The sequence below is a fragment of the Cryptomeria japonica genome, chromosome 4 (assembly GCF_030272615.1).
Source record: "Cryptomeria japonica chromosome 4, Sugi_1.0, whole genome shotgun sequence".
Classification (NCBI taxonomy): domain Eukaryota; kingdom Viridiplantae; phylum Streptophyta; class Pinopsida; order Cupressales; family Cupressaceae; genus Cryptomeria; species Cryptomeria japonica.
Genome location: NC_081408.1, coordinates 720,818,460 through 720,890,548, shown reverse-complemented (window position 1 = coordinate 720,890,548; position 72,089 = coordinate 720,818,460). Strand labels below are relative to the sequence as shown.

The following is a 72,089-nucleotide window of genomic DNA, read 5'->3' as shown; positions in this document are numbered from 1 at the left end:
CTTCTTCTATTAATTAAATAAATCTTTATTTATTTAATTAATTCATTAGCCTTTTCTACCCATGACACATGTCATTCATCTCTTAATTTATACACTACCTACCCCTTTCATTATTTTATTATTTCTTTTACCTACCCTCTAATCATAGTCGACCTTCTTTTACACCTCTCAATCTTATCCCTCCATTTCATATTGTGTCTTCTATTTAAGGAGATGCTTTCTTCATTATCAAACCCTAATCATTCTATGCATTCTAATCAATCATCCTAATCATTCTATGCACCCTAATCACTGATCTTAAGGACTCGACTATACTACGATCCTACTTGCAACCACATTCCGTTCTTTGTTGAGCTCTTGTGCACATAAAATCTGAGAGCAAATATATCAAGCAAGATCAATGGAGATAGGAAGAATGGAGATCAAAACCCTATTGGACATGTGATGGTATAATCTTTGTGATTTCATGTGATTTGCATTGTCTTAGGTAATCTTCATATGTTATGGTGGATCTTTGTTGATTGTTAGGCTAGGGTTTGGTGGTTGAATTCATTTAGCCTTTCAATATTGTTATTATTGTTATCCATTTTCACCATATACAATGATAATTTCAGCCCACATCTTGATATTTGTTCAACTTTGGTACTACATACCTTATGAATCCCGCTGTGGTAGGTAAGGATGTGATATACTAAGTCTTGCATGAGAATAACAAATAGATGATTTCTATGATGGGGGAGTCACCACTTTTATCGAGCTATGAGTAACCTTTCAAAGAGCTATGTTTCTACTCAAGGAAATATGTATGGTGAGTATCTTGGGAGCAAAACCTTCTACGCTCTTGCATTGAATTTATCACAAATATCCTCAATCAATAGAACGGGTGGGCTACTACTTAAAGTTGTTTAGTAATTTTTTATGTTTTTGGACATAAGTTCATTCTGGAGTGACTCACTTAAGAGCCTTGTAACTTGTGGTGAGGCCCATTTGTCCTTTCGACAAGTTACACTGTAGGAACAACTATACCCAAGGCTACAACTTTCGCTCTCACCTGATTTCTATAGCAGCTTGAAGGATTTACCATGCGAGGTCGTTCCCAAGAATGATGTGTCTCTTGACAAGCCTCTCTTAAAAAGATATAATTTTGAGTGTTACTAACACTTTTCTCTTGCACCTAGGACCACGAAAGCCAAGGGAGAGGATAGTGTGTGTTAGAAGTAGGACCACTCGACAAACTCTTTTGCACAAGTGTGCCAAACACAACATATACTTGTTCTTTTTTTAACTTGTCATTGCAATGATGTTCTATCTATTTGGAGATGTTGCTCCAACAACCATGATGTTCTTTTTAACTTCAAAGGCAATATGTTTGAGTAAACTAGGAATTTGAAATCCTGGTCAACTAAAATTGAAACACGTATGCATGAAGTAAATCGTTTTGCAAAATGAGACAAGTTGATTGTTCTTTTTACTTGGACAAAAATTGAAGTGTTGATTGTGAATTTCCTTAAGTTTGATGCAAGAAATGAGATTTGTCTTGTCTTGTTTTAAGCACCAAATATAAGTGAATCCTAACTTGCAATGAAAACAAATTTGTTTGTGAGTTTTAGAGCACAAAAAATGAAGTGTTTTTTATTTTTAAGCACCAAATGAAATTTTTTAAGTTGCCTATCTTGCATGAAAAACAAAAATTTGTTTTGTAAGTTTTAAAGCACCAAATGAAAATTTTGATCTTAAGTAACAAAAGGGGTTAGTTTAAAACCTGCACACGAAATAAAAAGTTAGTAAAATTTGAACATATGGTGGGCTTCCACAAGCCTAAGAAAAATAATTTTATCGATTACAAGGCCTTTTTTACAACGTTCTGTTACAATAGCGCTACTCTGTGTGAAAACAGAAGTGCTACTTAACACAAATGTGCTAAAGTATAGACAAAAGTGCTAAAGAAGGATATTAATGTGGAAGGACAAATGCGCTAATACAGAAACAAAAGCACTAATAAAAAGACAAAAGTACTAGATTATAGGTAGAAGCACTAAACTTTGGACAATAGCGCTATTGTAGAAACAAAAGCGCTAGAATGCTAAATGACAATAGCGCTAAAACACGAACAAAAGCGTCGAAGTGTGACCTGTGTGTCAAGCAAAATAGTCAAACAAGTTAGTTGTCAAAAAAAGAAGAAAAAAGGTTGTCATTGGATTCACGTCTGGTTCACCAAATGATGCTCTGCAAAATGAACAATGTTAGAGTAAAACCTATGGTCGTATAACACACAAAAACACAAGAAACAAAGATAGATGTTAGTGTCAATCAACCAAAAACTAGTCTAAGCAGGCATATCAAAAGAGACACTAAAAATATGATGAAATATTTAACTATGGAAGCAAATACAACAAGGCATCTCCAAATGCCTTCTAACATGCTCTTAGCTCCTTCTCCCTTATTCCTCTCCTCTCCAAGTTCCAAATTAGTGTAGCTCTCAATAGCTTTTTGCACTATGGATGCCTTATGAAGATTCAAGATTGAAATGATGATTAATCTAAAATTTTATGCAAATGTGAACAAGAGCTAAAAATGAGAGATTATCTAATTAGCTAGTGTTGATTTTAAGCCAAAAGAGTGAATATGATTGATTTATGCTAAATGCTCTCTAAAAATGACTATAATGTAAATGCATACAAGTTTTCAGGATCTGGGTTATGAAGAAATGAGCTCTATTTATAGGAAAAATGGAGCAATGGATGGTTGAGATTGAGTAATCTCAACAAGGGTCAGGATTGAATGATATTCAATCCATGTGAGGGTTTTCAACCCAATCCCAGGATGACAAGTGTCAATATGAGATGAGTTGAGAGGAGAGGGAATAAGCATTAAATGTTTGACATGACCTGAGAGTTAACTGGGGAGTTAAGGTCAAGGTTGGGTTGAGTGAATAAATTCATTATTCAAAGAATAATGCTTTTATCCAATGGATAAACTCTTGTACAAAGGTTAAAGGGATAACCATGGTCAAAGCAATAAATGCTTGAGGAGACACATGGGTCACATGAGAGTTGAGTTAGGGGTCAAAGTCCCCAACCATGGGTGCAACTGGATTTAACCATTAATGGTCATGTAAGAGCCATAAGTGGTTTGAAAGACTTTAGAGGTTAAATTGTTGAACACACAAAGCATTAAATATTTTTCAAAGACTTTGAAGTCTTTGAGAAGTGACTCCAAGTTGCTTAGGAATGTGACAATAATTAGGGGATGGATTAGGCTAATTAGGAAGGGGTTAGAAGAATATAGAAGGGGGTTAGGATTGCAAGTGGGTTTGGTGGGTGAGGGAAAATAGGATTTAAATTAAAATAAAATTAATTTATTTCAAGTTGTGGTTGCAACTTGTATTTGTAGGAAAATGCAAGTGGGGGGATTTTTAATGATTTAAATAAATGTTTTATTTAATTTATTTAAAAAGAGGAAAAAGGGTTAAATTGAATAAATAGGATTTATTCATTTAATTGATTGTGAATTTGGTTTAATGAATTAATTAAAATAAATTGAATAATTTATTTAATTAATAGAAGAATATTTGAATATTAATTAATTAAATATTAATTTAATTAACTGATGGCTAGTGGATTTTTAATCAAATAAATAGCAAATATTCATTTAATTAAAATGGACAAATTTATGTGACTACAATATATGTGTGTGTGTGTATGCGTAGGTATCATTTACTCTTATTTTTAAAGATTTATGTATAAAACCATTCTCCATCTAAGCTTTATCTAGTATTGTGGTTCTCTTATCCTGATTTACCGACATAGAAAGGATAAGTTTTAAGACTAGAAGGAAGCAATACCATATAAGAATAGGCATAGGTATATAAACATGCCTACATATTCTGCTACTCAGAAATATGTAGTCATAGATATATAGGTATTACTATTCATATAGATATTGCTTTCTACTAGGATTAAAATTAACCAAGCTATCCTCTCCACCATTTTCCTAGAGACCAGCTATATTTAGCAAGCCTCAGCAGTTGTATGAAATGTCCCGATCCGGACATCATACGTCAGCTTCTCCTCCTCGATCAATCCCTCATTGACGACTCCCTAGTAAAGTCAAGGTGACATTCCCTTAGTGATTTGAAAGATGAAGTACCCTCAGCTTGAAGGCTAAAGGCGGTGGTAATTATGGCCATGATCCTTAGTGATCGCATTCCTCATATCGTGACCCTTCAATCTTTGACTAGCTCAGCTATGCATTATGAAGCATTAAATTGCAAGTTCTATTTAGAATGCCAAGCTAGTCTTCCTAGTCATCTCTAATTTGAGCTGTGATGGATACCCCTCTTAGACTTCTAGGGCTGAAACGCTAGATGGCCTTTGTTGGTGAGATTAAGGAAGATAGAATGAAAGGCAATCTTGCCCAACATAACCCATTGATCACAGGAGCCGTGATGAAAACTTTAGGGAAAGACTTCATCATAAATGAGGATCGGACTAGAGCGAACCCTGACATTGCAACAATGTTTCTAGCCATTGCTATGCATTTAGAGAAAGAAAGAGATATAGCGGTGAAGCTATGCAAGAAGGTCTTCAAAAAAGACATCCTGGGTGAATTAGAAAGAGTAGTGATCAACGTAGATGAGGAACTCACGGTTCCTAAACCCTAGGCTTATGACATTCTTATCAGAAAGAACAACCCAGTTCCTCGATTCCCCATCTTGATGATAGAGGACCCTGTGGCCTTTGAAGCTTATCACCCTGTTAGAAGCAGAAACTTCCTCCTCCTCTCATGGATTCTAAAAGTCAAAAAACCCCCCCAGAAATGGCTGATTAACTGTCTTGAGGTGGAGAATATCATGGTTATCCCGGATAACGTGCCAATCCCTCCCTCCCCTGGAGACCTTCCAACAGCAAAACCAGAGAGCTCGGGCTCCAGGCTTCCTCACAAGCAAGGCAAGAAAGGTTGAGGCTCCTTCGGGATGGCAAGCCTCCAGGTTTCTGCATGTTGGGTTCTTAATGTTTAGGTTGTTCTTTTGTGGTGGCATGCTTTTTTGTCTTCCATGAACTCCTTTTTATCCCGACCTCCTTTTCAGAAGTTACAGGTTAAAAAGACTTTTGGACGTTTATTCTCAGCTACAAGATCTATGTTCTGGTGTTTTATATATATGTTTATGTTGTGTTGCACCTACTTCTCTGTGAATGTTTGGATTCAGCTATTTTCAGGCCTTATAGGCCTTTTATGGCTGTAATATAGATTTATATATACTGAATGTATATAGACATATATCTATATACTCATATTTATATATAGATATATGTATATATGTTCATACATATACATCAATCTCTGCATATTTCTTTCAGTTTTTAAAGATATACAGACGGACACACACACACACACAGATATATATATATATATATATATATATATATATATATATATATATATATATATATATATATATATATATATATATATATATATATATATATATATATATATATATATATATATATATATATATATATATATATATATATATATATATATATATATACTCATACTCATTCAAATTTAGCTTCTTTGTTACCATCCTTAGTATCAGCTCATCTATTATCTTTAATGCTCGCTAGCTTAATAGGATTTGGCTCTTTCTAAAAAATTTCATTCACTTAAGCATTTCCATTTTTAAACAATGATGGCGTGGTAAGCTTTGTGTTTGAATTTAAATCTATGATGGATGGCAACTCACCCCATTTCTATGCAGAATTAGTTATGGAAGACTGCTTCATGACTGTATTTTGAGCTTATCCATAACCCTCTTCGATGGTTTTTTTAGCACTGACCACTCATCGTGTTTCTGGAATTTCTTTATGGCTAACATCTTGAGATTTTGTGATATAACAGTGTAATTATCCTGGTAGGTATGATCAGCTGTGACATTTAGTTTAGCAGCTGGATCTTTGTTTCATTTTTTCTAACATAATGTTAAGAGATGTCACGAGTATTTTCTGCAGCTTAGGGGTTAGGACTTGCTCCACCCAATTTTTTCAGGTGTAGACAGAGGTGTCGCCCACAAAGAGAGGGGAGAACCCACAGAGAAGGGTAGTTTGCTACTCAAATTAGTGCAATGGAATTTCACACACCCACTTCAAGATAATCTGGGACATGGATCCAATGAGACCTACATCATCCTCATTATTGTAACTTAAATCTTGTATATTTTCTGATCAATTAATGGATCTGGGCTAGACCAGAGGTTTTCTTTTCTCCATTCTTTCTTACCGGTGCCCACACTGAATGGAGGTGTAACTATAATTATTTAATAAGTAATAAAAATTATTTGGCTTCGGCCTTTTATCGATAAAAAAAAAAAAAAAAAAAAAAAAAACTTTCTAGATAAAGGAAATTGTTTTTCTTTTTCTTTTAAAGGACACAATTTTTCATTGAGTATACATTAGTTAGTTATTTATTATACTATTCAGTTAATAGAAATTTCTTTAAAAATAGATTATTAACTAATTTTGTTGAACTTTAAATTATGCTTTCTAATTAAATTGGGACATGCATAGAGATATTATCTTTAATTTAGATATTTTAAAAAACATAATTTCAATTCAATTTTAAATTTTTTGTTTGATGACTATCTTTAGTTAGGGTTAGAGTTAAGACCAATGTTGGATTTTAATTAAGGTTACCTTATTAGTATTAGGGTTAATAATATAATGGTCATATTTAACCTATTAGAAATAGAATATGATTATAGTTAAAATTAGAATAAGGGTTAGTATTTAGGTTAGGATTAAAATTAGGGTTATGGCCCTAATCGTAATGTTATATCCTCAATCCTAATACTAATACTAAATTCTTGGATGTTTTGGGTTAGGATTAGAGTTTGTTTTAAATTAGGGCCAAGGTTCAAGTAGTGACAGGGTTTAATTAGGGGTTTTGATTAAGGTTAGGGTTAGTGTTGAGTTAGTTTTAGCATTCTAGGATAAATCTTGAGGTCAAGGTCAAGGTTATGGTTGGGGTTAGGGTTTAATTAGGGTTAGGGTCATAGTTTGATTAGGGTTAGGGTTAAGAATCCAAGATAAAGTTTGGGTCAGGGTCAAGTTTAGGGTTGGGGTTAGTGTGATGGTTCATTTATAGTTGAGGTTGAGGTTAGGGTTTGTGAGATTTTGCCAAGATCAAGAGCTCAATGAAAAGTACAATAGATACAAAATATAGGATAAGAATAAACCGTATTCTCATCAATAGATAAATGATCAATTGTTCCATTTTCATACAATGTACATGAGCCTGCTTATATAGGCAAGGCTAGGGATATGTGAGCACACAAACATGACATGTGGCTCAATAAGAAACAAGGGTAGGTAGGAAATAGGTGTGGGTAGGTAGGAGAAACAATATAATAGTCCACATGAGGTGGATCACCCACTGAATGTGGAGTGTAACAACAAGATCAACACCATAAAGGTGGAAATTCTCCTACACACACTATCCCAATGTGGCACAAACACCCAAGTGTCTCATACCCAAACTACTATGAAATGCATTTCATAAGTAAACTTAAGTAAGTGTAATAATATCCAAGATGAATAATTATTTACACCAACACCCCCCCTTAAGTGCAACTTAGGGGAATGCAATTAAGTCTACAATGCAACTAAGCAATGCAAGATGGGTCCTGACTACTAGGCCATGTTAGGTACCCATGTACAAATGCAAATGCATGCAAACCAATGCAATCAAATCTCTCACAAAGTGGGGAAAGAGAGAAAAACCCAATGGGAAAAAACCCTCCCTCAAAAGAGAGATGAAAAACTAGATACAAAGAACTCTCATAGAAGTATGTGAAGGACAAAACCCCATGTGAGGAAAAAGTCCCCCCCATATGAGAGAAGAAGAGAAGCTAGGAAGCCCCCCGTCAATGTGGAATCTGCACCAATGATAGAAGCTCGATGTAGGAAGAAACTGCTCCATGAACGTCGAACAATATTCCTCCCCTTAGGAAGAAACAAAACCAAAGGTGTATCCATGAAGTTTCCCCAATCGTGAAGGGAAGATGTATGAAGAAAACTCATGATGAAAGGAATCTCTGAAAAACTGCTCAAGTGTCCCCATGTTGATGCTAAAAGATACCCCCTCCAAAGGTGGTAAACTGTGCCACACTGCTGAAAAAGGCACTCCAAGATCTAGTGGAGATGGATGTAGAACATGTCCCAAAGACTCACATGTCTCCTCAAAAGATAAAGAGACCTCCTCCAACTGTTGTACATAAGTATCCACAATCATGTCAACCTCGAAATAATGATCATGTAGAGAATGAACAAGAGGGTCAGAGTGTTCCCTTGCAACAATCGAAGAAGGATCACCTTCATCAAAGAGAAGATGAATGTCATCAATGATGTCTCCCAAATCTGAAATGTAGGATTCCATAAATAAACCTGCAATGTCTATCAAGTAACCATCCCATGAATCTGAAGCTGGAAGACAATGAATATCCTGTTGCACTGAATCACATGAAGGCAAAACTGTCGCACTATCCGCATCATCAGGTGCAATAGGTGATGTGATATCAATATGAGGAGATGAAATACAAGACTCAAGAATGGGTTCACATGTGAGAATCCCCATGTTCAAGTGCCCAAAGTTCTCCTCAAAATCTGAACCATCACAAGAAGTGTGATCATCATGTGTAGAATCATCAAATGTGAAATCATCATCATCAACAAAATCTGAAAAGGAGTATAACCGAGATGCATGATCAACCACCATGGTCGCAATGATAGCTCTAGTTTCCAAGTCTCTAATGAAAACCGACTCAGGTGTGAACTCCACAACTCTCTTAGTTGCGCCATGTGTGATTTGATAGATAGAAAGGAGATTGTTTGTCAAGTGGGGTACACACAACACATCATTGAAGGAGTTATCCCCAATGTCAATAGATCCTTTCCCAATCACATCAATGTATGTATGATTGCCCATCAATATCTGCGGCATGGTGCAAGGCTCAAATGTAGAGAACATAGACTACGAAGATGCCATATGATGAGAAGCCCCTGAATCTAGAAGCCATCTCTCTGAATCATGACCGATAGTAGCACATAGAGCTTTTCCTTTTCTTGTCCCAAAAGAGTGAGTCTTCCCACTTGTAGAAGCCATGAATGCTTGCCCTTTTCCTTTTGAATGTGAGGAGTGGAAGTTGATGAATCATCCTTCTTGTAGACATTAGGCAAATCAATGTTATGCTTTTTGATGATATGTGTGAGCTCATCAATCTTCTTAGAATGGCAACGACGCTCCTCATGACCAAACTTTTTACAATAGGCACAAGTAGGTCTCTCCCTCTTTGGTGAGTTATCCCTCTTGGAAGAGGATGAATCTCCTTGTTGTGGAGAAGATGGTGCTTTGTCCTTAGGCTTTGATTGCCATTTCTTCTTGTTTGAGTTGTCCTTTCCTTGATTTCCTTTGTTCCCTTGATTTGCCACTAATGCTTGAGACTTAGAAGCCTTAAGAATGCCCATGCTTATCAACTTAGTTTGTTCCATCATCAACATTTCATTGAAAGCATCAAATGTAAGCATTGTGTAGCTTGAACCAATTGTCATCCTATGGGTTTGGAAACTAGAAATAAATGTTGCATATTCTTGTGGAAGCTTGCTTATCAAGTTGAATATCAATTGAGTATCCTTCTTATCAATGCCACAATCTTTGAGTTGTGCCCTCAACTCATTTGCCTTAGTGACATAATCTTGTATAGTATCAAAGTTCTTGGGATCTAACATGGTGAGATCACTATCAATTTGATATCCCCTAATCTCATCAGCTTGACCATACAAATCTTGAAACTTTTGCCAAGCATCCTTGATTAGAGTACACTTCTCAATATGAAAAATGAGATCCTTTGATACATACTTTTTTAAGGTACCAATTGCCATGATATTTTTAGTGAGCCAATCCAAGTGACCAACTGGATCAATCTTAGGATCAACGGGAGCAACAATAGTTCCATCAATGTAACGAGTTAGTCCTTTTTCCATAAGTTTACTCCATGCATCAATTTTTCAAGTAGCATAATTATGAGGAGTTAAGAGAGGAAACTTAGAAGAATCCATAGCAAAAGAAAGGAAGGAACACAAGAGCACAAAAGCATAAGAGACACCCTCCCAAATTCACTCAATCAAAGTACCCCCCCAAAAAATGATGATTTTGGCACTTTATATGTAGTGCGTGTACAATAGGCCACTTGGAAGCAATGTCAAGGTGGAATTCTGATTTTGTTTTACAACTACCCCAATATGCTGAGAACTTCAAAGCAAAAGATTAGAAAGATAGATCTATGCAATACAAATGCCAAATTGGCCAAATAAGACCATATGATGAAAGTACAATTTCTACCCACAATTGCTACAAACTGATAGCATATTCTGAGAGTAGACAAAAAATAATGCACTTTCAAAAAAAATGACACCTGAAAAGGAGTTCGTATGAGCCCGAACGGAGACCTGGAAGTTGCAGAAATAGGGATTGGACAGGTATAGTCACCAAAAACTGAGAATTCTGAAAAATCTGTCCATCAAAATCAGAAAATGATTCCACCATGTGAAAGTACACGAAATTCTAGCCCATTTCAAAAAAACTTGCACCAAAAAAGGAGCAAAAATGAGCAAGATATGGCCATTTGAAGTTGAACTACAAAATCAAAAAGCTCAATGAGAGGGGCCAGCAAATTTTTTGAAAAAATGATGACGTCAGCGAACTGGGAGGTTAAATTTGACGGTCGTATGACCGTCGCCCAAACTTCATGGCTGACTGGGCATTGACTTGGCGTTGATTGTGCAAGTGATTTGGCAGGTGATGTGGCAGCCAACTAGGCTGCTGACATGGTAGGGTGATTTGGCAGCCAACTGCACTGCTGATGTGGCGCTGACTATGCGCTGTTGATTGGGCAGAAGGTACGGATCCCAAAAAATAATTTTCAAAATTTTTTATTTATTTATTTTTTTCAAAAAAAAAAATTCAAACTGGAAAATCATTTTCAGAAAAAAAATAAATTTATTTTTGAAAAAAAATCCGAAAACTCCGTACCGTACTACCCAAATTGGGCAAAAAATTCCTCCACACCCAAAAATCAATTTTTGTCAAAATAGGTCGAATTTATACTCGATTTTTATGGAAATGGCCTCCCAGACGCAATGGTGAGGTCAAAAACACTCTAAGATGCCTCCAAAAAATGTAGTCCCTTAGATCCAAAAATAGAAGCCTTTCACGATGTCTCCAAAAACCAATCAATGAAGCCCCAATGGCTCTGATACCATGTGAGATTTTTTCAAGATCAAGAGCTCAATGAAAAGTACAATAGAGACAAAATATAGGATAAGAATAAACTATATTCTCATCAATAGATAAATGATCAATTGTTCCATTTTCATACAATGTAGATGAGCTTGCTTATATAGGCAAGGCTAGGGATATGTGAGCACACAAACATGACATGTGGCTCAATAAGAAACAAGGGTAGGTAAGAAATAGGTGTGGGTAGGTAGGAGAAACAATATAATAGTCCACATGAGGTGGATCACCCATTGAATGTGGAGTGTAACAACAAGATCAACACCATAAAGGTGGAAATTCTCCTACACACACTATCCCAATGTGGCACAAACACCCAAGTGTCTCATACCCAAACTACTATGAAATGCATTTCCTAAGTAAACTTAAGTAAGTGTAATAATATCCAAGATGAATAATTATTTATGTTGAGAAATGGTGTTGTACACCTTGCATAATAATGGTTTATTATTGCATTATTTTATTATTGTGTGAGGTGGACAAAGAATTAAATTGTAATATCATTGTATTGTTGCACCTAGGAGCACCTAGATGGACGTGCAACATGTAGAGATCCTTTTGGATATTCTTGTAACCACTTGATGAGTTGTATTGACACATTGGTATTGTTATTTTATATTGGGGAATGTAATTGTGATAAAGTACCCAATATTAAATGTGGGTCATGGGTAGTTAAGGAAAACATTAAAAGGTTGGTAAGGAAAATATTATTTTATTGTCACATGGTTTTGGGCACATGGTTTTGATGTAATACCACTTAGTGGTTTTGTGGTTGCTTGTTTCTATAAAAGCACCACAAGGGTAGTTGTTTGGATATGAAGCCAGGTTAGCATTTGTGAAGAAGGAAGCATGGCATGGGATGTGTGGATTCATGCTTGATCACATGGAGTGCTTGGTTATGGCTGGGTTTTGAAGGCTTTCCATAGTTGTATTGTAATGGACGCATTGCTGATAATACATGGTGGATGATGCTTTTGGAGGCTAGGTTTTTCCCTCACGAGGGTTTTCCCAGGGTATATCTTGTGTCACATTTTGTGAGTATGTTGTCTATTCTTTGCATGTGGATCTTATGTGTTGATTTGGTTAAAATCTGAATTTGGGTTATGTGGAAATTGTCATAAAGTTGGCTGCGAATTTCCTTTCAATTTACACCAACAGGGTTCAATTAGGGTTAGGGTTAGCATTGCATTTGTCAAACTTGTTACCCATGCAATTTAATTAATGTCTTACATCATTAGGTTAAGGTTAGGGTTAGTGTTAAGGTCATAGAATAAAGTTTGGGATCAAGGTTACAATTAGCATCAAGGTTACACTATGGTTTAGGTTTAGGTTTAATTAAGATTGAAATTAGAATAATGGTTCCCATTACAATTAGGGTTAGTGTGAGGTTAGCGCTAAGGTTAAATAGTAGGATTATAGAAGAAATATTTGAGTTAGGATAAGGACTAGAGTTAAATTATGATTAAGGTTAGGGTTATAATGCAAAAAAAGTTTCAATAACATTAAGGTCAATGTTAGATTAAGATTCAATTAAGATTGGGTTAATGTTAGATTGAGTTTCAATCAAGAGAAAATATTTCAATTATTATTGGGGGTGAATTGGGGTTATAATTAGGGTTTAATTAGGTTTATAGCTAAAATTAGTTTGGGTTAAATTGGGCTTAGAATTAATGTTAGGCTAGGGTTTAAAAACATTTATCATTAGGGTCCAATTAGGTTTAGATTAAATGAAATGTTAGACTATAATTAAATTTAGGGTTAGAATTAAAATTAGAGATAGGATTAGGATTAGGGTTAAATTGGGTGAGGTTTAAATAAGGGTTAGGGCCAAGATTAGGGTTAGTGTTCAACTTGAGTTGTGGCTTAATATGTGTTAAAGTTAGGTTTCATTTAAACTATGATTAACATTGAATTAAGGTTATTGATAGGGTTTAATTATGGTTAGTGTTTAATTAGTGTTGGAGTTAGGGCTATTATTCAATTAAGTTAGGGTAGGGTATAATTAGGGTTAGGGTTCAAATAGAGTTAATGTTATAGTTCAATTAGGGTTAAGGTTAGAATTAGAATTAGAGATAAGAGTTTCAATTAGGGTTTTAAGAGAAATCTTCAAGTTAGGATTCGTGTTAAAATAAGGTTATGTTTGGGGTTTACTTATGATTATGGTTTGAATATTATTAGGGTTAATATTAGATTAGTAAGGTCAGGGTTATGGTTAATGTTAGATCAGATTTCAATTAGAGTTTATGCTAGGGTTCAATTAGAGTTAGGGTAAAATCATTGTTAAGGTTAGTGACTAATTATGGTTAGGGTTAAAGTTATATTAGGATTTAAACAATATAAGAAATAGGGGTCAGTTAGGGCTAGATTTAATGTTAGATTTGGGTTACAGTTAGGTTTAGAATTAGAATTAAAGATAGGATTAAGGTTAGGGATGGAGACACATTAGGATCAATGTTATGTTAGGGTTTAAATAGGCTTAGTGTCTAGATTCAATTAGGGTTAGATTTAATATTAGATAAGGATTAAGGTTAGGGATATAATTAGAATTACAGATATGATCAAGGTTAGGTTTCAATGAGGATTAACCTTAGAATGTTTTTTTTAAAGAAAATAAATATTACATATATTAAATCTAATATAAATATATTATATCATTATAAATCAAATGTTAAATATTTATATTTTGAATTTTCCTTCAAGTAGTCTAAAGAATTTATTGAACCATTTCACATCAATCTCAACATACTTTACTTGGATTTTTTAAAATATAGGTAGGGGAAGAGCACCAATAGCTAACATAGTTCCAATACCAGCACACTTATTGCCATATTGACCCCCCAATAGCCGTCATAGTGAAAATACCATTAATAAATTTGTTTTGTACCAAAAAGCGATCATTTTTTGTAATTTTTTGTTCATAATTGGCCCATTTGTGCACCACTATTGGAACATTTGTGCAAAACTATTATGACATTTGTCCACAAGTACTGGTGATTTTGAGTAGACTGTTACTGGAATATCTTTAGTTAGGTATCAAGCGACACTTTGAAATGTGTACTTTTTGACCTTTGTGCGCATAACTGATTCCACAACGTGCATTGTTACTACCCAAAAGCCAAATTAATAGCTATAAGCAATTAAGTCGCATACGAAGACAACTAAAATAAATAAATTAAAATCCGATGTACTGTTTAAGATCTATGGGTGTGTGAAGTTAGCTATGATGACTACTAGTGCTCTTCCCCTATGCTAGAAAATAATTTAGTAGGTTTTGATCCTTTTCTTCTAAAGTGACATTTAGCAAGTATAAAATAAGTGGAAATAATTATAAAAAATATGCACCTTTCTCCTCTTCAAAAATGTTACTCGAATTATCTTTTTGCTAGCAATTAATAATTAATAATTTGATAGGTTTTGATTTTTTTTTCTAAAATAATATTTTATGTTAAGAAGAGACATCATATTTCCATAATCCATGAGTTATTGATCTTGCATGTTTCCGGATTAGATTGTGTGTGAGTATTTTGCATCAACGTTTCGGATCACACTCCGTGATCCATCATCTTTTACTTTTGCATGCTCTCTATTTTCATCTTGATGATGGATCACAGAGTGTCATCCAAAACATTGATGTAAAATACTCACACACAATCTAATCCGGAAACATGCAAGATCAATTATATTTTATGTTATCAAGTGATGCATTGTCTCATTCCTCTCTGCAAAATGTTTAATATGTATGTTGGAATAAAATAATGTTAAATACATAAAATTTGTACGATCTATATTAACACTATTAAATTTATGATTTAATGTAATATTATTAGAAAAATTAATTGTTAATACTACTAATATAATAAATTTTTATAAAATATGAATTTATTTGAAAAAAGATAACAAAAAATTACACACTAAAGAAACATAACATTCATTCATATTCTCTCAAACAAAAGTTTATTCACTTTACATTGACGTGAAGGACTAGGTAGAGATAAGAAAACAAGTGTAAAACATTCCTTTTCTCTAAATATATTAAAAAGGTTAACTCCTGCGTAGCCACTAAACTTAGAACTCTTGGTTTTAGGAGCATAACCCCGAGCGAACCCTTTTTCATTCAGAAGCAGGTCGGTCATATGGCGCTGCGAAAGCCCAAGGGAAGAGAGCTCCCAATGTGTTTATGAGATCAGCATAGCGTATCATCCTGTTCATTATCCATAAAACCAAGGTATTTTCTCAGCCCACTTTTCTCTGTAAATCTCCACACCAGCAGGTCAATGAATTCCCAAAATCACATGGTAGATGTTATTCCGCCATTCTGCATCTATTTATAATTCGAATTTGTTTGTTCGATTCCCACCAGTTTCATCATTAAGAGTTGGAGTGCAAGCATTCTCAACTCATTCTGGCCATACATTCTCTATCTTCCAGACATTTTTGTCATCTTTTTAGCTCAACTGTAATAATTGCAAGCCCTGCACCTAAACATTTGTGTTTGCTTGTTTCTTTTGCCTCTTTTTTATTTCATCCCGTCTGGGTAAACGAACTGTAGCTTTCACTGAAAGCCTAACCGCCCATGTTTCTTGGGTTGATTTCTTGTACAATTCGGTTCTTAACCACCTCCTCTTGCCCAATATCAGGCACATATGGATACATGCATACATTTCTTCGTTATAAATTGAAATAAAAACTGAAAAAGCATCCCATAATTGATGGTGGCTTTTTATACTTGGGGTGGAGATAGATTGGGGCAAGTTCAAGTTTATTAGAGAGTTGAGTCTTGAGATCAAAACCCAGTGTTGCAAAATTTGATCAATATAGAAGGCAAATGGAAACATTCTTTTAGCGGTCTTTTACGTCTCATGTACCAAATTGGTGTCTTGGACTGGATAACCCAAAAACTACATTAACCTTTAATTTGTAGATATATACACAGCGTTCTGGAGCTCAGATCCTAATTTTTTTTGGCTTAGTAAAATTGTGGGAAGTATGTGAACGACCTATAGATTGGCGTGGGCTATGCTGGGACAGCATTCTTAGGATTCATAATCATCGGTCATGCTCGAGTGCACCCCATAATTGCTACACATACATTCAGTGGAGTTATGGGTTGGGCTTGATGGGAGAATTTGAACTCAGTTTAAACTCGTACACTCTATTACCATTCCATTACAGCCTTTTGTAGACAAATTCGCATCCTGTTTCATAATCTAGTATAGCACCATATGTTTATGGAAAGGTTTCCCATAATAAACATAATCCAGAGTAACACCATATCTTTGTAGAAAAATTTCCTGCAACAAACTTCTGTCTATTCAATCTCTTGTTACTTCTGAATATTTTATGGATGTAGCCCTCCAATGTATTGATTATTTGCATAGTTGTCTAGGGACCAATGCCCTGTTCCATGTACTTGTCTTCCCTGTCTGCAACATGCCCATCTTCGAGTCATTTAGAAAGGCATCTCCAAATATTTAAACACTTCAGATGGTGTAATCTATGATATATAGTCTCATGGAAGCATCCCTCAAGAATTGGTAAACTTACCATAAAATTTTCTTAGATGTATCATGTAAATAATTTGGATTTTGTTACTGAAGTGCAAATGACTAGTTATCAAGGGTAAAAAGAACTAAGGAAAACACTGATAAATGTGCATTTGTCTAATTTTCAAACGAAAATATACTATTATATCTGTAACAGCAAAATTTGACATCAATACTCCAAGTGTTAATATCAAGAAGAGAAAATAATACGAAGGTTTAATATGCCTAATGTGCACAGAAGATTTATCATTTGATTAAGTGGTACTTCATGGTAGTGGTGTGTGCTAGAAAACTATTTGCTATATGTGTAGCACAAAACCAAAGTTTTGATTTTTTTAAAATTATTATCTGTTGATTTACTTTTGAAACATTGCTGTCTTGAGTATCACCGTACAAGTTTGGCATTTTTCTCCTCCTCCTTGTCTCCTGTAACCAAGATATTGATTATGATTATTTGTCTGTTTTCAATGGAATACATATACATGTGTGCACCTGTTTTGAGATCGAGGGGGAGAGAAGTTGGGTGGGATTGTGTGTTAATATTCCCCTCCTGATTTAATCCATATTTATTATAGAAATGTTTCCTACAATAAGTCACTGTTGTTCAATTTCATTTTGTTTTAGAAATGTTTCATGGGGTATAAACAACTACTAGACTGTGTAGCCAAACTTTGTATTGATTACCTACCTATTTTTAATGAAATTTTTTGGTGGGGTTTTTGATCTTTAGATGCTTGCTTACAGAAAAATACTCATTAACTTAGGGAGATCATATGTTTATGGACAAAAAATAAGGATTGCTGATATCCATGTGCATTGAACCCAATGCTGTGACGACTGATCCTTTTCTCAGACCCTGACAAGTAATGGCTATTTAAGGTGATAGAACATTGTTTTTTAGGTCAGGAGGCAAGCATGTTTATTACAAAATTGAGTACCCACTGTAAGGCCTATATCTAAAATGATGGACTTCTATAAAAATCAAATTGTAGGTGTACTGCATACTTGAACACATCTAAACAGTTTCTTTTCAAATAACAAAGATTAGACAGAATTAATAAGTAGGGGTTACCTGTGCATCCAAGATAAAAGGGTTTTCACCTCAAATGCAAACTCTCATATTCAAGGAATAAATTCCCTAAGAGTACGATATCTATATTGATATGATGTGACCCTGTTGATAGAGAAGTCAAGGGAAACCGCTATCTTTACAAAAACTGGGTTATGACATCTTAAGCTTATTTAATTATTGACAGTGATTATGCCCTCATTTAATTCTAATTAACTATTATTTGGGTCAAGACCTTATTTTAGTGTGCTTGATTGTGAATCATTTGTAAACGCGTAAGAGATTTATGTTAACTTCATAACAAATTAACTCCTAACATAAGGCGATAATAAAATTTTGGGTCTACATGCCCAACATGCTCTCTCACTTGGGAGGCTTTGCTTCCACACTTAATTTACTTGTATCTTGGAATCATAGTGGCAAAAACATTCCACACTTAATTTACTTGTATCTTGCAATCATAATGGCAAAAACATCAAAAGTTAAAAATTCAAGGTTTTCATTTTTTTGGCAGTTTAAGTTGAAAAGTCATTTTTTTATCGCTGTTGATGTACTCTCTATAACTTTAATTGTATTATTTTTATTTTCTATAGCTCAAGTTGAAAGTATTATCTGAATTTATTTATAGATTACATGCTTTGGACTCTTGGAGTATTTCTTTGAAAATTTCTGTTCTGTTTTTCCAAATTATTTTTGCTTGAACAAATGTCTTTTGAAAAATCCCTTGTATTTTGACTTTTTACAAACATGACTAATATGACTGCAAAAAGATGCACTATTTAGCTCAAAAACTTTCAGAAACTGAGAAAGCATAAATTTGCCATTAACCACCATTTCACAGTTAAAATATCTTGTGTGAGAGAATTGGTGGAAATGTGATATGTAGATTGGTTTTGCAAAATAAGCTTTGAAGTGGTTATGAAATCATTAAAATATAAACAAAAATGCTACAGCAAAAATATACTCTAGTGCAAAAATATGTTAATTACAGAATAAATTTGAATGCAAACCCCATTTGTCATAATAGTTGCTTCTTCCATCTATTATATAACCATATTTTTCTAGAAGGTAAGAAAAAAGAAAGTTTTTGTTCTTTTGTTTCTCCAAACAAAGTGATTTACAATACTTCCTTCTAGTATGCCAATATGTGTGGAAACTGGCCAGCATGTCCTCTTCCATGGAGAGACTAACTTTTCCATCTAATCCAATTTTGAGTTTTTATCTTACACTATCCATGAGCCCTTTTTGCCATGAGCCCTTTTTGCATAGGGTCCTGGTAGATGATGAATTTTTAGCACAGAAGTTCAGAATTCTTAATTTTTTGTGTGCTTTTCTTGGATTCCTCTTCTTCTTTTGTTGCCTTCCTTTCCTTTTGAGTAAAAAAGCGGAGCCTAATTTCCCAACTCCCTCTTATTGCATCTTTATTTTGGATTAGGATACCCTTGCTTCAGTTTTTGGAGCTTGATCCTCAAGCTGTGTAGCTTTTGTTTTTTCCTTTTCTTTCTTTTGCAAGACCTGTAATCACTGTTCTGTAGTTCTTTCTCAATTTATGTGATGGCCTGTCTGTTGTTTCATATGTAATAGAATAAAATCTCTTAAGTAGTTTAATCAGCTTGGGAAAATCTCCTCCATTACTATCTATGTAGTCTGGCTTATTATCTTCCACTCTTTTTGAGAGAACTTCTGCCATGACAGTCCACACTCTCGTTCGTTGACCTCTCCAGTAGCTATTCAGCCATTCTTCTTGTTTGACCTTTCGAATATGATATGCAAGAAAGCTTTGATAGTATGTGTAGACTATCTCTATACCTAAATAGATACTCTAAGTTGTGCAAAATAGTAAGCATTCAACAAAGTATTAAATGGAGGCATGTGCACACCAAAGGTGAGATGAAATAATGGCTTCTTAAAAAATAAGTGATGGATAAATTGATATGTTTAAAAATGATTGAGACAAAAGGTAGAGGAGAAACCCCTGATTTTTCAACTATAGGGAATGAAAGGCTAGCTTGAGGTTGAAGCTGCCATTAAGGGTATTTAGGCCCTTATTTGTTAACTATTAATTAATCCATTGAGGCTTTTTTGATGTACTAGCCCGATGTATATGTTGAAATACGTTTAAGGACTTGGGACCTCATCTTATCATTTCATACAATGACCGAATGATCTATAACTCATTACATAAGATGTAATCATATGTTGTGTATTAAATCTAGATACACTGTAGAAACAAATACTGGATTAAGGTAAAGTTGGTAAACTACCAAAACGTTAATCACTTAACACAAGGAATTTCTGTAGACGTAAAATCACTAATATTGTGTAAAATTGGAAATATTATTGGCATCCTTAACTATCATGGTAATGCAAATGTTGGTCAAAATGCCAGTTGTATTTTAGATCAATGGTTGATATATTCAGTCCTGCATAAACAAGTGGGATATAAATAGTAGTGTTTATTACACAGAGTGTAATTATGTAATCTCCCCTAATTAGTTATACTTTAAATTAACCTAAATTTGCCCAAATCTAAGAGAGGTAATTAAATTTATGGGAATACCTTTTGATACTGTTTTCCTGCAACACAAAATTAGAGAACACATATGAAGTAATGCCTATAAACAGAAACATATACTAATGGATCAGATTGAGTGATACAATTCATTAGTATTATATTTGCTAGATAAAATCAGATTGTAGGTTAGCTGCCATTCTTTATCATCCAATTCTTAGTATATTAGGGTAGGCTAGCTGGATAGGGTATCCAAGAGACCCTCCACCCTAGGCCCAAGAGCAGATGCTACATCCCTCTTGGCTCCATGTGACAGGTGTTAAGCATCCATCATGGAGTGGCGTACCCAATGATGTGTCCTATTGCTGTCCCCCCTCATCACAACCACCTCCTCTCTTAAGCCCAAGAGCAGATGCTTCATCCCTCTTGGCTCCATGTGGCAGAGGTTAGGCATCGACTATGGAGTGGTGTACTTAAGAGAGAGTCCCTCATATACAATGAACCATTTGTGATATTCCAATGAAGTTATCAGTAGTACATCCAAATTACTTTTACATTCTTATGTCTTATATGAACTTAAAAATGATTGTTAATGAATGTTGTATTAATTTCTTTATATTATAATATTAACATTTGTAATAGGCTGAGAACCGTCAGAAGATATGAATCCAGTATTATGCATATACTCTATATATAATGACAAACATAAACAACAGTATACCATGAATCAGTATTAAGCAGATACAATTAATATTTATTATGCTATACTAAGCGGTCATAATAACAATGCTTCATCAGTCAGGCTGGTTATAATAGTTAGACAGAGTATATATACAGCATCCTATATTATGTCACATTCCTACCCCTTAATATATTAAACAGTCATAAGCCATAACATAACGTGAATCAGCAATGAATTGATAGAAAAAGCAATATTCATTAGACTTACCTCAGACCACAGTATGTTCGGATCTGCTGTGTATACTATATTCATTAACCACAGTATTCATTAGACATACCTCAGACGTGAATTATTAATGCCCGATTTCTTTTTTATTTTCCTCCGTTCCCCCCTTCCCTTTGCTATCCTCTCTTTCGATGATTTATAGGAGTAAGTGGGGGTGGTGTCTCAAGGAAGAGTCACCACTATTCAAAGGAGGCTGACTTTTCTTTAGGATTACGAGGGGTCTTTTTGGAGACATTTCATAAATATCATTATTTAATAAATAATAAATATTAATAAATTAATAATAATATCAAGCAAACTTTAATAAATATTAATTAATAACAATATCAAACAAACGCTAATAAATATTAGTTATATAAATAAATTAATTAATATTAATTGTTACATTTATTTCATTTGTACATAGTGAATAGATTAAATATTAAATTAATAAATAAACAATTTTAATTGCTATATTTTGGTTATATTCCTTGATTAGGAAAAAAATATGATGATCAAGGACGGGGCATGACAAATTATGATCAGTTTTCTACATTATGGTATGAAGAAATTGAATGGAAAATCTTTGTTTGAGAAGGTCTGTAATGTCCCCTAATTGGGAACACCCTAAATTTGCCCTAATTCTCAATTTCCAAATAAACAAGCAGAGTTAGAAAATACGTTTCACTTGATTGAAACCTTGTAAACCCATTTACAACAATAATTTCAATAAGCAGATTATCATAATTAAGCATTATTGAATTCATGGCAGAATTATCAATTCAATCATAAAGCATTTAAATATATTTGGCAGATTCAACCATAGGAGAGCATGAGAGAAAGTGACTTCTAGGCCCAAGAGTGGATATTGCTGATATGTTTTTCATGCACAATGCAACAAAGGATAACATACTAAGTATTGTATCCTCTCTTGAACAAAATCTTCCCAAGTGCTAAACTGCGTGATCAAATGGGATGACCCCAAGGTTCCGAATGTCAGGTTTTGACGTGCTCTTGGATAGACTTAGTGTGTTTGATGCGATATGGCTGGAATCACAAGGTGGACTTACGTTGAATCTTGAATGCTTGAATGTTGCTGGAACATAGAAATTAACTTGATTGAAAAAAAAGAGGAAAAAGGATGAGGGTTTAGAAAGCTAATCTAATCCTAGGATGTAAGAGCAATGGACAATCTTTGATGAAACTCAACTAAGCTTTGCTTTGACATGCAACAAACATCTCCACAAGGCTAGTGCGATCTTCTAGGGATAGCTAATGATTTTCAAATCATCACTACAAGCATAGACACCCTCAAGGTGAAACATATCAATGAAGGAGTGATAATTGAAGTTAAGTTTGGCTAAGATGGATCCAGTTGACTACGCAAGACACTTTACAATCAGCAAGGTGTTAGTAGTATGGATGTACGAGAAGTAGAGACCATGCAAATTGTTGAATCAACATGTGAATTTCACTATATCTTCAATCAAGTTTACATGCTTGCTATCTAATAATTATTTGCTATTGATCTATTCACTATTAACTATTTGCTATTAAGCTTTACAAATGAAGAAGTCGAGCCTTTTATAGTGCTCTTGTTACAATGAAGGGCCAGGATCAAATCCTCATCAATGGGCAAGATTGAAAGATGCAAACTCTAATTAGGGTTTGTTACACCCATTACAAAGCATTTGATGCTTGACCAATGATAAAATTACATTGAGTGGGACACATCCTTCCTTTAATATTCGACCAATAGATGATGAGGTTATGTGCATCGGACTTTGTGCCCACATGTGGTAGTTATCTGCCTTGTCAGATGAGTCAGCTATGTTGAATCTACACATGTCGACTTGGAATGATGTGATTGGATAAGCGATGATTGGACGCCATCTCAGCTAGGTGCTTCTTGTAACTCATCACAAATTGAAGGTGATTGAGGCATATCTCTTGATACTCAACATTTCCAAGCGTTTGCAGTGAAGAATGGGAAGATGGTGGGAGATATTCCCAAATTGCATCATCTTCTTTTCTTGATCACCTCCGCCTTGGAGCTTCCATCTTGCTATACTGGCAATGATTCTTGGATTTCCAGAGGAAATTCAAGGTTGTGCAAAATTTCTTCCTTGTACAATGTTATTCTCTTCATGTGGTGGAAATCCTTCATGACGCAAGCTGGCATCCTCATGTTGCTTTTACCCCATCTTTCATGTTGATGATATTGATGCTGACCTCTTGTCTCGCTTGTCTTTGATTTGCCATCTTGCATGTAAGTATGATGTTGCTTCCACGCCTTGAAGTCTTGACCTTTTTCACATTCCTTTGCATGTTCATCCCCCTTGCATCAAAACCTGGAAACAAACATAATTTGAATCAAAATATTGCAAAAAGTACTTAACTAAGCTTCCTACTACCTTCTCTAAATCTGGAAATGAATTTTCTGATCATGGAAACATCTGGTTTTGAGTCTGATTTTTCTCCTTTTGACTTAATCCTCATCAATTTGAGTCTGATTTTGTGTCTCAGGCCTGATTTATGCCTGATTTGCATTGGTTTCAGGTTTGAGACAGGCCTGATTTGTATTGGTTTCGGGTGGCAAAAGAAGTTTGTGGATCTCACAGGGCAATGGAAGTTAATTCTTCCTTCTATTCTCAGCAACCTCATCAATCTTAAGACAACAATCACTTCCAGAATCTTAAGCACTTTCTCCAACCAGCATTCAACTCACCAAAACAAGAACATGTCCTGCCTGATCAGACTTTTAGGGAGGCATTGACAGTGATGTCAAGCTTGATCACAGATCTGACCAGGCAAAGGAAGAGCTTGAGGGAAGGTCGCTGTTTTGGGAGGGCAAATGAAATGCCTCAAAGGGAATTCGCTTATTTGAGGGGTCAAAGGAAGTTCGCGCTTTTGGATGACCAAATGAACTTCGTGCTTTGGCATAGGCATAGGAAGTGGTGATTGGAAGATCGCACTTTTGGGCGAGCACTGGAAGTTTGCACATTTGCAAGGGTATTGGAAGTGGCAAAATAAGGTTTGCGCCTTGGCAAGGGTACTGGAAGTGATTCATCACTTGTTGATTGGCTTGGTATTCCATTTGTTCCCTTCGCTTTCCATGGATTAGGCTTGTGATAATTGTTGTCATTTTATGACACCCTTGGTCCATCAGTAAGAACCGATCAGAGATCCGATCCATGGACTAGCGCTGCCCTAGTTAATCAAGGAGAAAGCAGAAGAATCATGAAGTGTGAAGTGATGCCTTGTCCGGAGGAAGTTCCTCCCTTGGCCTTTTTTTTTCTTTCCCCAGAACCCCGGAACCTTGAGGTTCCGAGGTTCTTTCCCTTTGCCTTCTCCTGTTCTCCTTCCTCGGAACTCCGGAACCCCAAGGTTCCGAAGTTCTTTCTCTTTGCCTTCTCTCGCTTTTCCTTCTCCGGAACCCCAAAGTTCCCTCTTCGTTTTCTTCTTTCTTCGGAACTCCGGAACCCCGAGGTTTCGAAGTTCCTTCCCTTTGCCGCCTCTCCTTTCTTTTTCCGGAACTTCGAAAACCTGAGTTTCTTAAGTTCCTCTCTTTCTTTCTCTTTCTCTTCCGTTCCTTGGAACTCTGGAACCCTGAGGTTCCGAAGTTCCTTTCTTTTCTTCTTCCCTTCCCCGGAACTCCGGAACCTTGAGGTTCCGAAGTTCTTTTGTGTAGTTCCGCCTTTTCTTTGCCTCCTTCTCAATTCTCTTCCTTTGCTTCCCTTTCTTCCTTCTCGAAACTTCCAGAACCCGGAGGTTCCGAAGTTCTTTCCTTGCCTTTTCTCTCGAGTTCCCCCAAAACTTCGGAACCCCCTTACTTAGCCTTTTTCTAGTTCTCCGGAACTTTAGAATCCCGAGGTTCCAAAGTTCTTTGCTGCGTCTCTTTCCTCTTCCCTGGAACTCTGGAACCCCGAGGTTCCAAAGTTCTTTCCTTGTCTTCCCCACTTCGGGAACTCGAGTTTTCGACGTCCCCGGACTTCTTTCCGACTAGCAACACTTCTGGATGGCGTGATTGACACTCAAGGCTTTAAATGCTTCGACAGTTTTGGTGACATATGCACCTTCTTTTGTGGAGCCACAGGGGTGCATTTAATGTTTTTGGCAGGATTTCCATCAAGGGAGGTACAGGGCCATGCTTGTTGTGGTGACTCATGTCATGTCTACATACTTTGAGTTTGGAAGGTCAATCAATCCACGTTCTCAGGGTTGCCTTTTGTGGGTATGGCTAGGTTGCTTGCATGTACAAAAGTCAAGTACATGCACTTCCCTGCACTCCCAGACTAACATGCAGGGGTCATGATCACTCTTGTAACCATTTTTCTATATAAGGCTGTTAAGCCTCATTGTAAAGGGTTCTCTCCCTACTGCCTTGAGCTTTCGTATGCTCTTTCTCTTCTCTTGAAGACTTGTAATTAGTTTTGCATTTCTGCAATTGTAAGTTTGGCTTTGGCCTTTGAATGAATTTAAATTACATTCTTACCTTCCTTCAACTTATGCATGCTGTGTATGTTTACTTACCTTCATCATAAGTGTATGTTTTGTGGCTCTTCTCTCCATATATGCTGTGTTAATTTGTTTTTTTTGAGTGTAACTTGTGGGAATCCTTCTCCCCTCTTGACACTTAGCAAATTCTAACCTCCATACATGCATTTGGGTCACTCATACAACTGAAGTTTGTGCATCTCCTGGGTGTTTCAGTTAATTCTTTGTGTCATTTCGGTAGGGAGAGGAACAATCTCTTCTTGGTGCATCACCTCCTTTTATTTCAAGCAATTCTCTCTTCCCATTTCCTCTGCAATTTTTTAGCATAGGCCTAGGAGTTAGTTTTGAAGTGTTGAGTTGGTTCAACACCTGCACCTAGATTGAGAAGGAAGTCGGCCGTCTCCGGAGATTCAACCCCTTGCGCAAGGTCCCACACTTCGGGGTTGTTTCCATGTTTTACAAGGTTGCTGAGTTGATAGCTCAGCAAGGGTGCAAGATTTTGTGATAACAATAATTTCTTAGCAACGTTCTAGCAAGGTTGACTTCAAGCAAAGGAAATGTGAGGTGAAAGTTCGCTGATTTTGTAGGCAATAGGAAGTTCACTGATTTTGGAGGCAACATGAAGTTCACACATTTTGGAGGCAACGAGAAGTTCACACATTTGGGGGGCAACTGGAAGTTTGCACATTTGGGGTTCCACAAGAAGTGACCTCAAAATGAGAACTTTGCTAACTTAATCATTTCGCCTTGAGCCTCTTCATGATAATTTGAATCTTAGCCTACCTACCTCCCAAGCATTTACCTCTCTAAAACGATTTGCCTTAGGCAAATTTTGCACTTCATCTCTGATTAAGCAAGTGAAAGATGATGATCAAATGAAATGATCATCATGAATCGTTCATTTCCTAAGCCTTGAGAACTAACTGACCTCACTTCATTCTTTAAGAGAGACTTGATTTACCTCCTGGCCACCTAAGACACTGCACCTCTTCCAAGTGAAAGGCTCATAGCTAAAGACTCTACAACTATCTAGAAAGCAAAAAAAGGTGGGGGTGCCCATTTGCAATGGGGCGATGTGTGAAAACGTCACAACGGATATACCATCCCTCTTGGGCTCATGTGGCCCATGCCATCCATATGAGGTGATCTACTCAGCGAGGTGTCCACTTTCCGTTCCCTCTCATCTTGACAACCATTTCCCTCTCCCTATGATTTGACTTCTTGTGTTGATTCACCATGATAGGGGGATGAAGTTACAACAGGGTGCCCCGAAAGCCCATCTCTCCTAAGCTCATCTCTCCTAAACCCTTTGTACCCCCTTGGCCTCATGGGACTATCTAGTCCCCACCTTGAGGTGGCGTACCTAGGAGGGTGCCTCATCACGGTACCCCTCTTGCAAACCTTATTTCCTCTACCTCAGCTGAAAACATTCAGAACTTAGGAAGGATAAGGTATTATTAAGACATTCTACATATAATCAGTAAATTGCAGAAAAATCATGAATTGGATATGATATATAATCATAACAGAAGTGCATTGTAATTATTAGCATGTAGAGGTTTACGCATATCGATATTGTAAAGTTATTTCAATTTTAATTAAAGAACAAGTTATGAACTATGAATGCTATATATGGATATGAGGAATTATGTCAATGTCTAATAATTCTGATTTTTATCTGCAGGTCTGAAGGAGAGAGATCATTTAATATTTTCTAAGACTTCTCCAAATGAATTCAATTGGCATATATATCATTTAGGCAACCGGTCAATTGGTGTATTGACCGGTCATGCCTTTTAGGCATGACCGATCAATGCACCCATTGATCGGTGCCTTTACAATTATACCATTAACACAATGCTGATTATCGGTTCAAAAACCCCTGATAGCATATTGTAATATCATAATATAATGACTGATCAATTTAATGAATCGGTTCATATAAACACCGATGTTCAAAGTGCACGATGAATATAATCCAACTGGTGCATTTGTTAACCAATGTTAATGCCAAATGAAGCGGTGTATTCATTAAACCCGATAACAAATATGCTCGATATAATTAAGCCCGATAACAGATGTGAATCGGTGCCAATGTTTATGCATCCGATAGCAAGTATGTATCGGCGAATTTAATCCGATAACTTATAGCATTTAATATGCTATTGGGTTAATACCCCGATAGCATATTAATGCCAATTAACAATTGACATTAATATGCTATCGGGTTGTTAGCCCCATAGCATAATGATAAGCAATGTTTGTACAATCCGATAATCATATGCAATATAAATCAGACATGAAGCATGTAGATAAATAACAGAACAAGGAAGGTTAGGAAGATCGTATCTTGCATAAGCTACCATGCATTAACACTCCCTCTTAGCTTTGGAAGATAGATAAGGCAACCTGCATCACATTTCCTTTTCATAACTAAGATAATGTCAGTCGGCAAAAATCATTTATACATGAGAAGTACCATCAAGACATATGATACAAAATAGAAGAACATTACTTGAGCATGTGACATAAAGTATTATTTTAACATGTGATAAAAGTAAGAGAATCATCACCTGATCATGTGAGAAATCACCAAAACATGTGATTTGTAAGATTCATCAAGATATCACCTAACACATGATATTAGTATTGCCTAACACGCAATACTTAAGGATAAGTCTATGCGAAAGGTTAGTTTCTCATCATATCCAAGTTGTGATAAGTGCAATAACATTTATAAATGTTTATCACAACATAGTCATGGCACATCCATGACTTACCAGAGATCCAACATGATCAATGGTTGAGATATCACCTACATGTGATATCAGTATTGCCTAACACGCAATACAAGGATAACCATATGAGAAGTGCTTAAGTTCTCATCATATCCAAGTTGTGATAATGCAATAACATTTGTACAAATGTTGTATCACAACATAGTCATGGCACATCCATGACTTACCAGTGATCCAACATGATTACTGGTTTGACTATCATAAGATCGTCACCTTATGATGTCTACATACAAGTGTTCAGTATCTGAGAGATCGTCACCTCTTAGATATGAACACAGGTGGCAAGAAGCCAAGAGATAGTCCAAACATGACAAAGAAGTTTACACCTTAAACATCTTAAATATATGTAAGTATAGATTACAAAGCAGATTACCTTTCTATCATACCTAAACCCTTTCTGAAGTGATCAACCTTCACTCTGAAAGAGGTTTGGTCAGAATATCTGCAGTCTGATCTCTTGTACACACATATTCTAACTTTATCACATTCCTGTCAACCATATCTCGTACATAGTGATATGGAATCTCAATATGTTTGGACCTGTCATGAAATACTGGATTTACAGAGAGTTTTATACAGCTTTGATTATCACACTGAATGACTGTAAGTTTCATAGGTTCTCCAAATAATCCCACGAGCAATTTCCTTAGCCATACTGCTTCTCGGGCAGCCATTGAAGCTGCGATATATTCAGCGTCTGTGGAACTCTGAGCTACTGAAGATTGTTTTCTGCTGATCCAGGATATCATGGCTGACCCTAAACTGAAGCAGCACCCTAAAGTGCTCTTTCTGTCAGTCACACTGCCAGCCCAATCTGAATCTGTAAATCCATGTAGATCTATGTCAACCTTTTCATATTTAAGACCAAGCTCTAGGGTACCTTGTAGATATCTCATTATATGCTTTACTGCAACCAGGTGTATCTCCTTAGGTTCACACATGAACTGACTTAAGGCATTAACAGCATAGCAGATATCTGGCCTTGTATTTACTAGATGCATCAGGGACCCAATCATCTGCCTGTATTGAGTGGGGCCAGTAGGTCTTGATTCTGCTGCTGCTTCTTTAAGTTTATGGAAGTTGGTTTCCATAGGAGAGGTCATGGGTCTGCAGTTTAGCATTCCAAATCTTGTCAATATGTCCAAGGTGTACTTCCCTTGGTTCAGTACAATATTATCAAAATTCTGCCATACTTCCAATCCTAGGAAGTAATGAAGAAGCCCCAAGTCTTTCATATCAAATTCTGTGGATAGATCTTTCTTGCATTGATCTATTAGGTGATCATCTCCTGTAATTAATAAGTCATCAACATATAAAATTAATATTAACATATCACCTTTATTTCTTTTGAGGTAGAGATTAGGATCTGCATCATTCTTAGAGAAACCCAGCTTTGAGAGATAGGTGTCAATTCTTTCATACCAAACTCTGGGAGCCTGTTTGAGCCCATAAAGAGCTTTCTTGAGTCTACACACATGAGACTTTGCATCATGAATTTTAAACCCTTCAGGTTGCTCTAAGTAGACTTCTTCCACGATCTCGCCATTTAGGAATGCTGTCTTAACATCCATCTGATGTACCTTCCACCCCTTTGCTGCTGCAATGGCTAGGACAACTCTTACTGATGTGTACCTGGCAACAGGTGCAAATGTTTCTTCGTAATCTATTCCTTCCTTCTGTGAGAACCCTCTAGCTACAAATCTGGCCTTGTGTTTTTCAATACTGCCATCTGCAGCATGCTTGATTTTAAACAACCATTTAGAAGACACGACAGACTTCTTGGTTGGCCTAGGAACAATCTCCCAAACATCATTCTTCATAATGGACTGATATTCTTCAGTCATGGCATCTATCCATACTTGATGTTTGAGTGCATCTGAAACATTGTTAGGTTCAGCTTTAGAGAGATCATTCATAAGTGCAACATAGTTGATGAATTTATTAGGCCTCTTGCTTTCCCTGAAGGTTCCTGAAGGAGCAGCGAACTTCTGAGCTTCTGCTATAGTTTTGGTGGCCCATAGTGGTCTTTTCTTGCGATTATCTATAGGTGGGTCTTGTGTTTCACTTATAGTTTCCTCAAGATACTCCTTCTGAAGCTCAGGAGTAGGTTCTTCTTCTAGGTTAGGAGTAGGATTATGAATTTCAGGTTCTATTGTATTTTGGGCCCTTTTGAAGGCTATATCTTCTTCGAAGATTACATCCCTACTGAGTTCAATATTTCTCTGCCCTTGTACATAGATTCTGTAGGCTTTAGAAGTTTCACTGTATCCTACAAGTATTCCCCTTTTTCCAGAGGGTTCTAGTTTTAGTCTTTTCTCTTTAGGTACATAAATATAGACCGGACACCCAAATATCCTAAGATGGCTGATATCTGGTTTTGTCTTGGTAAAGACTTCCTCAGGAGTTTTATCTTCAAGGTGTGAATGAGGACATCTATTTTGTATGTACACAGCAGTGTTAGTTGCTTCTGCCCAAAGGTTCAAGTTTAGATTTTGATCTAGTATCATGGCTTTGGCAGCTTCTACTATTGTCCTATTTTTCCTTTTAGCTAGTCCATTTTGTTGTGGATTATAAGGTATTGTCAACTCCCTCTTAATCCCAGAATTTTTACAAAAGTCTTTAAATAGTCCTGATGTGTATTCCCCCCCATTGTCAGTTCTTAAGGTTTTAATTTTGTTTTCAGAGAGATTTTCTGTTAATGTTTTAAACTCTTTAAACCTACTTAGGATCTCTTCTGATTCTTTACATTTCAGAAAGTAGATCCACGTCTTCCTAGAGTAGTCATCAACAAAAATTACATAGTACAAAAATACCCCTAGCGAGGGTACGGACATAGGTCCACATATATCAGAATGAATTAACTCCAAAACTTTGCTAGTTTTCCTAGTACTATTCTGAAATGCATTTTTGGTATTTTTACCTAAGGCACACCCTTTGCATGCCTCTGAATGATATTGCTTCAACTTAGGTAGACCTGTGACAAGGTTTCCCATGGTTGACAAAGCTCTATAATTCAGATGGCCTAATCTCCTGTGCCATACTTCATTTGCATTAGTTGCTTCATGGATCAATGCTAGATTGGGCTCTGTACATAGCTCATACAAATAGCCTTGTCTTCGACCAATGACCTTAGCGTCTTTGATGGAGGATCTCTTTGGCCAAGCCAACACCTTGTTTTCCATGAAGGTCACTCTCTATCCTTGATCTTCTAGTGCTGATATGGAGATTAGATTTCTTTTGATGCCTGGAACATATAGTACTTCTTCAAGTCGTAGTGACATGCTTGTCTTCAGTTTGATGGTGCAGGTTCCAATTCCTCTGACTGGATGTGAAAAATCGTCTCCGATGGTTACTTCCTCATCATCTTTCTCTATCATGGAGTCTAGTATTTCTCTAAAGCCGGTGATGTGTCTGGATGAACCACTGTCGATCACCCATGAGTTAGATTTGTTTGAAGCATGGCTTGTAAGTGCTGAGTAGAGGACATAGTTCTCGGAGTCATTTTCTCTTCTAGATTTCCTCACTTTTGCAAATGTGGCTTGCTTCCCTTTCTTCGGACAGTTTGCAACATAGTGTCCGAATTTGTCACACCTATAACATTGAACATGTGATAGGTCTTTCTTAGAAGTGTTCTTGCCTTGTTTAGCTCTTCTTTTCCTGAATTGCTTCTTTTTGTGCTTCTTATTGATGTTTGTATTTAGGACTTGCAAGTCTTCATCTATATTCTTCTGTTTTATTCCTACCTTGTTCAATCTGGATTCTTCTTGTAGACAGTCATCTCTTAGTCTTTCAAACTTAGGATATTTGGACCTAGCACTGATGCCTTGGACTAATGTGTTCCATCCACTAGGCAATCCATCTAGAGCAATGAGTGTTAACTCTTTGCTTTGGATGTCGTATCCAAGGGAAGCTAGGTCATCTCTTAGGCTTGATATCCTCATGAAGTAGGAGTTAATTGTCTCCCCTTTGTTCATACTGATATGGTTGATCTCTCGTTTTAATGCCAGAGTACGACTTGCATTTGATATCTCAAATGTCCTTTCAAGTGCCTTGAACATTTTATAAGCCGTCTCCTGCTTTCTAATGATGGGCATTATATTATTTCTTACCCCATCCACTATTATTTTAATAGCCTTATCATTTCCCTCGATCCATGTGGATTTCTCGGTTTCATCTTCTGGTTGTGCACTTTCAGTTTGGACATATGAATCAACTTTGTTTTCTCTTAAAATCATTTTGATTCTAAACTTCCAAGTTGAAAAATCTTCGCTACCTCCGAGTCTATCTTCGAATCTGATAGCGTTGGCCATTATGGAAATGTGATGTAGTTTGTAACTTAGTCCTTGAATTTTATCAAAATTGAATAGCCTTAGGTTCGATTACCTTGGCTCTGATACCATGTAAAGTTATTTCAATTTTAATTAAAGAACAAGTTATGAACTATGAATGCTATATATGGATATGAGGAATTATGTCAATGTCTAATAATTCTGATTTTTATCTGCAGGTCTGAAGGAGAGAGATCATTTAATATTTTCTATGTCTTCTCCAAATGAATTCAATTGGCATATATATCATTTAGGCAACCGGTCAATTGGTGTATTGACCGGTCATGCCTTTTAGGCATGACTGATCAATGCACCCATTGATCGGTGCCTTTACAATTATACCATTAACACAATGCTGATTATCGGTTCAAAAACCCCTGATAGCATATTGTAATATCATAATATAATGAATGATCAATTTAATGAATCGGTTCATATAAACACCGATGATTCAAAGTGCACAATGAATATAATCCAACCGGTGCATTTGTTAACCAATGTTAATGCCAAATGAAGCGGTGTATTCATTAAACCCGATAACAAATATGCTCGATATAATTAAGCCCGATAACAGATGTGAATCGGTGCCAATGTTTATGCATCCGATAGCAAGTATGTATCGGCGAATTTAACCCGATAACTTATAGCATTTAATATGCTATTGGGTTAATACACCGATAGCATATTAATGCCAATTAACAATTGACATTAATATGCTATCGGGTTGTTAGCCCGATAGCATAATGATAAGCAATGTTTGTACAATCCGATAATCACATGCAATATAAATCAGACATGAAGCATGTAGATAAATAACAGAACAAGGAAGGTTAGGAAGATCTTATCTTGCATAAGCTACCATGCATTAACAGATATAGTATTGACTATATTATACATATGAGACTCATACCAAAGCTGTAATGTTCAATCGATCTGCTGAGTGTTTAATGTATTATCCAATACCAAGTCAGATGCTTTGATGGTTATTTCTGCTTTTAAGACAGTTTGATATCTTACCCTCTTCCTCTCAACTGATTCCCCTTTATATATCTTTCACAAATGAGGCCGTGTCTCTTTTTTTGGAGGGGTGCACCCTTTCACTAGGTGAGCTTAATTAAAATAATTATCTATTGTATAAATTCGTGGCTTTAACCTTGGGTTGGCCCTCAATTTATTTAAGTCGGCCACCATATATATTTCATACATTTATTATTATTTTTTATTGAGTCGGCCCTAATTTCTTTTCTGCCCAGTTGGGCCCTTGTTTTGTGCCCTAGGTTTAGTATTAATGTTGCAATTGTATTTATAAAGCCCCAATTTTGGGTGGGACATGACAGGCCGCCCTTCCCAAAATTGCTTGTGCTCAAGCAACGCCAATTTTATCCTAATCTTTTTCAACAGGGGGATCCCTAACTAACCCTTGAAGATTCGATCTTTTAGATCCTTCTTGTGATATTATTAGTGTCGATTAGGTTGCCCTAATGTTTGCATATTATCATTGATATCTTTTATTATCAAAGCAAGAACATATATATGAGGATTAGAAGCATGGCACACATCTATGACCTCAAATGCAATGCTCTTTTTTGAATAATTTCATATCTTTTGGTTTACTCTTGTTATTCTCATATTCTAGATCAACCAAAATAGAAATCTTATACTAATAGGAACATGTTTACAACACATCAGGCATGAACCAAACACAGAGCTTACACATAAAAACACGGAGCATACACATGGACTAAGTCACCAAGTTCGAATTCGAATTCGAAGTTCGACAACTTTGAAATTCGAATGAAGTTCGACAAGGAAAAAATTCAAAATGTATAAAATTTGAATTAAATTTGCCATATGTAATTTTTTAAGATATATAAATTAAATATGTTTAGTTATTATTAAATATTAATATTTAAAAATAAAAATAAACAAGTAAAATAATATTAAGTTTAAATATATTAAATGTTAATATAAATAAAATAATTTTTTAATAAACATAAATTATTCAAATATAAAATATATGTTATAAAAAATTATAAACCATAGAAAAGTTTTAAATCAACTACATATAAGAAAAATTAAATTCTTCAAAAGAAGTCGCAATGAGAGAGAGCTGTGGGAACGCGACGGGAGAGAGCAGTGGGAATGAATGAAAATGACGGGAGAGAGAGAGCAGTCGTGGAATGAATGAAAGCTAAACCAAGAACAAACACTACCAAATCTATTGCCTGACAGCCATCACGATTTCGAGCAGACTGATCTTGTGGTGGCATGTTGAGTAAAATATATCCTCTCACCCATCGTTTCTTTGTTGTCACGCCTTGAAAAAATATATAGTGCCCTAGCCGCGAGTAGGAGGAATTTTGTTTTGAAAAAACCTAATACAAAGTGCTTCGTACAAATTTAGCGAAGAATTTCAACGAACTTTATACATTTTTTTAATGTTCGCCGAATTTCGAACTTCAACCATGAATTTCAGCGAACCCAGTGACTAAGCACATGGATATATGCAAACAAGGAGCATACACATGGAAACACGTATTGTTAAATTCCTTCTTATTGACTAGAATGCATTATTGTTTTACCCTGTAGGCTGGCAGGATCAGGCTCTAATACCATTTCTAATGTCCCCTTAATTGGGAATGCCCTAAATTTGCCCTAATTCTCAATTTCCAAATAAACAAGCGGAGTTAGAAAATACCGTTCTCCTAATTGAAACCCTACAAACAGATTAGAACCCATTTACAACAATAATTTCAATAAGCAGATTATCATAATTAAGCATTATTAAATTCATGGCAAAATTATCAATTCAATCATAAAGCATTTAAATATATTTGGAAGGCTCAACCATAGGAGAGCATGGGAGAAAGTGACTTTGATGGGGTGTCTCAAATCCTCTACACTAGGCCTAAGAGTGGATATACCATCGCTCTTGGACTCATGTGGCCCATGCCATCCATATGAGGTAGTCTACCCAGTGAGGTGTCAACTTTTTGTTCCCCCTCATCTTGCAACCATTTTCCTCTCCCTATGATTTGACTTCTTGTGTTGATTCACCATGATAGGGGGATGAAGTTACAACAGGGTGCCCTAGAAGCCCATCTCTCCTAAGCCCAAAGCTAGTACCCTTTGTACACCTTGGCCTCATGGGACTATTTGGTCCCCACCTTGAGGTGACGTACGTAGGAGAGTGCCCCATTGCTGTACCCCTCTTGATAATCTTATTTCCTCTACCATGGTTGGAAACATTCAAAACATAGGAAGGATCTGATGTTATTTAGATCCACAATTTTATAAATGAGGGTTTTGTGGCAAGAAGGGGCTTAGCAATTGAGAATTTCAAGGGATTCAATGTGACCGTGGTTGATGGGTTTACATATCGTGTGCGCAAAGAATTCGACAGTTGAAAATGACTCTTGGAGATCATTCAATATGTGAAGATTTCTATGTGGTTAGATTGGGAGATATCGACTTGGTGCTTGGGGTACAATGGCTCATAGAAATACCAATCAATAGAATTGAAATTCAAAAGCGAAGGAAAGGAAGTAGTTCTCAAGGGAATTTGAAATGCAGCCCCCCAATTAATATTGCTAAAAGGATGGAAAGAGCTTTTTGAAGAGGACAAGTAGCTTGGGCAACTAGTTGCTTGATCACATCAAAATAGTCATATGTGAACAAGAAGGATGCTTATCATATTGATGTGAAACCTGTTTTGCCAAGTATAGCAAGGTTTTTTAGACATTCCCCGAGGATTGCCACCTAAGTGAGGGTTCTAGCCTATTATTGAGCTTGAAGTGGGTGCAAAACTTGTGAAACCACTCCCTATTGCCACCCCAAGATCCACAAGGAAGAGATAGAGAAGGCAGTAAAGGAGTTGGATATGGGCCACACCAGGTTGAGTTCTAGTTCATTTGTCTTTGCAGCAGTTTTGGTGAATAAGAGAATGGTACCATGAGGATGTGTTTTGACTATTGAGCATTAAATAGGAAAACAATCAAGAAAAGATAGATGAGCTACATGGAACTATATACTTCTCGAAGATTGATTTGCACTTAGGATACCATCAAGTTAGAATGAGGGATGGCAATGTTCAAAAGACTGCTTTTAGATGTCTCTATGGACACTTCAAGTTTCTAGTCACGCCCTTTGGCTTGATGACTGCCCCTGCAACCTTCCAATAACACATGAGCAAGGTATTTAGCAAGTAGTTAAGAAAGTTTGTCCTATTTTACTTTGATAATATTTGATATATAGCAAAACTTGGGAGGAGCACTTGAAGAATTTGGATGAAGTCTTGAGCATATTAGAGTGATGCTCATTCTCTTCCAAACAGTCAAAGTGTGTGTTTGGACTTTGGGAGATTTTGTATTTGGGACATGTCATTAGTGAACAAGGAGTTCAAGTGGACCAATAGAAGATCCAAGCCATTCGGGATTGGTTGCCTCCCAAGAGTGTATTGCAGTAAAGAAGATTCTTAAGATTATGCAGCTATTACAGATAGTTTGTGAAAGGATTCTCTTAGGTCATAGTACTACTCACAAATTTGACTAACAAGGGAGCATTTAAGTGGACAGATGCTATCGCACAAACTTCTAACAACCTAAAAAGTGTAATGTGTTCTTGTATATTGCTTAGTATCACAAATTTCTCACTTTTTTTGTGTGTTGGAATATGATGAATTTGGCGAGGGCATTGGAGCTGTTTTGATTCAACAAAAACATCCCATTGCTTTTGAAAGTAGGAAACTAACATAGATAGAAAAGAAGTTTTCTATTTATGAGAAGGAGATGTTAGCAGTCATGCATGCCTTAGTGAAGTTTAGACAATTCCTGGTGTGGCAAGTTTGTGGTCAAGATTGATCACAATAGTCTTAAGTATATTCTCAATTAGAAGAATCTGAACAACAGACGATAGAAGTGGATAAGCAAGTTGCAAGCATATGATTTTGATATTGAATATGTGTAGGCAAAATGTAGTTGCTGATGCATTATCTCGAAGACTTACTCTATGTGCCATTTTTGACATCTTTGATGATTGGGTTACCACCATCATATCTGAATTTGTAAAAATTAGTTTTACTACTAAGTTGTTGGATGGAAGAGTACAAGGTGACAGACTCACAATGGTAGTATACCTAATTTTGCATAAAGTGAGGATATATTTGATATTGGAGTTGAAGATGAAGGAAAGGATTTTAAGGGCCATGCATGATACTCCATTGGTTGGGCATTTAGGGTAGTTTAGGACATGCAAATAAGATTAGAGAGAGATTCTCTTGGAAATGAATGGAAAGGGATGTGCTAAAGCACTTTAAGGGATGTCCATCTTGCTAGCAAAACAAATGGAAACAACTCTATCTGGCATGCTTGCTTCAGTCATTACCTATTCTGGAGAAAAAATGGGGAAGTATATCTATGTACTTAATCATTGGGCTACCTAAGATAAATGACATGGACTACATCTTTGTAGTGGTAGACATACTCACCAAGTATGTACATCTTTATGCCATATCTTTTGATTCCAAGGCTTCCCAAATTGTTGATTTAGTTTTCAGCGAGGTTTTCAGATTACATGGGTTACCTAAGAACATAGTTAGTAACAAGGAAATCAGGTTTTTGAGTGACTTTTGACAATAATTGTTTCATTTGGCAAGAACAAATCTCACCCCTAGCATGACTAATCACCCCTAGATGGATGGACAGACTGAAATTGTCAACAAAAGGATTGAAGGGTAGCTAAGAATTTATATTCTAGGCAAAAAATAGCTTGGGTCGAGTGGCTACATTTGGACGAACATTGTTATAACACTTCCTTCCAAATGTCCATAGGTATGCCACCTTTCATGGCTTTGTATGGATATTGTTATTGTGAGGATCCGATTATTACTGAGAGGGGGGAGTGAATCAATAATAACAATAAACTGAAATCTTTTACCAATCTGAAAATACTTCTGAAAAACAGTTCATAACCAGTACCGGTAACTACTCAATCAATCACTTAAAGCAGATTTACCAAACTACTCATTCATGTGTTCATCAATATGTAAGCAATGTAATAATATCAAATCCACACATAAACAAATCAACCACCATATGAACACAAAGATTTTTCACGTGGAAACCCAAATGGGAAAAACCACAGTGGGAATTGGCACCCACAAAATATTTGCACTCTTTCGGAATGCGCCCTGTTAAAGGCCTAGCCCGGTTAGGAGCTTTACAATAATGCTCGGTTAAGACCAGACCCTGTTAGGAGTCACCCGATGAAGGGATTTTAACCTCAGCCCTGTTAGGAGCTCTACCTTGTTAGGAGTAACCTTGCTAAAGGATTTAAACTCAAGTTAATGAGCCACCTGGTGAAAGAATTTACAATATCAGGCCTGTTAGGACCTACCCGGTTAAGGGATTTTAATACTGCTACAACTGTTAGGGAACAACAGGTAAATGACCTGATCACAACACTCTTTGCTTGCTAATACAGATCCATTTCAGCTCCAATCTGCTTCTCACATGCAGACATCTCAATCTGGTTCGGCACACTCTCCTTCTCTGATCACCGACACACTAAACCTTCTCAAACTTGACCTAAATGCACTTTACAATTAGGTCGGTTACAAAACCTTAGCAACATTCAAAATACATTGAATTTACATCATAGATCATATCAGATCATTACAAATCATTACAGTTCATCATACAGATCATTATAACAAATTTCAAGACAATTACAGCCGTTGAATGATCATAACACATCACCGCACATCGATTTGATAAGCTGTCAAACCTTTTAACACATTCTGCTAAGCACTTCGCTGTTTCCCAAGAAATTCGCTCCTTGTACGCGCTTAAATGCAATCTTATCATCACACATGGTTTCTGACACATCATCACTAAGTAATGAACATGATAAGATTTACCGGCAAACCATAAAACATCACCAGTTAAAGATCTTGTTACCGATTCTCAAACCCTACACTGAATATGCAACAATCAATTACAAACATGACTTCTGGCTCTTCAAACATGATGCGGTTCCAATCATAGACTCATTATAATGTCATAAGCATACATTCCAAACCGCATCACTTAACTCGTCACCAATCGTCCATACCGGTATCTTGATCATCGCACTGTTCCTGCTTACCGATATACTGCAACTTAGCAGTTTTGCCGTCCAACTCAATTCATTACCGGTTAGGCTATACTTAGATAACTTAGATGATATACTAAACATAAACAAACATGGTTGCCATCAATGACAACACAAATAACTGATCATAAAGCATCATATCACAATTATATCATCACCAACAGTCCATCAATATATCATCATCATCCTTTACCGGTACATCATCATCTCTATCAGTTATGCCAATATGCCAACAGATATAATGCTCTAACATTTTTGGATCTTACAATCATAGAAAACAAGGTGCCCAAAGCAACATATATGATCAAGCATGGTCAAGAGGTATTGAAATCCCTCAGAGAACCATTTTCAGCATGCCCAAAACCAATAGAGCTCTATGTAGACCAATGACATATCGAAAGTGTTTTTGAAGTTGGAGACATGGTTTATCTAAGATTGCAACCATATAGGCAGTCTTCATTGCAGAAGAAAGGAGTAGAGAAGTTAGAAACCAGATTTAATGGTACCCACAAGATTATGAGAAAGGTAGGAGAAGTAGCTTGTGAACTAGAGCTACTCAAGAATAGCAAAAGTCACATCTTTCAATGTTTCTTGCCTTAAAAAATTATTGGGATAGAATGTTGTACTGTCCAAAGATTTGCCACCTTTGGATGATGAAGGGAGACTCATTTTGATACTAAAAGCTATCTTGTACACTTGAGAAAGAAAGTTGAGGAATAGAATCTTTAGTGACTGTTTGGTGAGGTGGAAGGATCTGCCAACTGAAGATGCAGTGTGGGAAGGAGCCGACATTTTGAAGCATCCAAATTTGAATTACTTGAGGGCAAGAAATCTTGGGGAGGGAGGACTGCCATGGCCCCTTTTTTCATAAGATTTTGGGTTGACACATAAGCCCATTTTTTCATTTTCTGTGGGCTTAGGGAAAGAAACTTAGGTAAGTGTTTACATTGGGTGTCTTGATGATGGGGCTGCGAGTGTTATGTAATAAACTTATACTTTTAATAATGATGTTGACCATGTTGGGAAAGGAAAAGCATCTGAGAATTGTGTAGTTAACCAACACAAGGTTCGAGAGAGGAGATGTTTTCTTTTACCCATTATTTCTACTCACATAGATTGGACACCCTGTTCATCTATCACTAAGATTGGAGGATGGAGAGAATCGAGATCCTGATTTCCATAGTTAGTTAGTGGACAAAAACCCCTAAACCAGTTGGAGCAATTCCAATTGTAACTGTGCTTCACTAATTTGTGTTTAGGCAGCTTCTACAATGCTCATTTCTCTGAGTTTGAGGCATCTCTCTTAGCGCCCAGGATTTGTAATTCTGAGGTGGCTCCTGTAGTACCATTAGCTGAAGATTCATCATATTTTCTGATAATAATATTGCTGCTGTTGTTTCTGGTAGTTTGGTAAACTGAATTGACTATAAGTGCAATTTCTGTTGTAATAAGACCAGTTATTGTGAATTGCTGTTCATTTTTGTATACCCTGTTTGGTATATTATCTTTGCACTAGATCTGGTTTGAAATAATATTCAAACATTGATATCCTGTGGAGTTAAATCAATTAAATACATATAGCATCCCTCATCAGGGATACTACAGCCCATGAGTAAATATGTGTCCACATACTGAGAATCAGAGATATCTACAAATATTTGCTGAAAGTAACAGTGCAAATGGTTGGTTGCTTGTGGCTACACTTACAGTTATGCACGCTGAAACAATACCCTATGCTACTGTGAACAGCATTCATACATATCTTATCACTATGTTAGATTTTTCCATTAGCACATTGCTTCATTGAGCAACATAAATAACAAAAGTATGTGAAAGAAATGCACAATGCCAAAAATAATTGCTGATGAAGCCCGAAGAAGATGGCTTATGGAGAACAAGCCTCTTGTTTTTATGGGTCAGAAGGAGAAGGGCAAACATTTTTATCAATTAACGAAGTGCCAATATAGAGTTTGATGATGTTCTCAGGAGAATGGTGTGGGTGAGAGGGCTTGCCAAACAATCTTGGTAGGAAGTAATGTTCGTAATAGCTTTTCTAACAACCAAGTCCTACATTCTTCCCATATATAGAGAGAAAATTGGTAAAGCTTATCTAGCCATGTGATCTGGACTGTGAATGGGGATGGTGGTTGGACTTCTCTGTCAGGTAGAGAAAAGATGAAAACAACAAAAGAACCAATAAAGTACAAAGTATATTCACCAATATGCATAAGAAAAGGCATGGAATGTGGTAAGGATTGAAAATGTAGGACCAAAGAACATGTGGTGGATGGAAGTAGGGAGGAGGATGAACACAATTGCAATCACTATTTTATCTTTGAATCATGATGGGATAGAAATTTGCATGGCACATGTAGAATGTTCAAGAGACTGATGAGATTGACTATTCAAAGTCAGTGAAGGTCACAGAGCACCAATACCTGAACCGAAGTGTTGAACAAATTAAATGACTTCTTAAGGAAAATTTATTGTGTGGTGAACTTAAGCAATAAAAGACTTCTTCTTTTTTCAATTAATTTTCAAACTTATAGGAAAGTACAATTACTGAAGGGAGGTAGAATTAAAGTTGCAAGGTAACTATGTTTTAATACTAGATGAATGAAGCCTGCTATGTAATAATTTATTGTATACTTGGTAGTCGTGATTTATTGATTGTTACTGTATTTTGACAACATTAATTTTGTTGCTTGTGAAACATGTAAAAATGATTGTTCAAGCAGTCTCCTTGCACAATTAATTTTTATTTTTTGGTATGGCTCATTCAATTGTCGACGACAGCTATATCTTATTGGAATCCCTGGGTAATTAAAGGTTTAGGGTCCCTTCTATTGCATCCCATGATTTTAATCAGGTCTTTGTTGTATTATAAATAAAATGAGGATGATTTTCCATAAATGACCCTTTTTCCTTGGAATGAAGTGATTGGGTTGAAGATGACTAGGTGCCACCTCAACTTACTCCACACCTTGTAACTCATCACAAGTATTTGTGATTTGGGTAATATCTTTTGATACTCAACATTTCCAAGCGCCTGAAGGATGAGATGATGGAGGGAGATATTCCCAAATTGCATCATTTGGATGATCAAGCCTTCTAGCTTTGATTAACTCTTCCGAAACTATCTGCTTCCTTAATCACACTTCACTTTTCCTTCTTCATGTTTGGGAACTTTCTTTCTTCTTTGTGATGCATTTCCATCTTCAAGATTTTCACATTTCACCTTGCACTATCTCCCTTTGTCATCATCTTAAGTATACTGATCATTGCACATGCATTGCTTGAGGTCATTACGTCTCTCTCTGGCAAGGTTAGAATATCTTTCATCCTTGGAATTCTTCTTATTGCTGGGGGATCCTTTCCTTTGATTGCCTCATCCTTGCTGTGGTATTCATGAATCCTTCATGTAGTGATTGCATCACCAAGGTCATTGATCTTACTCTTCCTTCAGCACTTTTCATTTCTTGTGTTTGCTCTTTCGTGATGTTGATCTTCATCTTGTGATGACGAGTCTTTATTCTGCCCTTTCAATGCTGATGAATGTTGGATTGTTCCACATGTAGAGCAATCCACCCCTCAGCTTTGATGAAGTGTTATGGAGAGTTTTCCTTCTTTGTTGCAATATTGATCACTTCCTAGCATGTACAGGTATGGTCTCCCTTTTAGTCATCTAACCCTTGACCTTCTAAGGTTGCAATGCTAGCCTTTGAACATTCTGATCACGTTGCCCTTATTCCATGCCTGATTTAGGCCTAATTTATGTCACTCTATGTCTGATTTTGCAGTGTTTCAAGGTCTGATCACTGAATTTCCAGGTCTGTGTCACATGTTTGGAGATCTGAATTGATGCTCTGGTCTGATTTTCAACTGTGAATCAGGTCTGATATCCATTTATATGTCCGAGTTCTCAGTTTTGCAAGCTTGATTTCACTTTGATCTTCTCTTAATTGAAACTTCTCTGTTTCTCATTCACTGATTTCTACCTGAAATTCGATCCTCAAGTCTGGTCATAAAACTCAGTCTGGTACATAGTCCTCTCCAGGTCTGAGTTTGCTCTGCCCCTACTCGCAGGTCTGCTCCTTCTACTCTGCACATTGAATTTGAATTAAAATGGCATTAGAATAGATTTTGATCTTCATCTTATAGGGTTTCTTAACACCTTAATCTCATTTAGGCCGACTTGCATGATATTGAACTACTCGAGTGCAAATTCAAGTTGGTTAGCTTAGGATTTTTAATTTTGTCTTTTTTTTTAAAAAACATTTAGAATTTTCTCCTTTTAAGCCCGACTTAGAGCTTTCTTCACCTTAGGCGGGTTTACATGTATGAAATGTATTGCTAAAAGGTCAGCTCAACATGAAGTATGCCTAGGTTGGCCAGATTAAGGCTGATTACTTCGAAGCATAGAAGGTTAAATCTGCCCTCTACCAACTCAATTCAAACCTCAAAACATATTATTCTACTCCGATTAGTGCGAATTAGGTCTGAGTTTGTAGGATTAGGTCTGATTTTCATATTCCTAAAGTCAGATTTCTGAGTTTCAGCCTCTTTCAAGGTTATACTTTCCACACTTTAGGTTGTGGATCTTTGCAAGTGAAGGAAAAAATGTGATCTATGGCTGGGGATTTGGAGGTGTGAAGGAAAATTTCTGATCATGGCCAGGGATTTTGACAAGCAAAGTGTTGATGTGTCTTTTGTATACGACCGAACACAGAATAAAATACCTAAAGGTACCTTATCCTCTTGAACAAAGTTTCCCGACTGCTGAAGATCTCGCCGAAGGATCAGTCGGAGTAACTCCAAGGTTCTGATATGTAGGTTCTCTACGTGTGGATAAGCTCTTTGCGGTACGATGTGATTTTGCTAGAATCACAAGGGGACTTACACTCGATGACCTGAGCGCCTGATTTGCTTTGGATATTACTGGAACGTGGAATTTCACTGGCCCTTGAGTTTGAGAAAGGAAAAAAGGATAAGGGTTGAAACGGGATCTATTTCTAACACTAAGAACGTAAGAGCAATGAACGACCTTTGATGAAATTCTAACTAAGTCTTGCTTTGACATCCTAGGATCATCTCCACAAGATTAGTGCGATCTTCTGAAGAAAGCTTTATGATGTTTAGATCACTGCTACAAGCATGGACACCGTCAGGTTGATGCATATCAATGAAGAAGCGATAATTGAAGTTGAGCTTAAGCTGAATGATTCCAGTTGACTACGCAAGGCAAGTCTGCAATCAACAAACCGCTAGTAGTATGGATATACGAATTTCATCGTTGCTCATACAAATTTCTTCCATTCATCTAATAACATGAAATCAAATTTGAGAAGTATAGAGACCATGCAAATTGTTGAGTTGACACATAAAATTCACCATTTCTTCAATGAAATTTACAAGTCTTTTGCAACAATCTTTGCCTTCTCTTTCTACTCTACTCTAACTATTTCCTATTCTTTTACTACTAACTATTCTCTATTAACTATTAACTATTAACTCACTATTAACCTTTACAAATGAGGAGCCAAGGCTTTATATAGGGAGCCCTTTACAAACAAACGACTCTGATTGACTTAGAACCAATGGCTAGGATTACAAGATAGAAACCCTAATTAGGGTTTTTTACAACAAACTTCCTCTAGCCAATGAGAAAATTACATTCCAAGAGTGAGGACCAATAGGAAGCAGGGGTAGGTGCCTCGAAGTTTGTGTCATCCCCGATGATTCATGTACATTGAATCTGGACATGCTAAGGTGGACCAATCCGACCGGAGGAATGATGACTGGGATGGCACCTTGCCTAATGCTTGTGACTTGGTTGATCCTCCTTTGTCTTTGATATGATGAATGATGTACTTCCTTTGCTTGACCAGGCTTCCTTATTGTCAAGTCTTCCTTCTCCAGTAGCATATCTCGCTCTGAAGTGCTGGCAAAGCCTTTCTTTGTCATCTTGTGGTAGAATGAGGTCTTGAGGCTAACTTGAACTCCTTGAACACCCCTAGTCTTCCAACGCTTCAAAGCACCTTGAGTCCTCCCTTTGTGCATGTGGAACGTCCTTGATGATGATGGACTAGAAGAGATCGTCCTTGCCCTGGCCTGGTCTTCTTCCATCTGCAAAACCAACCAAAAGGTGATTAAGGAAACATAATGAATTCATTTTAACATAGCATTTCCTACCTTAAATCATCAACAAGAAGACATTAAAATGAAGTTTGCTCAAGATTCTCCCTAGGGGACAGGCCCTATAAAAATTTCGCTCACCCTTTGGAAGGTTCAGGAGCGAATTTTGCATTCCTGGCCTAAATTCTTCTCACTTTGTGACCATGCTTGCTTAGATGCACGCCTAAGGATCCCTTTAATCTCAACCAATACCAAGTTTGAGGTAAAATTGGAGCAAGATGGAGTCTTTAAGGATTTTGCTCTGGACCCTCTGGAAGGGCCAGGAGTGAAATTCTTGTTTAGGCTCAAAATCTATCACTTCTCCACTCCAAAATGTCTCCCAAGGCAAGCATACACTAGTCTTCTCTCCACCAAGGCCTGGGAATCCATCTGTTGACCTTCATCATGAGCAAATTAGGTGAAATTGAGAATTTCGCTATGGACCCTTTGGAAGAGTTAGGAGCGAAATTCTTGACTTGCTTGTTTTCCTTCACCTAAGTCTACTCTTTTCACTTTTCATACCTGGACTTCCATTTTTGAATCCCTCTCTCAACATGGCAAAACTTGCTTGACCCTCAAAATGGCTAGAAAGGAGAATTTCGCTAAGAATCATGGCCAGGAACAGGGCCTATTTAGGATTTCGCCTTGGAGTGCTTTGGAAGGGTCAGGAGCGAAATCTAGTTTAAGCTCAAAATATTGATCATTGATGGCCACAATCAATTCAAAGGCATGCCTAGGGGTCCTTCCAAGCTCAATCTACCTTGATCCACTCTTAGCTTGACACAAAAATGGAAGGAAAAGAGGGATTTTGGGAATTTCACTTTGGACCCTTTGGAAGGGTTAGGAGCGAAGTTCTAGTTTTGAGCACATTTCTTCATTTTTTTCCAACCCCAATCCACCTCAAAAGGCAAGGACACATCATCTCACTTCCATCCACGCCATAAAAACCAAGGATTTGACCTTCTCCAAGGGAAAAATAGGTGTTTGCAAGAATTTCGCTTTGGACCCTTTGGAATGGTCAGGAGCGAAATTCAAGATTTAGGCTTGATTCTTCATTCATTTTGCCCTCATTCACTTCCTAAGGCAAAAAAATGTTGATTTACTTCCAAATACACCCAAGGGACTAAGATCTTGGTCCAAACAAGGAAGAAATGGGTGTCTTCTTGGAATTTCGCTTTGGACCCTTTGGAAGGGTCAGGAGTGAAATTTGCATTTTAGGACAAATTCTATCATGTCTCTCACTTCAACTCACCTCAAAGGTCAAGGAAACATTGCTCCATTCTTCCCTAAGCCATAAAAACCAAAAGTTTGACTTGATTTGCAAGGGAAATAGGTGATCTTAGGAATTTTGCTCTAGACCCTTTGGAAGGGTCAAGAGCGAAATTCAAGATTTTGCTCAATTCCTTCAAATTTATTGATCACTAGCAACTCAAAGTCATTCCTAAGGACATATCCAATCCTATCTCACCCTGACCCACACTTGACTTGGCACAAAACTAGGAGAAAAAAGTGGTTTTGTGGAATTTCGCTCTGGACCCTTTGGAAGGGTCAGGAGCGAAATTCCTACTCTAGGCTTGACTCTTCATCTCTTCAACTCCAATCTTCTCTGGAAGGCAAAAATACATCACTCTCCACCCAAGGAACAAGGTTTGTAGCCTAAGCAAGGGAGCAAATGAGGTTTATAATGAATTTCGCTCTGGACCCTTTGGAAGGGTCAGGAGCGAATTTCATCCTTTAGGCAAAATATTCATCTTCCAATGTTTTTAACCTCCTCTCAAGGCAAGAATACATCAATCCACCTTCCAACATGCCTTAGAAACCAACACTTGGCCAAAACTAGGAAGGAAATGAGAGTTATGGGGATTTTCGCTTTGGACCCTTTGGAAGGGTCAAGAGCAAAATCCTCATTCTTGGTTGATTTTCCACTTCATTTATCCAATTCTCTCAAACTTGATCAATTTCAAGGTCCTTTCATCATAATCAAGGCAATCCACCATCAAACTAGCTCCAGACAAGGCTAACCTAGGGCTTAAGGCAAAAAGAAGGTCAAATTGAGGATTTCGCTCTGGATCCTTTGGAAGGGTCAGGAGTGAAATTCTCCTTCCAGGTTGATTTCCATCATTTCATCACCTCAAACCTCCTCTCCAAGGCAAATATGCATCCAAGTCTTCCAAACCATGCCTTAGAAGTTCCAAACTCGGTCAAGTTAAAGAGCAAAATAGAGGAAATATGAATTTCGCTCTGGACCCTTTGGAAGGTTCAGGAGCGAAATCCATGTCTTAGGTCAAAATCTTCATTCCTCAATGCTTTCAATCACTTCCTGAGGCAAGAACATATCAATCTACCCCCACCATGCCCAAGGAACAAGGATGTTAGCCCAAACAAGGGAGAAAATAGTGTCTAGGGAGAATTTCGCTTTGGACCCTTTGGAAGGGTCAGGAGCTAAATTCACATTTAGGCTCAAAACTTGACTTCATTTCTCACATTTCTTCATCCAAACAAGTGTTTTGCCCTCAATAATGCTTGGGAATGAGTTAGTTCTAAGTTTGGGTCAAAGTAGAATGTCTTATGGAGAATTTCACTCTGGACCCTTTGGAAGGGTCAGGAGCGAAATTGAAATTCGCTTTGGACCCTTTGGAAGGGTCAGGAGCGAAATTTGACATTTTGGTCTTTCCATCAGGATTCATATATGGAATATAACATTTAAGTATAAGTGATTATACTTTAAGTTATATTCCATATATACTGTCAGGATGTTTCAGAGTGGTTTCGGACCTCCAGGAGTTATAATGCAAAATCTAGTTTTTGGAGGATTCTTCAATTTTCCAGACTTAGTCAAATTTCAGGATCAGGATGACATTCCAAACTTAGCCAAATTTTAAGACATTGGAAGATCAGGATGATATTCCAGACTTTATCACTCACCAATTTGACCTAACTCAAACCTTCAATGATGATATTAACTCACCAAGCTTCATTGACCTCCTCAAACTCAAACAAGACACAATTAGCAACAAGAGAAAAACCTTGTCCTAAGGAAGACTTTCAAAGATGACCCTAACCCGAAGCATCCACTGACTCACCTTTAGCTAAAATAGAGCCTACTCTCTTAGTGATCCCTCTGGCAACACTCAACATGCAAAGGCTAATAGACAAAACTCTAAAAGACCTAGAAACAAACCCCAGAAAGCAAAAAAGTAGGGGTCCCCATTTGCAATGGGGCGATGTGTGAATACGTCACAACACAAAGGAAAATTGGAAGGCTGGGCCTTTAGAGGTGAAGTGGAAGTTGATGAGGCAGGCCAGACTTTTGGACTTGTCAGGACATGACATGGTTGGGCTTTTGAAAAGGTGGGGACATGACATGGCCGGACTTTTAGACCTGCCAGGGCATTGTGAAGAGAATGGCTGGGCTTTTGGGCAGTGAGGAAGTAAGGTGACAAGGAAGGCCAGGCCTAGAGGGGTAAATGGAAGATTCACCTCATTTTTCTACTTCATTATTCGTCTTGATCTTTCATCAAACTTACCTTGCCACCTGATCAAATATCAATGATGCATTCTTCATTGCCAAGTCATGGATAATAGTCATGGCCGGGGTTTTAGGGGTGTGGAGACATTGTGAGTATTGTGGCTGGGGTTTTAGAGGGGTGGGGACATGTCATGGCCGGGGATTTGAAGGGGTCAGGACGTGAGATAGAAGAATGGCTGGAGTTTGAGATAGGTGAAGGGAGTTTCCTTCCTGCCTTCTTTAAGTTGCTGATTGGCTCAATCATGTTCATTCCCTCATCAAACTAGCCATTTGCTTGGCCTGATATCATACTGTTGCCCTTTCTTTTGCCAAGTCATGGATTTATCAACCTTGGAGATAGGCTGGACTTTTTGGGGTGTGAAGACAAAATGCCAAGGATGGATGGCCAAACCTTTTAACATGTTTGGACAATGTATGGCCAGGGTTTTAGGCCTGTTATGTAATGTCCCCACTTTGAAGTACAATTTAATGGTAAATGATAATTAAATTAACATTAAAATATAAAAGAATATAATTAAATATAATTAAATTTTAATTAAGTTAATGAATGGTCAAAGACATGAAATGAAAAGTTGTGACTCCCTCAAACATGAGATATAAAAGGGAGAAGAGAACCTCATTTGAGGGGGATAATTTGGGAATCAGAGGTACAGATCTAATTTAAATAAAAGTGCAGATCTGATTGTGAAAGGTTGTGTCCCTATCAAAGGGGCAGAAATAATTAAGAGTTTCACTCTTTCAAAGGGTGCTGATGGTGAAAGGGTGTGCCTCTTGCCAAAGGGCATACATGATGAAGAGGTGTGACCCCTCCTTCACATTGAGAGATATAAAGGAAAGGAATCCAAGCATCCAGTGAGATCACCATTGATCAGATCAGATCAGAGCTGTTATTAAGTTACAGGAATTGGCAGCCTCCTAGTAGAGGACATTACATGTTAGGAACTGTCTGGAAAGTATGGCCGGATTTTTAGGCCTGTGAGGACAATTTGCCAAGGATGGCCAGACTTTTGAATGGCTCAGTCATGCTCATTCCCTCATCAAACTAGCCATTTGCTTGGCCTGATATCATATTGTTGCCCTTTCTTTTTCCAAGTCATGGATTTATCAACCTTGGAGATAGGCTGGATTTTTTGGGGTGTGAAGATAAAATGCCAAGGATGGATGTCCGAACCTTTTAACATGTCTGGACAATGTATGGCCGGGGTTTCAGGCTTGTCAAGAAAGTATGGCCGGGGTTTTAGGCCTATGAGGACACTTTGCCAAAGATGGCCAGACTTTAGAATGGCCACGGAAATTTGCCAAAAATGGCCGAACTTTTTAAGGTGTCTGGATGAAATGTGCAATTCAAATTAACCTCCTCTACCATCAAAATTTATTTACGTAACTCATTTTCAAAATGCTTTCATCCTTATTCACCAAGGCAATTTCAAAACTCTTTAAGCACTTAACCCCCATAAGGTGTTGATCTCAGCAATTCAAAGGGGAAAATCAACATCCACCATCCTGGTCATGGATTTGAGGGTGTAAGATATTTTCTTCCTTAGTTCAATTAGCTTTCACGGCATCCTTATCTTCCCTCATTACATCAACTTCATCAACATTATTCGTCATCGCTTGGGCGTTGATTGTTTCTCATCAAACACCTCATCTCAATTGATTGCTCATCCTTCTTGAGATCTATATCCTGATCTGACCGGAAGGCTACCTTGTGAAGCATCATCCAAAGACTAGCTTGACTTGATCACTTCTTGCCAATAAAAGGCACTGCATCTCTCACTAACAAATGGTTAAAGACACTAAAACTACTGCCAAGCTAGACGGGTAAGCTAAGACAACTACACTAGAAAGCAAAAAAAAGTTGGGGTCCCCTTTGCAATGGGGCAATGTGTGAAAACGTCACAACAAATAGCATTGCTACATTTAGTAAGTATCGTGCCTCATAATAAGTTAGTGAATGTAAACATTAGTTTAGAAATCGATCTGCTTCAGATATGATTATTTCTTCCAAATATTTTTAAATCAAATAAACAATTATTAATAGATCAAATATATATATAAATAAATATTATTATTTAATCAATATTTATTATTGTAAATCAAATATTATTATATCAAATTGATACAAGGACATGACAGACAGTCAAACCTGCCATCTAGTTCTTCAGGTATGCTAGTTGCAAAAGTTCATGAATGTTGAAGTTCTTATTGGTTTTGGAATCCTTAAGAGCTTTAAAATTGATTCTTATAGTTGTCCTGCATTTAAGTAAAACATTTCAGTAAAATCATGAATGGTTCTGTAATAGTTGATAATGCACCATGCAGGAAAGTGAATCTAATTATGGTTTCTGGTCCCCCCCCCAAAGTTTGATGTACTGTAATATCAAGAATAGTCATGTTGATAGAAATGTCTCTATTGTAGGCAAGTTTATTGGATGAAGGTTATTAGCACCTTTTTTGGTAAGGAAAATATGCCCTGAATTATTAAAAGTTACCCTCAAGAACATAAACAGTTTCTGCTGTGTTGGTATAAGGCATCTCCTGTAAAAAACAAGATCATAACATTTGTGGGGACTACAGTACACTATTATGAAGAATAGGGCCAATATCCTCTGCTTTGATAAATGTTAGACAGGTCAAATGTGTTCCTGTGATTTAGTTTCAAGAAGCATATTATCAAACATGTCAGAAAGAACACACTAAAGCAAAGTTTCTGGAATTGAGGGGCAGCCTTTTGGCTGGATAAACTGTTAGGTCACATTCTAAGCCGCTATGGATAATGTAATTGCAGATTTGTTTCAAATTTTCAATATGCCTTTTCTAAATTTACAGTAAAATATAGAATATTGGCATCAACCTAAGAGTACCACTTCACTGTCCTTCCCAAACGATAAACCTTGTCTGAAGATGATTGCACATCACATTACAATCATTCACTTTGAATCTATAGCATTTTCTCTTCCTTCTTGTTTTCTATCATTTATGATTATTCTGTGAATCATTGGAAAATCAGTTGATGCTTTTTGTAATGCCTGACTTTGGAAAATATCATAACAGGATGTACACATTGCCTTTTATTATATGTTTCTCTAGTTGATTCTTATTGTAATGCATGACTATTGGAAAAGACCATAACAGGATATATACATTGCCTTTTATTATAGGCTTATATACTTGTGGAAACAAAGGGGTAATAATCATATTAATAGACGAGAACACTTGAGGCATGATTTCCATATGAAACATTGGCCTTTTGTCTGTCTACTAGGTAAAGTATCCAATTGACTTCTGATACATAATTTTAAATACCATGGCTGAACTAAGTGAACTTTCACATGCATGGGTTCCTCCAGAGGCTTGTGCGCTGCAATGCTAATATTCTTAACTCTCTATGGAGTTGGATGTTCTTAATTAAATATGCTTATAAATATGGAATTACAGGAAGTGCGCTCCAGTGACAATTACAATGGACCAATCATTGAGGCAAATACTTCAAGGGATTGTGGCAGGCACGGCTCAGGCTTTAGAGGTTACAATGCAAGCATGGTCTGTTCTTGAGGATTCAACTACAAGTGAATATTTGATGGAATCACTTGAGAATGCTCCTCCTTACAATACAGTACTTAAAGGGGTCAATCAATATTCCGATGAGATTACAGAGGAGGATACAACAATGGATATAATTGCAGCAAACACTCTTTCAGAACAAAACCTGCTTACATCGTCTGAACTGAGCATGTCAGATTGGGATGGAAAAGTTCCAAATGAGTGCATTGTGAAGCCTCAGTCGGTGGATTGGTGGAATCACTACAGTTTTCATGTTAGTAGTGACGATCTTCGGTTCCAGACTATATTCAGTTTGCCAATTCAATTATTTGATGAACTTTGTCATCTGCTATACGATGATTTATGCCAAGGTCCAATACCCATCTCATTTGCAATGTCTATAAAGAACAGGGTACTGTCAGTTGAGAAGCAAGTAGCCATGGCCATATTACGCTTATCAAGTGGAATGACAATGCTAACTGTCAGTGAGCTCTTTGATTGTGGCAAGTCCACAGTGGTTAAAGTGGTAAAGAAATTTATTTTTTCTATGCAAAAGAGGGCATCCAAATATATTCAGTGGCCAACTGATGCAGCTTCACTTGAGCATATTAAGGAGGGATTCCGCCTTAAACAGGGTTTCCCAAACTGTTGTGGGGCAATAGATGCAACTCATGTAAAACTTGAGCTTCCCTATAATGAATCATCTATTGATTGGTATAACCGTGAGCACAATTATAGTATGCTTGTCCAGGCTATTGTTGATAGCAATATGCGCTTCCTTGACATTTGCACAGGATGGCCAGGGTCTCTTAATGATTCTGGTCTGCTAAGGAATTCGTCTTTTTACAAATTGTGTGAAGAAGGTGAGAGGCTCAATGGACCTCCAGTATCACTTGGTGGCTTTGACATGAGAGAATACATTATTGGGGATGGTGCTTATCCCCTTCTTCCCTGGTTGATTGTCCCTTTTTCAGGGGAAACAACTGATGATCAAAGACTCTTCAACTACAAGCTTTCATACACACGTAATGTTGTAGAGCGTGCTTTTGCAAAATTAAGGAGCACATGGCAACTTCTACAAACCAAAATTAAGAAACCAAATATGGAGATGTTGCCCCGGACCATCCTTGCTTGTTGCATACTACAGAATATGCTTTTGTCTATGGAAGCCTATGAGAATGAAATTGTGGATGAGATTATTGATGAATCAGACACTTCTCTTCAAGGAATGGAAATGGTAGATGTTGATCCAGCTGCAGCCACAGCACAAATAGCTCTTATGGATTATGTAAATAATATACATAATGCACTGGAAGACTAATGGCCCTTACATCAGACTTCTAGGTAGTTGCTGTGAATTGCAGTTGTTTCTGAAATTGATATATGTTGATTACCAAATGACAAGTGGGAGGATATGAACCTCATTTACGGATGAGTGAACTTGGAAAGATGTCGCCCTCTTTTGTCTTTTCTTTTTTTGCTCCATTAAGATTATGTTTGCTTTTCCATGTTGTTGTTCATTTGAATGGACTGTAATTTTGTTTATATTGAGTTATTTTTTCAGTATTGAAGCCCAAGCTTCTGGTGTTAATATCTTACTGAAATTGATTATTTTAGAAATTGATAGTAAATGGGCAAACAAAACAAGTCCATTGGTCATAATTTTAAGCATCTCCTCGTGAATCTGATATATTTATGTCCAACTTCTATTTTCAATTGATAATATCATCTGCTGTCTTATGAACATTTAATTTGGTTATACATTTGAGGTATGTGAGTAAGGAATTTTAACTGGGGCATTGAACAGTTTGAATGCCTCGAAAGAAGAATGGTTAATGCATGCCAAACATTACAATGCCCTTCTATAGTGACAAGATTGTGGTTGCTTATATTTCAATTTTGTTGTTCTAGTATAGTGATGATGTTTTGACCTGAATCGGAGCACAATGTATTTTTTTCCTTAATTTTAAATGCATCTTTGAGATTCTTTTGATCTTTCATTACTAGGAATTATAGATAAAACTACCTCAAGTAATCAAGTTGCCCGGATGCATGTAGCGATAATACTTTGTATACAACAACAATTACCACACCATGAGGGTTTTGACTTGATCGGTTTTTCAAGATGAGACTAAATAATGGCAGAAACCCAAATTTACATTGAAGTAATACATATACAAATGTTAATTCTAACTTGCGGACGGGATATCGGGCTTTTTTTAACCTCCTGCATGCATCATTGAATAAGCACTGCCTGTCCAGCCAAAACTCTAAATTTAAAGCCCTCACAAATACAGTAAATCTTGAATCTTGAGTGTCTCAAGTTTAATGAGAATTTCCAATTAAATTAGAATTTGTTAAAGGAATTATTATTTATTTATTTCTTAATTGGAATAAGAAAAAAAAATACATAATGAAATAAGCTGCAACAGCAGCAAAAATATTTAACTGCTGTAGCAGCAAAATCAAAACATAGCTTGAGTCAAGCATCTCAAAGCAGAGATTACAATCACTTTTCTCAGACCAATTACCAATCTGCAGGTTTCACTGTTACTAGTTTCATCTTGCATGTTGATTACAAATATGCTATTCACAGGTTTCCTTCACATTCTGATCATAGAGATCCTTCTTGTATGTTATTAAAGCTGCAGCCTCACCATATAACTGATATAGCTGAGGAAGAGGGACTGCAAAAGTATTTACAAGAACAAACTGGGGACTCCCCTGGACCATCTTCATGAATTCTCCAAGTTCCCCATTGGTAAGGAATTATGATTAAGTAACAATATTGTAACAAACCTTATTAGAATTTTTCTAAACTAATATATAAATAAGACATAATTTTAAATGCCTATCTATTGTTGAGCGAGACTATCTTTTAGATACATGTATTGTAGATATCTATGCTAGTATTATGTATGTATGCAAGTGTGTGTGTCTCCGAGATGTGGGGATGGGGATGTGGTGTCTCTTGCCACCACTGTTGGAGATGGTGAGACGTCCAGGTGTCTCCAAGACGCTTTAGAGACGTCCACCCATCCCTCGAGCGTCTTGGAGATGCCTGGACATCTCTTGTTGCCCAACGTCAAAAAGCGCACAAAATGAAATAAATTTTGTATTTTCTATGGTTTTTTTTTTTTTAAATTTATTTTTTATTTTTATTTTTTTTATTTTTATTTTTTAATTTTTTTAATTTTTATTTTTTTTCTGGTTTGTTGGTAACCCTAATTTGATGTGGGCCCATCCATGCCCTCTATGCATTACAAAACCCCTTGAAATCACTAATTTTACTCACATTTGTATTTCTGATTTTTTTTACTAGCTAGGTGAAGAGGAGAGAAAACTCATAAAAGAGTGAAAACTAAAAGGTTGAGTGAGTGCAAGTGTAAGAGGAGTGACAAGAAGTAAGAAGAGGAGGATTCTATAGCATTTTGGAGAGATTTTGCAAGCACAAAGTAGGTTATTTATTATTTTGTGTTTGTTTTATTTTCCGATTTTCAATTTTTTTGTTGTTTTTTCTTTGTTTTATTTCAAAATCAACAAAAAAATTTAAATTCATCATTTTGCCCTCTAGATTCAACATTAAATTTTAAAATTTGAAATTTGTTAAACTAGGCTAAAACTACATGCTTATTGAATTTATTTTCATTTTGATTTTGTGAAATGCAGTGTCACTATCACAATGAACTCTCTTGACATGAGTGAGGATGGAATAGCAATCCATTCTCATAGTGGAAATGATTTAGAATATGAATTTGAGGCTAAGGGGGGTGACCATGGGGCTAATCTTGGAGCCCAATCTAGTTCCATGGCATGTGCAACAATTAATACAGATTGCCCTTTCAAGTTATTGGCATAGTATGTTAAGGGTCCTTATGATCCTAGATCTCCTCTCAAACAGTTTGCATAAAAAATAGCAGACACGTCAAAGATAGGTGGTGGCACAAGTAAGTGGCAATGCAACATTTGTGATCTTACATGGTTTGGCAGCATGACTAGAGTTAATAATACAAACTTCCTTTTTTGGAGAGGAAAAGGTGTGGAACTGTGTCATTTTTTGGAAGATCCTAAAAACATTGAATATACAATTGAGATCAACAAGATTTGGGGCATTCTTGATGATAGTGCAGTTGCAATCCCTACTACTTTGTCTAGTAGGGCCTAAGAAAGACCAACAACATACTTTTACTCATACATTGTAGATGAGAGGAGTGGCGTTGAGACCTTCGTCCACTTCTAGTGCTATGGCCCAATCATGAGAGGTTAAGGGGACAAGGAAACACAAGTTGCAAAGTAACCACATAGCTGATATGTTTGAAAAGATAAGATAGATGATGCCAATGGCATCTTATTTCATGTAGCTTGGTCTCCTTATTATGAGGAGATGATATCAATGGTGGCGAGGAGAGGACCATCATATGTGCCACCAAGTGAGACCAAATTGAGGACCATGATCTTGGATAAGAACTATTCCAAGATCAATGTTTTGATGGAGAAGATGAAGGCAAGCTGGGGGGGAGTCTGGATGCAACATAGTTATGGATGGGTGGACGAACATTAGCCATCGTCCACTCATCAACATTATGGTTACATTTGGGGAGGGTCCATACTTCCTAAAAAAAAATGATTGTATAGGGCATAACAAAGATGTTGATTTTCAGTTTAAGGTCCTTAGGGATGCTATTGAGGAGGCTAAGCCACAAAATGTGGTCCAAGTAGTGATAGATGCAACACGTGTGCAGAGTTGCAGGAAAACTTATTAAGGCAACCTACAAACATATTTGGCGGACCTCATGTTGTGTGTATGCCATGAACAATACACTCAAGGACATGGGGAAGATTGATTGGATTAGATGAGTTTTCAGTGATGCGAGAGATGTGCAGATGTTTATTTGCAACTACCACACTTCATATGCACCCTTTAGGACCTTTTCGAAAGAGTTCTTAAAACCAGTTGAGACCAAATATGCATCCTATTTCATTCTATTGGAGAAAATGATTGAGAGTTGCAAGAGACATTGCAACTCATGGTTATGACAATAGAGTGGAATAGGTGGGTCAAGGCCAAGAGAGAGCAGAGGAGGAGGGTGAAGGAGATAGTGAAGAGTGATGTGTTTTGGATTGATGCAAAATACATAGTCTCTATCATTGCTCCAATTTTCTAGGTCATCAAATATGCAGATGAGGATGCACATCCCCTTGGAGAGGTGTATGAGTGCATCGATTCCATGCTTGACCAAATGAGGGTTGCTATGTGAGTGAAGGACCCCACTTTAGCATTCTAAAATGAGCACATTCAGTGTAGATGAGAAGCTCAACAGTCCCTTGCATATGGTTGCCTATGCCTTGAATCCTAAGTGGTACACAACTAGGCTTGGTAGAGTTACATTGATTCAGGATGATGAGGTGAAGACAAGGTTTTTTAGGTGCATTGATAACATGTATGATGCTAGCGATGCCAACACAATTCGCATTGAGTGGACCAAATTTGCCACCCTTAGGGATTATTAGACACGACAAAGATGGATATTGCAACTATGATACAAGAGGACCCACTTTTGTGGTGGAATTGTCATGTCAAAAATCTTTGACTATTAGTCTAGTAATTCGTTTGCTATTTCAAGTTTTTAGTTCTTCAGTTGCTAAGAGGAATTGGTCTACATATAGCTTCATCCACTTTCTTAAGAGAAACATACTTACTCCTAAGCGAGTAGGGAAGCTTGTGGCTGTACATAGTGCTTTTTGTCTCATTGACTGCAAGACACTTGTGTACAAAAAGAGTCTAACGACACGATGAGATGTAGAGCCACAAGAGCCATTACAAGTTGATGAGGATGCTACCACTTCAAATGTAGAGATGGTTGGTGTTAGTTTGGGGGAACTTGACCGTGAGGAGTCTAGTAGTTCTAGTGATGAGGAGTTTGTAGATGAGTAGAGGCCTCCTTTCACTACATTTTGACATTTTGATATTTGTACTCAAGTCTTATTTTGATATTATGCTAGTAATTGTAATGCTAGTGCTACTCATTGTAATGATGTAATCATTTTTATGATATTTTCAATATAATACAAATCTCCAATTTGACAATTTCATTTGTCAAATTTTATTTAGCATTCAAGAAATCTTTGTATTTAGTATTTGCAAATTTTCTATTTTATAATTTTACTAATTTTCCGTAGTTTCATTTGAAATGTACTTCTTACACATCTTTTCACAACTAGTTTTTCAAGTAATATATGTGATGCTCTGCGAAATGGGGGAAGGTTAGACTAGAACCTGTGGTGGAATAACACAACACAAGAAACAATGATCAAAGTTAGTGTTATTCAATCAAAGACTAATCTAAGCACACATATCAAACACAGACACCAAAAGCAAAGTAAAACATTTAACTACGAATGTAAATGCAAGAAGACATCTTCAAATGCCTTCTACCATGCTCTTAGCTCCTTCTCCTTTGTTCCTCTCCTCTCCAAGTTCCAAACTAGTGTAGCTCTCAATAGCTTTTTGCACTATGGATGCTTATGGAGGTTCAAGATGAAATTTTTATTCTAACATGCCATGCAAATGTGAATAAAAGCTAATATTAGATGCTATGATGCTAAAATGATTTATTTTAGGCCAAAATAACAAGATATTAGTGATTTATGCTAAAATGCTCTCTAGAATTTACTATAACTTAGATGCACACAAGTTTTCAGGATCTGAATTATGAAGAAATGAACTCTATTTATAGGAAAAATGGAGCAATGGATGGTTGAGATTGAGTAATCTCAACAAGGGTCAGGATTGAATGATATCAAATCCATGTGAGGACTTTCAACCCAATCCCATGATGACAAGTGTCAAAATGAGATAGGTTGAGAGGAGAAGGAATAAGCATTAAATGCTTGACATGACCTGAGGGTTAACTTGGGAGTTAAGGTCAAGGTTAGGTTGAATGAATAAATTCTTTATTCAAAGAATAAAACTTTTATCTAATGGGTAAACTCTTGTGCAAAGGCAAAAAAGATAACCATGGTCAAAGCAATAAATGTTTGAGGAGACATATGAGTGCAAGTTGAATTAACCATAAATGGTTATGTAAGAGCCATTAATGGTCATGTAAGAGCCATTAGTGGTTTTGGAAGACTTTAGAGGTTAATTTGTTGAAGACACAAAACATTTAATGTTTTTCAAAGACTTTGAAGTCTTTGAGAAGTGATTCCAAGTTGCTTAGAAATGCGACAATAATTAGGGGATAGGTTAGGTTAATTAAGAAGGGTTTAGAAGAATCTAGAAGGGGGTTTAGGAGTGCAAGTGGATTTGGTGGGTGAGGGAAAATAAGATTTTAATTAAAATAAATTTAATTTATTTCAACTTGTGGTTGCAAGTTGCATTTGTAGGAAAATGCAAGTGGGGGGATAAATGATTTAAATAAATGTTTTATTTAATTTATTTAAAAGAGGAAAAGGGGATTAAATGAAATAAATATGATTTATTTATTTAATTGATTTATGAATTTGGTATAGTGAATTAATTAAAATAAATTGAATAATTTATTTAATTAATTCACTATACCAAATGAATTAATTAAATATTAATTTAATTAACTGATGACTAGTGGGTTTTTAATCAAATAAATAGCAAATATTCTTTTAATTAAACTTGATAGATTTATGTGACTACATTTGCCCCACTTTGAGACGGTGCGGTTTATCACGTCGTTTCAAAGAAAGAAAAATAGGTGTGAAGAAATGCCCCATAAAATGTTAATTTAATGGGTGGTATGCCCCCTCGAGAGATGGATTGAGAAATTTCAAAAAATCGGACGATCTCTCGAAAAATAATGAAAATTGGCAGGGTGATAGAAAAAAAGAATTTAGCAATGCTGGTGAAAAATAGAAGAACTCGTAGATAAAATAGAGAAATGGGAGGCTCGGAAAGTTCATGGGGACCACGACGGTGAGTGGGGAAAATTAGGGGTACGACGAAGGGTTTATATGGGGAGAAAGGGGTGAAAACAGGCTCATTTGTAGCCGCGACCATAGTGAAACTGTAGCTTTGATAGTGACTTTTGGGAAGAGCAAGGAGCAGTCAGGATACCGGTTCCCATAGCAAAGCACCGATTAGAGCGAGTCCGATGATTCCAGCGGCCAGATGACTATGAACCAACAGTATGTGAATTTGAATTTTATGCATTTTTGGTGTGTTTTTTGCTGAGTCCAAGTTGAGTCGAGACAATAGCGCTAGAACTGTGTTTTGGCACTTTTGTCAATTGAATTAGTGCTATTGTGCTGCAATGGCACTATTGTGTGGTCGATTTAGCACTTTTGCAAATGTTAGCACTATTGCCCAAGTGTTTGAGCGCTATTGAGTAGTTGATTGAGCGATATTGTTGTTAAGTAGCGCTATTGCATAGCTAATGTAGCGCTTTTGTGGTTTGAGCGTTTTTGCATAGTTTATTAAGTGTGTTGGTTAGGGTATTAGTGCTTGTGTGAGGAAATAGCGCTTGTGTTTGCAAGATAGAGCTTTTGTGCAGGATAATAGATGCCCCAGTTTGTGTGAACAAAAATCTCCTGATGCCAATGATGGATGGATGGAGAGATGAAGGTTAGAGTTGTTTTGAACCATAGGAGCCCTGATGAGACTTAGGTCATTAGGATAAATGCCTGTTGAAGTCTAGCTGTGCCATGATTGCTTACCTGTTGAGACTTGAAGATACTTGATCAAAGTATCTGTTGATAGTCTAGGTTTAAACTTAAGAAAGTTTGAAACAAAATGACTGATGATGATAGTTGATGCATTTGTGTAAGAGGATCTGCGTGTCTTACGGTTGCGCGAGAGACATCCCACCACATAGGGGCTGCGCGATAGGTTGACTGAGGCCGAGGTGGATTGCATTGCAGCGACCAGCCTGTACGATATGATGTATATGCCCATGATTCAGATGAATCACGGTTTGATTACAGCATTTGCAGAGCGCTGACATAGTGAGAAATGCACATTTCACTTGGTGCAGGGGGAGATGACTGTGACACTGGAGGATGTATGGCGCATCCTGCATATTCCCATTCGAGGTGAGCTGGTGATGTATGACAGAGCATGGGGGACCCTAGCGGTGCAATGATTTTTTGATGAGGATGTCTTTATTGATGATGGATTGATAGCCTGGGAGGACATAGCCACGTTGTATGAGCCATTACCAGCAGTGCTATTAGGGATTGTGGGGGGACTACTGTGCCCAGATCGATGATCACATGGACTTGCTGTTGGTTGGGGTCAGGTGATTGAGAAGATGATGATAGAGGGGACCCAGTTCGCATAGGGACCATGCGTGCTGGCGCACTTATATCAGGAGTTGCATGAGGTAGTATACCGAGGGAGGGGTTCATTGGTAGTGGGAGTCATGCTGCTGCATATTTGGGCATGGGAGAACCTACCAGTTACCCGACCAGTTAGTCTGAGATTTCGGGCAGTCAACCAGCCATATGTATATATGTATAGTGGTATGATGAGTCAGCCCCACCTGGGGAAGTTAGAGTGGTGGTGGTGGGCACTAGATGATCTGGATGTAGTGATCTAGAGACCGTATATTGAGTGTGAGCCCTGGGAGGATGATGCAGAGGCATTGCTATATGTGTTCATGACCCAATTCCTCATTGGGAGGACAACCTACCATGTGGAGAGACAGTTGCCTGGCAAAGTTTTGAGACAGTTTGGATGGTGACACGGTTTGCCTAGGGGATTGGGAGAGTATGCCAGGGTGGTCCGAGAGAGGTACGCATGGGGGCCAGTACTACCTTATGATCAGGCATTAGCAAAGTTTTGGATGCTACAGGTGAGACCATGGGATATACGGTCGAGGATGGTAGATGCAGGGGTGTCAGAGGAGTATATGCAATATATGGTGGCTCATCCGATTCCTCGGATATTAGATCCGGCAAAGCCGATTCCAGATTTTGAGGAGGGTAGGGGACGGAGATGGAGGAGGAGAGGAGGTCAAGGACCTATAGTAGATGGACGAGGGAGAGGGGATGGTGGTGATGGAGGAGGTGATGATGAAGAAGGTGGAGGGGGGGATGGTGGAGGTGGCGGTGGTGGTCGAGTTCAACGGAGAGGGAGAGGTGGTTTTCCATTGCGGATATCACAAGGACCTTTGATGCAGGGAGGAGTTAGATTGGGTGGGAGAGGTATGGGGGAGAGGGAGGTACCTATGGATAGAGGGGAGGGAGCCACTGGAGAGGGAGTGACATGCGAGGCACCTATGGAGATAGTGGAGGGAGCCACTAGAGATCTTCGGGACCATATGATATTACATTTGTAGACTTGACTTACAACAGCCGAGACACAGGTGGAGGATCTGGAGGCGGAGGTTGTAGCTAGAGATGTGCAGCTATTTGCACTAGAGTTAGAGCTGACTGTAGTGCTGCAGGAGAGGGATGACGTGGTGGAGAGAGTGATCTAGTTGTAGGAGAGAGTGCAGGCCTTGGAGGGAGTACAGGGACAGGGGCCATCTGTGGAGGCTTTGGCGAGGGAGGTCCGACGAGCACAAGCTGAGATAGAGTATTGATGGGGGTTATATGAGCAAGTGGTGCTACCTAGTCAGCGAGCACTGAGCTATTCACAGATGCGCCAGGCCAGATCAGAGTGGTCTCAGAGGATGCAGAGCAATGGGGGTGTGATGGGTCCTCTACAGAGAGATAGGTTAGGTGATGCAGGAGCTAGTGGGGGTTTGATGGGGCCTCCACAGAGAGATAGATCAGATGGTGTAGGGACTAGTGGGGGAGCAGGTGGTGTAGCATCTGGTCAGAGTGGCATCTGAGAGAGCATTTTGTATATTTTGATATTGTCATTTTGGACTGTACCTTGGATGGCTCTTGGTAGCCGATTTTGTGGACTTCATTGTACTCTGAGATATGAGATGATATATATGAGGAGATCCCATATTTTGTGATCATATGCATTTTGATATGTATGGAGTTTATTCTTGATGGTGATTTCATGAGTTATGCTTAGATGGATACTTGTACTTTGCGATATGTATGTGTTTATGAGATGATTCCTATATGCCTGCGTTATGATGATCTATGCTAACATGTGTATGCAGTTTGATACATGTGTGCATTGATGTTTTTGGGATAGAATGCCTGATGTATGTAATGCCGTGATGTTTATGTATGCATAATAAAAATGATGATTTATGATGGTATAGATAGTATTTTGTATTTTATATTAATACGATGATGGGATAATGATATGCAATGATGTTAATGTAATGCTTTTAAATGAGTGATTTATTTATGGATATGCATCTAGATGGTTTAAAAATGAATGTATATGTGGATAAACAAATGTAAAGTACAAATGTTTAAATGATGATTTCTAAATGGATGCATATGTATAATGCATGAACCAATGTTTGAGACAAATGGTTTTATGATTCTAAATGTCAAAATATGATGAAGTAAAATGATAATGTGATGATGATGCAACTCATGAATAACTGCATCTTAATGCAATTAAAAGGGATAATGAATGCAATCTAATGAATCCTAAGTGAGATAAAATGAGTATACTAAAATGGATGAATGAATGCACTTGAACTAATGGATAGATAATTGAATGTATGCAATTATGGAAACCTAAATAAATGTATGATACATAAGTGTTGAAATAATGATAAATGATGATCACTAATTGATATTTAAATGAATGTATAGTAATGAGTAATCATGGTAGGAAATGCAAATAAGGACAATTATTTAGGTACGTGAATCTAAATGTCATGAGGGTAATAATGAAAGAATATAATGATACTAGTGTAAGTAAGATGAGAATGAACTATATGGGGCAAAGGGCAACTAAATGATATTAAATGCACGCTAATGAATGGCTAAAGAGTAATGCAAATGTGACTAAAATGTAATGAAATGATGATGGGATGATAATAGATGAATGCACTTGATTACACTTGATGATGTATTAGAGTACTCTGTTGCGATTGTATCCAAAACCAGCTCAATTTTTGCATAACTGCTCATTTTTAACTTTGTTCACACTTGCATGCATAATTATGTATATGAATAATGAATGAGTAAATGGATGGACAGTATGCAACGGAATGCAATATAAACAGATGAGATGAAATGGCGATTCATAGTGCTTTATTTTTCATCATCGAGCTTGTTAACATGTTGTAAGAAAATACAAGCAACTTGACATAATGATTCAAGATGACTTGAGTATGTCTTACATGGATTTTGATATAGCAAGTTAATACAAGCAACTTGATATAATGGATCAAGTTGACCTGAGTATTGCTTGCGGAACAGACAAGGATGATCTCCTTTCATGCATGACTTGGATCGTCCTCCTTGATCTTTTGTTGATCATATCCTGAGACAAGTTCATACCGTAATAAGAGATAAAAACCTTTATCCAGTTTGGATGAGGTAGGAGGAATCAAAGAAAGAACATTGTATATGTAAGCAAACATCATATATAAAGAATAAAGAATATGGATCCTCGATAATGGTTCATGCTCATATGGTTGAGGTATACGCTATAGTCAGCAAGCCGGAATGATCTATGACCGTGTTTCACATAAGATCACGTAGCTTAGTGAACTTCCCATGTAGACACCATTAGTACATGCCCCAATTACTTCATTGGAATAATTCGTAGAAGATACACAAACAATGTTGTAGGAACCTGATATGAATAAATAACCCACAAATCAACCAAGTATTTGATAGCTTAAACAAAATTTTCTTGTCAAAGAAAATGTCATTTCGTCTTGGTTTTGGTAAGGAAGGATGCATCCTTGATGAAGATAGTTTTGTGTGTGGATGTTGATTGTTTGGTCAATTTGATAAGTGGTCATTGTTTGGAGTATGTCACAATGTTTGCGTGTTATCTGCTTTGAAAAATGTATGTACAGGGTGTTGCCATGTTTTTGTTTGTTTTGATGTTTTTTGATGTTTTTGGATTTGGTGAGATAGTTTTTCAATGTTTTTGGATTTTGTGAGATAGTTTTGAATGAAGAACTCAATGAATCACAAGTAATGGAGAATCCACTTCCATCAAATAGGTTAAGGGTATTTCCCCCAGTTTAGGTATGACTATGAAAAAGGCGGGATGCCAGATGCATGAAGTACTATCTTGGATTGCAGATCAATAAGAAGCCATGGTTTTGGACTGATGGATGTGTGTATGAAATGAATGTGATCGCAACAAGTCTGAAAGACAATGGAGCCATAGCCTTTACGAGTGGCGCCTGTTTGCCAGGTTTTCACCATTGTACTTACCCAAGGTGCCACCGGAGTGGTTGTTCACCATTTGGATGCATGATTTTTCTTTACTATTTTGATGTTTTTGTATTTTCTTTAGGTCATTTATTTTAATGTTTTTGGTGTTTTTTCGGGTATGTATGGGAGCCTAATGCTCTATGCAGCTCATGTATAAAACTTTTGAAGGTGCATGCTGTTGATCGGATCTGCTAGCGGTTCTCCTTCTGAAGTAGCCAACTGATATGCCCCGGACCCAAATACAACAGTGATAACATATGGACCCAGCCAATTTGATTCAAGCTTTCCTTGATGTTCGTGGTTTGGTTGGTTACAAGGATTTTCTTGGAGAACAAGATCACCTACCTCAAATGTGCGAGGTCTAACTCAATGATTATAGCTTTTGCTCATGCGCTGTTGATAGGCCTTGAGGTGATTGTATACAACTTGTCGCTTCTCATCAAGTAGCTCTAAATCTTGAAGACGGGTTACTCTGTATGCTTCATCATCTATGAGATTGTGTAAGGAAACCCGTAGTGATGGTATCTCGACCTCAATAGGTAAGATAGCTTCTGTACCATAGACCAGTGAGTAGGGAGTTGTGCCTGTAGGGGTTCGAATGCTAGTTCAATATGCCCATAGTGCTGGATTCAATTGAACGTGCCAATCACGACCGACATCATTGACTGTCTTCTTGAGGATTCTTAATATGTTTTTATTTGATGCTTCAGCCTGGCCATTGCCTTGTGGGTAATAGGGCGTGGAAAAGCGGTGTTGGATGTGAAACTTCTCACAGAGCTCACGAACATCCCGATTCTTGAAAGGAAGACCATTATCTATGATGATGGACATAGGTACACCATACCGATAGATGATGTAATTGAGGATGAATGAGATGATCTGCTTGCCGATGACTTGGGTAAGTGGAACAGCTTCGATCCACTTTGTAAAGTATTCGGTGGTGGTAATAATGAATTTGTGGCCATTGGATGAAGATGGATGGATTTTACCCACAAGGTCAAGTCCCCATTGACAAAAAGGCCATGGTGTTGTGATTGGTTGCAATTCCTATGTCGGTGCATGTATCAGGTCTCCATGAACTTGGTATTTCTTGCACTTTCTGACAAAGTAGTAGGAGTCTTTTTCCATAGATGGCCAATAGTATCCAGTGCGCAGAAGTTTCTTGGCTAGTGACGGACCACTTGCATGAGTCCTACAAATTCCTTCATGTACCTCAAGGCCTTTGTTATCTCATCCTGTTCCAGACATCGAAGGAGAGTACCATCAAGACTGCGTTGGTATAGGGTTTCAGCAATAATGGTATATCGAGCGGTTTGGTGAATGAAGTTTTTACGTTGGTTATTTGATTGGTTAGGAGGAAGTGTGTGATCGTGGAGGTAGGTATAGTACTCACCATACCATGTGGATTTGAAACCGATAAGGTGACATATCATCTTAGATTCGGGGATATCATAAGCGGGGATCCAAAGTTGTTCTACCAAGAACTTGTAGCGTGTTGAGTTTTGTGGAAGATCTAGGAGAGATGCGATGGTAGCCATAGAGTCAGCAGCTCGATTCTGATCTCTTGGTATCTGCTCAAAGGTGATAGTAGTAAATGATGCCTTTAGTTTGTCCACCATTTGTTTGTATGGCATGAGTTTGTCATCCTTGGTCTGATATTCATCTGTTGCTTGCCGAATGACCAGTTGGGAGTCGCCATATGCTTGTAGTTCTTGTAACTTCCATTGTATGGCTAGCCTGAGTCCTGTGATCAAGGCCTCATACTCTGCTATGTTGTTGGTGCATGGAAATGTGAGTCTGTAAGATTTCAGGATGGTGTCACCTTGAGGTGTGATAAACATAATGCCTGCTCCCGAGCCATGCCTAGTGTATGAACCATCAAAGTATAGTTTCCATGGTTGTGTTGTTGTGATCATGAATATCTCTTCATCTAGAAAATTGGAAATGAGAGGATGATCGCCTATGAATGGTGCATCGGCCAGCTGATCTGCAATGACTTGTCCTTTGATAGCCTTACGATCCACATACTCAATTTCAAATTCACTTAGAATCATCACCCATTTGGCCAAGCGGCTTGTCAATGCTGCTTTGCTGAGTAAATATGTGAGTGGATCGATCTTTGCAATGAGTTGTACTTTATGTGTCAACAGATAGTGCCTCAATTTAGTGGCTGCCAGGATTACTGCTAGGCAAGCTCACTCAATAGGTGTGTAATTGAGTTCATAGCCAACCAGTGTATGAGAGATGTAGTAAACAACACACTCTTTCCCTTCTACATTGTGTTGTGCCAATAGTACACCCAATGCTATATTTGTTACTAATATATAGAGTAGTAAAGGCCTACTTGGATCTGGTGGGATCAACAATGGTGTATTCATGAGATAATCTTTAAGCATCTGGAATGCTTGCTAGCATCCGGTATCCCATTGAAATCGGATGTTCTTGTGTAACAGGTGTGTAAATGGGTGACACTTATCTGCCAGTTGTGTAATGAATTTACAGATAGATTGAAGCCGCCCTTGTGTCCTTAGCTGGCTGATGTTCTTTGGAGGTGGCATGTCTATGATTGCTTTGACCTTTGTTGGATCGACTTCAATGCCTTTGCTTGAGACAATGTATCCTATAAGCTTCCCCGAGGTTACTCCAAAGACACATTTCTTTGGGTTGAGCCAAACATGATATTGTTCCAGTCTGTCAAAGATTTTCTCTAATATGTCTAGATGACCTTCTCTTGTGAGTGATTTTGCCAGTAAGTCATCAACATAATCTTCCATTATGGTATGCATTATGTCTTGGAAGATGGTGGTCATTGCTCGTTGATAGGTCGCTCCTGCATTCTTGAGAGCAAAAGGCATTACATTCCAGCAATATGTGCCCTATGGACATGTGAACACTGTCTTATGTTGATCCTCTGGTGTGATCTTTATCTGATTGTACCCTGAAAAGCCATCCATGAGTGAAAGCATGGCATGCCCTGCTGCTAGGTCCAGTATTATGTCGATGTTTGGTAGGGGGAAGTCATCTTTAGGACATGCTTTGTTCAGATCTCAAAAGTTAGTACAAATACGGATGCCCCCATTTGGCTTGCCGAGAGGCACAATATTGGATATCCAATCTGCATAATCAATTGGTCGAATGAAACCAACATCTAGGAGTTTCTTAAGTTTTGCTTTGACTAGTACTGCAATCTGAGGATGCATCTTGCGAAGCTTCTTCTTGACAGGTTTGGATCCTTCTGCTATGGTGAGGTGATGCATGACTAAATCAGGATCAAGCCAAGGCATGTCTATATATGACCATGCGAAGTTGATCTGACGCCTCTAGAAGAACTCTACAAGCTTAGACTGTTCCTCTAGAGTTAAAAGAGATGCCAGATGTAGGTGGTGAGGCGTTTCAGGAGTCCCCACATTGTATTCTTTTGTTTCCTCAATGAGAATCGTTGATCGTTCCTGCCATGTACTAGAAGGGAGAATGTAAAACCTTTCATCCTCCAGTGCCTTAGAGAGGTTTTCACCATTGGATACGCTCTTTGTTTTTACTTTTGTGGGATCAAATAGTGCCACAATGTGGTTTTCACTAGAAGATCCATGTTTTATTGTTATATTTTTGTAGTTGAAAGGTTTGACATCCACCTCAAAGTATGTTGCGCTATTAAGTTCAATGGCGAATCCAACTTTATGATCCCTGCATGGTATGTTATCCCGTAGTTCCAAAAATTCAATGATCGCCTCATCATTTTGGAAATGGTCAAGACATGGGGGATTAGGTTGGTTCCATTCGATGAGTTCAGGATGGATAATGGGCATTACCTCATCGATTAGGTTAAGTTTGTGAGACGTGTCAGTGAGGTTTAAGACATTGTGGTGAAGGTCATTGATGGTACTCTCCCTGTCAGAATCAGGCGTAGGATGTGACGTAGGGTCTATGGAAGATGTTTCCAGCTCAGGAACCCAAGAGGTCTTTATCTGTGCTTCCCCATAAACAGGGATGTCTTTGCGGGGTGGAGGTAATGATGTGTCTTCCTCATCTGAAGTATTTAGCTATATGGAATCAAATTCCCACTCATGTGAGTTGGTCTATGAGTAACTTTCGAGTATCCAATTACTATACCATACTGGGATGTCCTTTGAGTTAAACACTGCAGGTGTGACCGGTTTTGTAGATGAAATGATTGGTGCTGCAGAAAGGATTATGGGGATCAATGAATCCGATACGGGGAGTATTGGTAGTGTTGACTCTACTGCTTCTGCTAGAACTGCCGGTGTTGTAGATACTATTGTGGGTTCTGCTACAGTTGCTGTTGCTAATGGTGTTATTGATGTTATTGCTGCTGCTGATGGGATCGCTGGTTTGATTGGTGGGATGATGGGTATTGTAGATGGTTTAGTTGGGATTTTTAGCCTCGATGGTGTAGTTGTCATGGTGTTTGATGGTTCTTTTATAATCAAAGGTGACCTTTTTGTAATAGGCTGATATAGTGTTTGGCTGAGTTTTCCTTTGAATCTAAGCTTAGGAAGGATCTCCTTTTGAAAGCCTAGTTTTGTATTATCCTTGGGCTTTAATTTCGATTGTAGCGGTTCATGTCTTCCTTATTTACAATTCCCTAAAACACTTTGACCATCATATCCCATTCTTTACATAATGAGAAGGCCTTTGCATATTGATCTGTGGGAAGCTTAGCTTGCAGAATATCGGTGGTGATGGGATCTTTATAGATCCATTCTGCTAAGTCCTCATCTCTTGTTTCTTCTTCTTGACTCTTTCCTAGGATGAACAACGTCAAAGTACATGATGGTTTGATCATTGGTTGTTGAAGTAACCGTTGAGGTTTACCATGTGTTCTAGGAGAAGTGGGCATTTGTCCAATAGAAAAGAGTTGGCTGAGATTGTATTCCCTAGGACCTTCCTCTGCTATTTTCATCTTGAGTTTCTCTTGCTTGGGTATATTGGTGTTTGAACTGGAAAGAGAGGATGGAATTACGTATGATGTGGATGAGATAGCTTCTCTATTGTTGGAACGGTAATCTCTGGTCGATGACTGATATTATGACATATGTAAAGGGGTTTTCATCGCCCAGGATTGTGATTTCTACACCATTATGTGGGAACTTGATACACTGATGGTAGGTGGATGGAACGGCTTGCATGGCATGTATCCAAGGTCTTCCTAACAATAAATTGTATGGTAGAGGAAGGTCCAGAACTTGACAGATGATGTGTTTCACCACAAGACCTACTTGAATTGGTAGCGCCATAGCTCCTTTGGATGAACGCTCTGCATCATGATAGGCTTTGATTGTGATCTTCTTACGAGGATCCACTGATTCAATTGCATATCCCAAAGCTGTGACTAATTGTA

General features: G+C 37.4%; 1 protein-coding gene across 2 annotated transcripts; it reads left to right on the top strand.

Annotated features, from left to right (window-relative positions):
• Positions 1 to 15,390: 15,390 nt before the first annotated feature.
• Positions 15,391 to 55,014, top strand: LOC131032107 (protein ALP1-like). 2 transcript variants are annotated; one of them, XM_057963033.2, is made up of 3 exons: positions 15,391 to 15,577; positions 53,059 to 53,162; positions 53,336 to 55,014. In XM_057963033.2, exon 3 carries the CDS (start codon positions 53,361 to 53,363, stop codon positions 54,759 to 54,761), a length of 1,401 nt encoding a protein of 466 aa, XP_057819016.1. In that variant the 5' UTR covers positions 15,391 to 15,577; positions 53,059 to 53,162; positions 53,336 to 53,360; the 3' UTR covers positions 54,762 to 55,014. The 2 variants fall into 2 exon arrangements, with proteins under 2 accessions (XP_057819016.1, XP_057819015.1); XM_057963032.2 differs by lacking the exon at positions 53,059 to 53,162 and having other exon boundaries at positions 15,392 to 15,577.
• Positions 55,015 to 72,089: the final 17,075 nt, after the last annotated feature.

What these genes read in the sequence shown, in the direction of transcription:
- LOC131032107 (XM_057963033.2), top strand. Translation starts at nt 53,361, where the DNA reads ATGGACCAATCATTGAGGCAAATACTTCAAGGGATTGTGGCAGGCACG.